Source organism: Leucoraja erinacea, chromosome 28 (genome assembly GCF_028641065.1).
Source record: "Leucoraja erinacea ecotype New England chromosome 28, Leri_hhj_1, whole genome shotgun sequence".
Classification (NCBI taxonomy): domain Eukaryota; kingdom Metazoa; phylum Chordata; class Chondrichthyes; order Rajiformes; family Rajidae; genus Leucoraja; species Leucoraja erinaceus.
In genome coordinates this window covers 27,228,978-27,301,066 of record NC_073404.1, presented here as the reverse complement: position 1 = coordinate 27,301,066, position 72,089 = coordinate 27,228,978, and the positions used below count along the sequence as shown (strand labels likewise).

Below are 72,089 nucleotides of genomic sequence, written 5' to 3'. Positions count from 1 at the left end.
ATATTTGCCCATGTCACAAGAGTAAGATATGGTATGGTACTTAATTAGTCACATGTACCAAGGTACAGTGAAATTCATTAAAAAATATTTAATTGGCCATTAAGTGCTTAGGAATAGCATAAGGGTTGTAATAGATATCTATTTATTTTTCCTTCCAAATGTTTTATAAGAGAGAAGAAAATGTATTGACCTGCGGGAGGCAAGGAAACAGTTCAAAAACCAATTTACTTCATTTTCTCAGGGGAAATCTTTTACATTTTTTCTCATCTTTGTACCGGTGATGATGCTCACTGTGTTATCCCACAGAAGATCTTTTCAGTTTGTGAAACATTATTGAACAAGGCAGCATTTAGTGGCTTGATAGTTAAATCCCTTCATTGACTCCTCTTTTATCAGTAGCACAGCTTGACTGAACTAACAGGAAACAGGCCAGCTGAAAGCAGGCAGTCAGGAAGTGCGTTGTTGTTATTACCATGTTGTTTTCCTTTGTCTTGGTGAGAACAGGCCACAATATCGTGCCTTACCTTCTTTTACTACCATTTAAATGCATAGTTTTCCATTGATATTTTTCCCCAAGCTCCATCACTGTTAGTGTTAACAGTCAAATAGATTCCACATGATATGTGGACGGAATACTATTTGGAATCCAAATTACTTGGTGAAAAATGTTAGTTGTTCGTGCTTATTTAAAATGTTGAATATTTAACTTTTCCTGTTGCCTCCTGTAAACTTTTTTAAATCCATTTTTATTAAATATTTAAATATTTTTATTTATTTATTTTTTCCAATTTTGTTCTATACTCTCTATAGCACTGGCTTGTCATGCAAGGCATTCATTTTTTTGTGCTCACAATTATTACATAATTAAAATAATAAAATGTAGAAAGAAACTGCGAACCTTAGTAGGAGTTATCCTTGTTCTGAAAAGAAGCTGTATGCTCTGGGTTCTCCATCTTTTTTCACATCACAAAGAAATGTAGGTTAATGTAGGGTTAACTGACCACTATCAATTGTCCCGGATGTGTGGGTGAATGTTAGTATTTGGGTGAAGTTCATGAGAATGTGGGGAGATAAAATGAGATTAATGTAGATAAAAGGAACTGCAGATGCTGGTTTACACAAAGGGACACAAAGTGTTGCGGTCTCCTTCTTCTGCGTGCACAGCCTAAAGTTGTAGGTCAACTTGTTCTATTTAATAATGGTTGTGCACGTCAGGTTGATTGCATTAGTCGAAACAGGGCGGACCACATGAAGGTTGCAATCTCCCACCCCAGTGTTGGAGTAACTCAACAGGCTGGTTAGTAGGCAACTAAAGTTTGTCACAGTACCTCGGTACATGTGATAATAAACTAAACTTGACCTGAGGTCAGGCAGCATCTCTGGAGAACATGGATAGGTGATGTTTTGGGTTGGGACCGAGACTGAAGAAGGGCCCCAACCCAAAACATCACCCATCTGTGTTCTCCAGAGATGCTGCTTGACTCGATGAGTTACTCCTGTACTTTGTGTCCTAAAATTAGATTAATGTAGGAACGGTGTAAATGGCTGGTTGATGGTTGGTATGGACAAGGTGTTCTCAAGGACCTATTTCTGTGCTGCTTTATGATTGCTGGGAAATTAGTTGTTTACTGTAGTCTTAAAATCAAACTATGATAAATAGTCTTAGTACAGCCAATATATAGCAAAGATATAAGTCTTTGCATCGTTCCGGTTTGAAAACTGTTTAACCGGAAGAACGAACATGCCTTTCACAATGAAATTGCAATTTGTCCATGTTTCAAGGAAAAGTTAAAAGATTATGGATTAATTGTGTGAAGTTGTGCTGCCACAAGGGAGGCTTTGCTGCTGCCAATGCTGGCTGAGATCTGAGCTCACATTACTAAATAGTTGAAACATTGCATACAGTACAAACTAAGTTTCTGATAGCTGTTGCCAACTAGCAGAATTCTGAGCCAGCAATCTCCACTCATAACATTTGCCATTATATCTTTTATCTATGTGGGGTTTCAGCTGTGCTGGAGCTGCCAAATTTGAACCAATTTCTTTAACTGCTGACTGGAAGGATCTAATTCTGTATTTGATAGAGAGAGCTGCGCATGTGTTTTAAATAAATAGTCCCTATTGTGCACATCAGAATTTAGATTGATGATTAATTTCTGTTAACTATCAAAACTGTTTGCCCTATGTTGTGCTTTGTTTTGATTAGCCTCTAAATAGAAGAGAATAATGAGGCTTTGTTGAGTGGTAGGTGAAAGAACCGATGTCAGTTTTCATTTGTATTAGTTTTAATCAAGATCACCTGCAGAACAAATTTAGTTTAATTAATTCTTTGGATTAGGATTTGCCACAGCAAATGAAGTATTGAGTTCAGTTTCAACTTTTGTCAATGTAAAATTGGTGAAGCTGCCTATTGTACATCCAATCAACATTTCCGTTAACATTTGTGAAGATTGAACATTCTGAAAGCGTAGTTCAGCCCAAATTTCAAGGTAGTAAACTGCATGCCTTCTGGGATCTTTGGTCGATTAAGATACAACAGGATGACCAAAACATGCTGCGGAACCGGAAAGCATCCTCATCAAGTCAGTCAATCCTGGCTCATAAAGGGCACGTTCTAATAATGGCCTCAACTCTTGTTCCCTGCTTTTCTCTCATAATGGAAATACAAGAGATTGCAGATACTGGAATCTGTGAGACCAAGTGCAGACTAGGTGACCATTTTGCTGAGAACCTATTGGCCAGCTAATTTCTTCTCACTCCCACATCAACCTGTCTGTCCTCAGCCTCCACTACTGCCACCATGAAGCCAAATGCAAACTGGACGAACAGCACCTCATATTTTGTCTGGGTAGTCTGCAACCCAATAACATGAATACTGAATTCTCCAATTTCTGGCCTATCCTTTTCCCTCTCCTTTTGATCTATCCAGGTCCTCGCTCACACTATTCTTTTCCAACCCTGCATGCAGCTGGCTGTCACCCAGTTTCATCCCCCTTTCCACCTACTCAATCTGCTTCACCCACAACCATTCCATTGAGCCCCTCCATCTGGTCCCTTCACTGCTCTCATGTACCCTTCCTTATTTGACTCCAATCTTCATCCTTCTTTCTATTCAGACTCCATAATCTTCTACCCCTTGTGGTCTCCACTTATCGCCTCTTAGCCTCTGTTGTTGCAATCGCTCACTTCCTTCCTCCATCTGACTAAATCTGCCAAACAACTCTCCTCAATGATTGCGTCCATCTGCCACATGCCAGTGCTTGTCCCACTCCTTCCTTTTCACCTCTTTATACTGGCTTTCTCGAGACTGCTCTTTCAGTACTTGAAATGTCGACTATCCATTTCCCTCCACAGATGCTGCCTGGCTTGCTAAATTCCTCCAGCATCTCATTGATTGTCCTTCTTAATCCTTGCCGCCCCCATATAACAAAATCTGTCTAGAATAAATTCTGGACCTCTACTGTGGAGGTCTAAAATATATAGAGAATTCTTTCAGTAGTCGAGAATTCCAAAGATTCTTGGCGTCCTGATGAAATAAATTCTTCCTCAGTGGGTGATCTCTTATTTTGCACCCCTTTCTAACACCAAGAGGAATTATCCTCTCAATGTAAACACTGTTAAGGCACCATAAAAATCTGAAGATTCTCACTCTTCTACTCTCCAATAAGTACAGGGACAACTTGCTCATCCTCACCTCTTCATTCCCATCAATCATCCCAGTTTAACTTAGAACAGCCTGCATTGGAAGTAAATAAGGAGCCAAAACCTGTAAGCATGACACCAGATGTGGTTTCACTAATGCCCTTGTAGTTATAAGAAGACTTATTTACAATCACTTGCTTGGCTTCGTCTCACCCCACCTTTCTTCTAGCTTTCTCCACCCTACTACAATCAGTATGAAGAAGGGTCCCAACCTGAAACATTGCCTATCCATGTTCTCCAGATATGCTGTCTGAATCGTTGTTACTCCAGTACTTTGTTTATTATTTGCTTTTACTCCATCCCCTGTGCAATAAATGCTGACAGTCAATTTGTCTTCTTAATTATCACCCTAATCAACGTCAAATGTATCCTAATGCCAGAGCTAATTTTCCTGTCATGCAAAAGATAATATATTTATTCCTGCTTCATTACCAGGTATTTGGTACAATGCTGGTAACATCTGCATCACATCGCATTGCTGGAACTACCAGAGGAAATAACCCTCTTTCCTGTTGTTCCATAGGTATCTTCGTATCCGAAAAGCTGGACACAAACAAACCAATGTTGAAAAATCCACCTCCTCGTTAATGCATAGAGAATGCCTTTAATGAGCTGCAGATTTCCTGCTTCCATTTAGCAAGCTACTTTTGGACATCAGTATGGATCTGAATTCCCAGCAACATTGTCAGCCACGCAGACCAGACATCCTAACCTTTACCCTCTCGATCTACATTGTACATCAAAATAAACCCCCATGTGGTCTGAGAGAGATAACCCATAAAACCAGGCATTGTGATGATACCTAAGGGGCCTGTCCCACTTGGAAGTTATTTGCGCGTCATTTACACGACATCACTTACGCGTCACGACGCACGACGCAACATCATTTACGGGTCACGTTGTGACGCACGCATGGCGTGCATTACGCGTACATGGCACGTGGTGAGATGGGGTGGCGTAGGCAGTGACGCGCGCGGCGCCCCAGGATTTTGGGATTCCCAAAATCTTCGCGCGCCACCTGCGTTACGAGCAAATGACGCCCAAGTGGAACCGTACTGATTTCACACTGGTGAAAGAAACATGTCCAAAATATATTTATGGAAGACAAAATCCTTTGAAAGAGTTTCCATTTGTTACAAAAGCGCTTTCGAAATCCTTGAACACAATAGTTTCAAAGTCAGAGCCTTGTTGCAAACAGTTATATTTGGAAACTGCAGATTATTGAATCTCAAATTGAATTGTCTGCCATTTTCCTGCCCGTGGGGTTAATTGTTCAGCATTCCTATCGTTTAGTTAAGATCATCTAAAAATGAACAAAGATTGCAGGCTCTTCTAAAGCTAGTTGAAAGCCGCAGGCTCTGAAACAATTGTGTCAGCTGTTTTGTGTTTTTACCGTGATTGGTGCTGAAATGATGACTAAGTTGAATACAATCTTTCTAAAGACTTGTTACTAAAATAATCCTGTGATTGCAAAATATAATGGCGAACTGCAGAATGTCAGACAGAGTAAAAAGACCACTCTCCAACCCCCCCACCACCCCTCCTCCCAAATCTATTAGAAATATTTTTCCTGGTACATGCCTTGTGTAATGGTGAGTTATTGTGTAATTAAGAATGTTACACAAGCTTTCTTTTGCACACAAGCTTATTGCACAATTTGCCATCTGCGGTACATACCAGGCAAACATCTTATATTTTGGATTAAAAAATGCCTACACTTATTGTTTTTATATTAGAGTTGATAGATTTATGGTCAGCATCATTTATTTAACCCTTTTAGGACTAGAGTTGTGAAAATATATCAACCCTTAACTGAAATTCAATTGGCAGATTCATCTTGTCTTTAACTATTTGATTTGTTTCAGGAAATATTTGTGCTTTAAAATTGAGCTCCAAACTACAACTGGATTGTTTGCAAAGGTTTGCTGTTGCAATCATAAAAACTAATTATAAATCGTAGTTAGTCATAGAGTGATACAGTGTTGAAACAAGCTCTTCCGCCCAACTTGCCCACACCGGCCAACATGTCCCAGCTACACTAGTCCCACCTGCCTGCGTTTGGTCCATATCCCTCCAAACCTGTCCTATCCATGTACCTATCCAACTGTTGCTTAAACGTTGGGATAATCCCAGCCTCAACTACCTCCTCTGGCAGCTTGTTCCATACACCCACCACCCTTTGTTTGAAAAAGTTACCCCTCAGATTCCTATTAAATCTTTTCCCCTTCAACTTAAACCTATGTCTTAATTTTAATATCTGTGCATATTAAATGTTATTTTTCTGTATACATGGCAGGAAGCTTCATTTACTCCAAGGAAATCTTATTTAGGAGTTGACCGATGACCTATCATCCTGAACTTATTCTTACTATCATTTTTACTCTCCATGCTTCTGAGTACCTCCCCAGAAGAAATATCTTCCAGTTCTTGAGCTACAGCTGCCTCCAATTATGGATGTATTTCTCACCTGCATATTCTCTTCTCAGCCGTATTTTATTTCACTTTCCATTCACTGTCGCTGCAACTCCCACCCCCAGACTTGGATCCTTCTTTCTCCTTCTCTGTTGCCATGGTTCCTCCATATCTGGGAAACAAGCATGACACCACCACCCATTTCTACATTGCTTTACTCCCTATCCCCTTGTCTGACTAATGAGTGGATGCAGATTAAAAAACTGTTAACTGGCCTAATTTCATATTCAGTACTCTGTGCCGATCTCGTCTGTATTCTATTTCTAATACCTTAAGAGATTCCTTGCAGAGATTTGTGGACGCAGACCAGACCATCACACAAACCGACCTCCCTTCCATTAGTTCCATTTACACCTTGCGCTGCCTCGGCAAGGCCAGCAGCATAATCAAGGGTGAGTTGCACCCTGGCCACTCCTTCTTCTCCCCTCTCCCATCAGGCAAAAGGTATAGGTATGAAAATGCACACCTTCAGATTCAGTCACAGTTTCTTCCCAACTGTTATCAGGCAGCTGAGCAATCCTACCAAAAACTAGAGAGCAGTCCTGAACTACTATCTACCTGATTGGAGTCTTGCTTGGGCTATCTTTACTGGCTTTATCTTGCACTAAATGTTATTCCCTTTATCATGAATCTGTACACTGTGGATGGCTCGATTGTAAGCATGTATTTTCTTTCCACAGACTCTTTTCTGTATCTCGGTACACATGACAATACACTAAACTCAAACTCGAATCTCAAACTCAAACCTTTGTTTCTTCATCTAGTAAATCAGTGAGAAGTATTGATACAATATTACTAAGATCTCGTTGAAATGTATTTTCCTACTATTTAGAATTGAAAGTTTGTGCAAATCTCTGGGAAAGCCACTATTTATTATCCATCCCCAATCAGTCTTGAGAAAGGTGGTGGTGAAGTGCCTTGTATTTAAAATACTTAAGCAGCACTATTTTGGCAGACAGTACAATATACTGACCAGTAACTGTGAAGGTAAATCTATGACTTTCCAGAATGAGACAATGAGGATTTAGCAATTAGTGCAATTTTCCAGTTCAGTGACATCCCATAGCCGGGCAACCAGAATTGTTGGAGGACTGTAAATGTGGTTTTACCAATGTCTTGCAAAGCTACAACATGACATCCCATCTCCTGTCCTCTATAGCCTGACTGATGTAGACAGTCGTGCTAAACATTTCTTCGCCACTTTATCTCTCTGTGTCGCCACTTTTAACGAACTACGTATCTGCACCTCAAGGTTAGAAAACTTACTAATCATACATTCAGATCCAAATCACTAATTATAAATAACAGACAACAGTGGGTCCAGCACCAAGCCCAGCACCAATGCAACTTGTTACAAGCCACCATTCTGAAAAACAATCCTCTTTCACTGCTTTCTGCTTCACCTTCAAGCCATTGTTTTGTCCAGTTGTGTAGGAAGGAACTGCAGCTGCTGATTTAAACTGAAGAAAGACACAAAATGCTGGAGTAACTCAGCAGGACAGGCAGCATCTCTGGAGAGAAGGACTGGGTGACTTTTTTGGTCTGAAGAAGGGTCTCAACCCGAAACGTCACCCATTCCTTCTCTCCAGAAATGCTGCCTGTCCCGCTGAGTTACTTCAGCATTTTGTGTTTATCTTTTTGTCCAATTAGTTAGCTTGCCCTACATGATCTAACTTTCTGGACCAACATACCTTGTGGTATCTTGTCAAAGGCCTTGCTAAAGTCCACATTGTACTGCGCTCATCTATCTTCTTGGATCTCAATAGAAATCTCATTGAAATCCATGAGTCACGATTTCCAGTGCACAAAGCCACAATGACTATTTTTAATCAGTTCTTGCTTGACTAAATGCACGTAGATCCTGTATATCAGAATTCCTTCTGATAACATACCCACAACTGATGTTAAGCTCAATGGTTTATAGTTTCCAGGCATTTATCTGCAGCCTTTCTATAATAATGACACATTATTAGCTAACCTGCAGGATCTCACCCGTGGCTCTCGATGACACAATATCTCTGCTTCTCCAGTTTCAGTTTCGCACAATGTTCTAGGAAAAGAGGGAAATTGGAAAGCATTGGTGATTCTAATGGCACCATGATGGAACATTCCTTTCAGAAATCACAACGAGAGGAAACTAACCTGACGGAATTCTATGTCATGCAGAAAGTTTCTTCAAACTGCAGGGTAATTTTCCAAGAACTGTTGCACGAAGCTGTTGGTGAATAACTGCTGAGTAATCGGGGTTTGGCTAAAATAACCCAGGAAGGAATGTTTGATTTCTCAGGTCTCTGATTTCATCCCCTTTGGCGATCTGCCCTCCACAGCATCCAAACTTATCATTCTCCAGCTTCATGGCACGCATCTACCTCCCCCCCAAAATCCACAAAAAGAACTGCTCTGGTAGAACAATTATTTTTGCCTGCTTACTGCCCCACTCAACTCACCTCCACATTCACTACTTTCCATCCTTTCCCTCCTTGTCCAATCCCTTCCCACGTACATCCAAAGCACCTCCCACGCCCATCAACTGCTTAATGCTCAAGAAGGAACTGCAGATGCTGGAAAATTGAAGGTAGACAAAAGTGCTGGAGAAACTCAGCAGGTGCGGCAGCATCTATGGAGCGAAGGAAATATGCAGCTTTTCGGGCCGAAACCCTTCTTCAGGGTTTTCGGCCCGAAACGTTGCCTATCTCCTACAATCAATCTGAAGAAGGGTCCCGACCCGAAATGTCACCTGTCCATTTTCCCCAGAGATGCTGCCTGACCCGCTGAGTTACTCCAGCATTTTGTGTCTATCTAAGGAGTGTTTTATACTTCTCATAATCTATCTTGCGTCACATTTTGGTTTCACTACTTTTCAGCGTTTTATTCTAGAAATCACTCAAAGGTAGTGCCTGCATTTTGTGGACTGTACTTGTAATCTTGAACGAAAGACAGGGAAACAAGTTCAAATCCTATCAGGGTAACTATAGAATTTACGTTTAATGCATTAAGTAATCTGGTGCTGTTGCATTGGTGACCATGAATCTACACAGGAAGATAGTAAAAGCTTGCTTGTTTCACTATTGCCACTTATGGAAATAAATCTACAGCTATTACTTGGTTTGGCCTCTGTATGTCCAAACAGGAGTGCCATGGTTGGCTGTAACCTCACAGCTCCAGAGACCCAAGTTAGATTCTGACCTTGGGACTGCCTGTCAGTCTCTGACCATGCCAGTCATAAACTGACCATGTTCAAAAACATATTGTGATGAACTTCTTCCAGTTTTATACCACTGAAACGGAAACACTTGTTAACAGTCAGCTGAAGTGTCACACGTTCCACAGATAAGGAAGTAACGTCAGGACAGAGACAGAAACAGTGAAGAAGGCCAAGCCCTCTGAGAAAGCCAATCAATGGAATGTCCTGTAATTGCTACACGTATCCACCAGGGACTCTGGTTTTCTCATACATTACAGAGACGTGCTGACGTGTTAACATGCTTCTGTAAATTAGCTCTCAGTGGAAATACATGTTAAAAGAATCAAAGAGGAAATGATGGCAAGTGCAAAGCAATGTAGTTGATTCTTTACTGCTGCTGCTTGGTTGGCAAACTACTTAGTTATATCAAATTGCTACAATTAAATACAATAAGCAGGATAGGTCATCTGATATTTGCTGAAAAGGCCAGATTGTGGACCAAACGTCCAGTCAATTGCATCTAATCCTGTTCTTGCAAAATGTAGAAACAAGGTCTGCAGATGCTGGTTAAGGAAGAAGGGTCCTTACCCAGAACATCACCTTTCCATGTTCTCCAGGGATGCTGCTTGGCCCACTGAATTACTCCAGCACTTGGTGTTTTTCCTGGTCTTGCAAATCCGAATACCTAAATTGGGAGATCTGTCCGACAGACAATTAAAATGTCAGTCTGAGCTTATCCCAGAGTCATACCTTTCAACCAATAAACTAAACTAAACTAAACTTCTCCTTTGCAAATCCTGAGAATGTTTTGTCCTATCTCAGGACCGTCCCAATAAGAGGTGAAAGCGCAGCAGCAGTTTTTAATTGTGAGAATGGAGCGTGAGACTACTTAATGTTGACTCCAGCCTTGATAACAATTAAATAGGACAACCAGTAACATAGCTAGCAGCTCAACCCTGAGTGTAGACCTTCAGCAGCAATAAAATTGTAACCTGCACTGATTTATAAACTCATGACAAGTAATTTCTATATTTTTGCTATTACTGCCAAAGTGAATAGGTATGTCTCCTTCCATAAATATCTTGGGACTCACTATTAACTTGAAATGTCTCAAGTGTCAGAAGCATGAATACAAGCCTGAACAGTTCAGAGACTGGATAATCTACGATGAATGAATCATCTTCTTAATTTCAGAACCATTCAACATTTTTAAGGCACAAGTCAGGAATGTGATGGAATACTGTCCACTTGTCTACACGAGTACAATGTCTGGAACACACACAAAACTTTATATCATCCAGGACAAAGCAAACCACTTAATTGGCTCCTGAATGACTACCCTTACATTTATACCCACGACCACCATTGTGCCAAGGTTTTTGTGTACACCATCTATATCTCACCTGGTTTGTGGCTACCTGAAAATGGCAACACAAAGGGATATTGTGGTAGGGAAGGTTTACAGCATGCTTGCCTTCGTCAGTCGGGGTTTGAATATAAAAGTCAGGAGGTTATGTTGCAGCTGTACAAAACTTAATGTAGGCCATATTTCGAGTATGGTGTGCAGTTTTGGTTGCCACACTAAAGGCAGGATGTGGAAGCTTTGGAGAAGCTGCAGAAGAGGTTTACCAAGATGGAAGTGTATTAGCTGTAAGGAGAGGTTGGACAAACTTGGATTATTTTCATCAGACCCTGAAGAACTACGTAAAATTATGAGAGGCATAGATAATGTAGATAGTCAGAGTCTATGTCCCAGGCTGTTAAGGCCAAAAATTCAGGGAGTTATGAACTAAATGGGATATAATAGTGCAAGCCAAGTATAGCTGGGACGTTGGTGTTGAACACTGGGCTGTAGTCGATGAACAACAGCTTGACATATGTGTTCTTGTTGCCTAAGTGATTCAGTGCAGAGACAAGAGTCAACTCTTCACTGGTAAAGTACTTTGTCAGTGCCTTACCAGAAGGATTATAATAGTTCAAGTAGGTGGATCAACACCATTTTCTCAAGAGCAATTAGAGATAGGCAATAAATGCTGGCCCAATAGCAATGGTCGAACACCGTGAGAGAATTAAAATTAATGGGCAAGATTATGTTTGATTTGGATTGTTGCCTGCTCCATATTCTTTACTTTTTACGACAATACATGTCCATTTTTACAGGAGGCTTTACTACCGCCCTTGTCTCATGAAACACCATGGGCCACAAATGATGATCTCAGACTCTGTTCCAAGTTACTCCGATGGTCCTTTGACAGCTTATTGCTGGCAAAGGCCTTTGAACTATTTAAAATGCTACTGGTCATCAGAAACGTTTAAAAACAAATTAAAAGAACTTAACCAATGATAACAAAAGTTTAAACAAATAATAAAGTTACTCAAAAGCAAATGCCAAAAATTATGAGCAGTTAAGTAAAATAAAGGGGGGAAAAAAATCATATATTTGCCCTTTCTTAATCTAGATCAGTGGCCCATTTAAGCCCACAAAGCAGTGTGATGGTGCAGCTGTCAGTGCTGCTGCCTTATACTTGCTACAACTCGGGTCGATCCTCACCTTAATTGCCTTACGTATGGAGTTTGCATGTAACCTTGTAAGGGTGTTCTGGTTTTCTCGTACATCACTCACAGTATTCCATATTATGCATTAATATGTGGTTTCAACAAGAAAAAGCAATGGGGAATTGCTTTGGAAGTGTGAGAGAAACTACATTGCTGGAATGGAGGGAGATAAGACTAATGGGATTGCTTGCTCGAGGAGCCTGCATAAATAACTTATTGTTGAATTGCCTCCTACCCTGTCGTTATTAGTATAATATAAGTGAATGTGACTGCACAAAGTAAGCTACTTATCCCTGGATTAAAGCTCCACTTCTGAACTCAATGCTGAGACCACTATCACATCAGTGTGGGAAGCCAGATACACTTACAGCACATCTGGCCGCCAGCTCATTTCTGACTCCTGCATTGCTTTGTGAAGTGAGTTGACCCATATTCTGCTGTTTGCCATTGAGGAAATGCTGGCTAAAAATAAGTGTGTTCTTACCCATTATATAAAGTGATATTCTGCCTTTGTGCAGTCTATATCTAAACAATATAGCCGCCGTGACGAAGCAGGCCATTTCATTTGGAATGTTTGGAATGTTACATAAAAGCAAAAAAACATGAACTGTAGCCGCTGAGAATCTAAAATAAAAACAGCATTTGCGAAAATCACTCAGTGGGTCAGACAGCATCTGTTGGGCGAGAGGATAAAAGATGCTTCACATCAATAACACTTTTGTTCGAGATCTGCTTACCATGAGCTGAAATTCTAGTTATGATGAATAGCAGGCTGGCGAGTTTCTTGTGAGGCACTGCTGAAGGAACAGCAATCATGCTTTGCATACAGTTCATCAACTAGGCAGCAAATATTGCTGACGCACTCAGGATGCAAAAGGTCCAATATGCTCTGTGCCAGAAAGTAGTGCTTGAACTTGTAGAACACCATCAATTGACTGCTACTTGCAGGGATAGGAATCTGTGAATGCACCAAGCGTTGCGGCTGATACCCTGCAGGCCCAGTAACCATGACGACAAGCATTGCCTTGTTCCATCTTCCGTTGTATGAATTAACAGCTAATTTAACCCGTGAAATTCAAATACCCAGCTGAATGGCATTAAATTCAGAAGAAAACAAATTACTGTTGGTACACTTTTAAAAATTGTATTGTTTTCATAAAAATCAGCTTTGGATTGAATCCCCCAACCAACTAAATAACTTTGAATCGCTTCATGCTTTAATTTTATATTTAATTTTATGAACAATTGCCATGTCATTTCCCAGTTTAAAAGTCAAGATTAAAAAAGTGAATTCAAGTAAAAAATGTAATGATACTTTTACAATTATTAGAAGTAACTCTGCTTTACTGGCCCAGAAATTTGAATCACATGTTTTATAGATTGCTTTAATTAATTCCAAGGAAATAATAAAATGTAAACGAACATGGGGGCAGTATGACGATGGCAATTTTTCTTGATGTCCTGCACGCACTTGATGTCCTAATACATAGAAACATAGAAACATAGAAATTAGGTGCAGGAGTAGGCCATTCGGCCCTTCGAGTCATGGCTGATCATCCAACTCAGAATACCAGCCTTCTCTCCTCCTGCACCTTGGCCACAAGGGCCACATCTAACTCCCTCTTAAATATAGCCAATGAACTGGCCTCAACTACCCTCTGTGGCAGAGAGTTCCAGAGATTCACCACTCTCTGTGTTTACAGTAAAGGATTTCCCCCTTATCCTTAAGCTGTGACCCCTTGTCCTGTCCCCAAATCGGGAACAATCTTCCTGCATCTAGCCTTTTACCTCTGCCTACTCCTGCACCTATATTTCTATGTTTCTATGTTTACAGTAGAGGCAGTAAAGTCCAAATGTATTTTTACCTCTGGAGTTTCCGTTCACCAGTTATGATTCATTTATAACATGGGTTAGCCATGCAGAAGACTTGTGAGAAATTCTTCAGCATTATTTTAGCTGGAGTTGATTGATCAAATACCAGTCCATGAAGTTGAGCAATGGGAACCCACCCCTCCCCCACTTTAGTGAATCCCAACCAACTCCCACAATTTGAGACTTGATTCGAGACGACTGTTCTGCTAACACAAAATTACTGCTCATCAGCTTTGACCTCCCTGCCACCATAATCTGTAACATTGACATCTCCACCCATCTCCCTTGCATGCAGGGGCATCTCACACCTGTATGTGTATGGTATGCTTGCTTTCATAGGTCAGGGCATTGATTATAAGAGTCTGGAAGTTGCGATGCAGCTTTATAGGACTTTGGATAGGCCATATTGTATCCTGTTCTGGCTGCCCCATTACAGGAAGTATGTGGAGGCTATGGAGGGTGCAGAGGAGGTTTACCCTCTCTCAGTCTGAAGAAGGGTCTTGTCCCAAAGCGACACATATTCCTTTTCTCCAGAGATGCCGCCTGACCCACTGAGTTACTCCAGCTTTTTATGTCCGTTTACCTAAATGATACCTGGATTCGGGGGTATTAGCTACTGGGAGAGGTTGAACAGACTTGAAATGTTTTCTCGAGGTTGCAGGAAGACCTGATAGAAGTACGGTATATAAAATATGAGGGGCATAGATAGGGTAGACAGGCAGAATCTTTTTTCCAGGATGGGAAAATTAAATACTAGAGGGCAGAGCTATAATGGGAGAGAGACAAAATTGAAAGGAGGTGCGCGGAGCACATTTTTTTACACAGAGGGTGATGACTGCCTGGAACATGTTGCTGGGGGTGGTGGTTGGAGCAGATACAATAGTGGCATTTAAAAGATTTTTGGAGAGGCATTTAGATAAAAAGGGAATAGAGGGATATGGATTATGTGCAGATAGATAAGTGATGGACTTGGCATCATGTTCGATACATACATTGTGGGCTATGGGGCCTGTTCTTGTGCTGCACTGGATGTTTTCTGTAACATCTGCAGTTCCTCTACCCCTTCCATGCCATCTCAAAGACAGAACCAAAATTGTCTGATTTTTCTTTGCACAGTTCCAAAGAAAGCAAATGAAGGAAAGGCCCACCCTTGTGTGAGGCCTATTCAGTTAATTGCAGAACTGTGTGAGCTACTCCCAATAAACTTGAACTCGTGAGTCTAAATGTAGAAACGTGGAACTGCAGAAGGTGGTTTACACAAAAGGAAACTAAGTGCTGGAGTAACTCAGCAGGTCAGGCAGCATCTCTGGAGAACATGGATAGGTGAAGTTTTGGGTCGGGACCCTTCTTCAGACATAGTCTTGCATTACATCTGACACCAGGAGCTTCGGAACATGTTTTAACAATTGAAAACCAAAAGTAGACACAAAATATGTGCTCAAATCAAATATAAGCATTATTCATTTTATATATTTACATGTTGACAGACTGCTTTCCTTCTGTGAGAATTTCATACATGTGCAATAATTACAGAACATTCCATTGATTGGTTTTCTCAGAGGATATGGTTTACTTATCTGTTTCTGTCTCTGTTTTTGTAGTTATGTCCTTATCTGTGGAACATGTGACACTTCACCTCGCTATTACCAAGTGTTTCCTCTTGAGTGGTTGATTCTGTATTAATAGACAATAGACAGTAGGTGCAGGAGTAGGCCATTCGGCCCTTCGAGCCAGCTGCACCATTCAATGTGATCATGGCTGATCATCCACAATCAGTACCCCCGTTCCAGCTTAAAGCTGCAAGAAGTTTATCGCCATATGTTTCTGAACACGATCTGTTTGTGACTGTCACTGAAATTATTTAGATAACATCTCTTGGGTTGATCTTGAATTTGCTTGATCAATCCTTGCCGAGTGAAGGTGGCCACTTTGTAGTTCAAATTGACAATTGGCAATTTTAATGATTGGGTATCTGTGCACACGCATTTTATTTGACCTAATATCTTAAGTACTTGAGCAAGAATGAGAGTTGCTGGTGGAACTGGAGAAAAGCTTTGTATTGTAAGCCATTCAAGCAGATCATACTATACGTGAATGGATTCATAGTATACATGAGTACAACAAGTAGCACAAAAGAGAAAGTAAACAGCGCAAAATATTTTCTCTCAGAGGTATTGAGATTTTGGAAGTCTTTTCCAAAGAGTAATGATATCAGAATCTTTTTAAAGCAAACATTTATAGACATTTATGGGTGGCACAGTGCTGCAGCTGGGAGAGCTGTTGCCTCACAATACCTGAGACCCGGGTCCGATGCTGACCTTGGGCGCTGTCCGTGTGGAGTTTGCACGTTCTCCCTGTCACGGCGTGAATTTCCGCCGGGTGCTTCGGTGTCCTCCCACATGCCAAAGACGTGCTGGTTTGTAGGTTGAGTGACCTCTGTAAATTGTCCCCAGGGAGTGGCTGAGAAAGTGGGATAAGATAGGACTAACGTGAACAGGTGTTCGATGGTTGATGTGCATTCAGTGGACCGAAGGGCCTGTTTCAATGCCATATCTCTAAATGACAGATATGTAAGGGGTGAAATGTTCACATGGATGGTCAGGAGCATGGAGATGATGTTACAATTAGATCAGCATCGCTGTGATTAACTGCTAGAACAGACTCAAGGAGTCAAGTGATCTCCTCCTGTTTGTAAATTAGCAGACTCTTAATGATTTATAAATTATAATTCATTGTGTATCATATAAAACAAATCTTAATAATATGTATTCAGGCTATCTATAAAACTCTAGCTGTTTGTACTGCTAATCAGTAATAATATATATATTAAACAGATAAAGATATTTAATCTATTGCACCTCCTTAATAGTTATGTCAGTGAATGTAATGTGGTGTTGCTTTGCCTCCATTTTGCTCTAGATTTTTTGTGGTTATTATCATCTTAATTCAAAAGGTTCCATCTGGGGTAAAACTACTCTGATGTTATTACATTGCCACATTAATTTCGATTCTACTTTCATATTATTTTTAATATTTCAATGGATGCATTTGATTTCTTACTGCTCATCCACTTACACAACCTGTTCATGGAGTGATTTTCCTTAGTTTTCATGGCTAAAGCGACATCAACACATTTTAGTGTAGGAAGGAGCTGCAGGTGCTGAAGATAGACACAAAAAGCTGGACCTGCTGAGTTACTCCACCTTTTTGTGTCTATCAACATTTTAACCGGACTGCTGTTCACAGGGCAACAACAGTCTCACAATAGATTTAGCCTCTTTTCAGTGCTATTTTGAAAGAGAGCTGTCACTGATGATAGGCAAATCATGTTTTTAATCCTAAAATAGACACAAAAAGCTGGAGTAACTCAGCGGGTCAGACAGCATCTCTGGAGAAAAGGAATAGGTGACGTTTTGGGTCGAGACCCTTCGTCAGACTGAGTCAGGGGAAAAGGAAACGAGAAATACAGACGGATTATAGAGAGAAGTAGAATAAATGAATTAAAGATATGCAAAAAAGTACGCTGATAAAGGAAACAGGCCATTGTTAGCTGTGTGCTTGGTGAAAACGAGTTACGAGACCCAACAAAAGATTACTTTGAAGCAAGTACGACTTGTGTGGGGAGGAACGAAGAGAGAGGGGATTTAATCATTTAATCCTTTTGGTTGACCCTGAGGCATCAACCTTCACCTACCCCCACCACCCACACTCACACTGAGTCTGAGTCATTTCCTTTTCGCCCAGCCATTCTCTATTGTGTCAGTTAACGTTAATTCAAGCTGCATCACGATGACTGTTTGGCATCCTGCAGACAGTATCAATGAAACTGGTGCCTAAATACTGTAACTGGCTGTTTGCCATGATTATGGGCAATTGAACTAACATGCTTCAACAATTAGTCACCAACGTACATTTTAATCCTCTCAGCACGGACGTCATGGGTGATTTTGAATTGCTTTAACGGCAAATCATAGCATTTTTACCTATCTAACCACTGCCTAGTTTCATGCTGCTGTGAACATTCTTGCTGTAAGATACCATTTTGGTACAATCATACAATGAGAATAAAGCTTTCCTCACTGTGGCACCATGCAACTAATAAATCACATTCCCCTTCACAACCACCCACATTTTATTCATAAAGGAAAAGATTCAATGACTTTCGTTCATAAACGTATAATGCACCCACATGAATTCAGTTGAAATTGTAAATCTGAAATTGATTTTTTTGTAACTCCAAAAGGTATCTTGCTAATTAAAAAAAGAGTTCCACAAATCCTGAACTACTAGGCCAAGTGCTGCTCTAAACTACACATGGTGGATGAAGGATCGATCTACAGGCCAAATAATTTTCCAAACCTGGTAGAAAGAATTTCTACTGTGAAAGAATTTAGTTTTGATAATTCTATTAACCAAAATAAATAGAAAAGTAATTTAAAAAAAAATTATAACCAGTTTCTCATCCTGAAACAACGGCTGATCACCTCATTCACAATTCAACTTAACCTCAAACAATAGACAATAGGTCCATTCGGCCCTTCGAGCCAGCACCGCCATTCAATGTGATCATGGCTGATCATCCCCAATCAGTACCCCGTTCCTGCCTTCCTTCATCCCCATATCCCTGACTCCGCTATCTTTAAGAACCCTATCTAGCTCTCTCTTGAAAGTATCGAGAGAACCAGCCTCCACCGCCCTCTGAGGCAGAGAATTCCACAGACTCGCAACTCTCTGTGAGAAAAAGTGTTTCCTCATCTCCGTTCTAAATGGCTTACCCCTTATTCTTAAACTGTGGCCCCTGGTTCTGGACTCCCCCAACATCGGGAACATGTTTCCTGCCTCTAGCGTGTCTAAACCCTTAACAATCTTATATGTTTCAATAAGATATCCTCTCATCCTTCTAAACTCCAGAGTATACAAGCCCAGCTGCTCCATTCTCTCAGCATATGACAGTCCCGACATCCCGGGAATTAACCTTGTAAACCCACGCTGCACTCCCTCAATAGCAAGAATGTCCTTCCTCAAATTAGGGGACCAAAACTGCACACAATACTCCAGGTGTGGTCTCACTAAGGCCCTGTACAACTGCAGAAGGACCTCTTTGCTCCTATACTCGACTACTCTTGTTATAAAGGCCGACATGCCATTCGCTTTCTTCACTGCCTGGTGTACCTGCATGCAAACATGACTGTCCTAGGAAATATAGCTTCCAGCAGTTAAATAATTTTATTATTTGAAGCATAATCAGTAAAAAGGATTTCTCAGTTCTGACAAATGGCCATTAATAGGAAACAGTAATTTGGTATTTATCTCTGCAGATGCTGTCTGATCTATTGAGTATTCCTGCAATTTTTCCAGTTTATTATTACATGAATAGCCATTACATTCGATACTAAATGTAACCCTATAACTAAAATGACTTCTCATTGTGTTATGTGAATCTTTCAATGAACAGAAACAAATATTTCTGATTAAATATAATGAATTGGGAGACTATTAACCTCTATTTTCATATTTTATGTGTTTAATTATCAAATGTCAAGTCATGTCAAGTTTATTCGTCACATACACATACGAGATGTGCACTGAAATGAAGTGGCAATGCTCGCGGACTTTGTGCAAAAAGACAAACAAACAACCAAACAAACTACAAACAGAATGGAACAGAATCACATATTCTTTTTCATGTTAAATATTGTGGGTGGAAGTAAAAAGGGAAAAAAACAGCAATTTTAAAAAAAAAGCAGTAAAGTGGTACAGTAAAGTTAGTCCCTGGTGAGATGGGAGTTTACCGTCCTAATGGCCTCTGGGAAGAAGCTTCTTCTCAACCTCTCCATTCTCACAGCATGGCACCGGAGGCGTTTGCCTGACCGTAGCAGCTGGAACAGTCCATTGCAGGGGTGGAAGGGGTCTCCCATGATTTTATTGGCTGTGGAGTTGCACCTCCTGATGTATAGTTCCTGCAGGGGGGCGAGTGAAGTTCCCATAGTGCGTTCGGCCGAACGCACTACTCTCTGCAGAGCCTTTTTGTCCTGGGCAGAGCAATTCCCAAACCAGATTGTAATATTTCCGGACAAGATGCTTTCCACAGCCACTGAGTAGAAGCACTGGAGGATCCTCGGAGACACTCTGAATTTCCTCAATTGCCCGAGGTGGTAAAGGCGCTGCCATGCCTTACTCACGAGTGCTGCGGCGTGTGATGTCATTGGCATATCCTCAGAGATGTGGACTCCCAGGTATTTAAAGCAGCTCACCCTATCCACAGTATCCCCATTTATCCTCAATGGAGTGTACGTCCTCGGATGATGTGCCCTCATAAAGTCCATGATCAGCTCCTTAGTTTTTTTGATGTTCAAGAGAAGGCTGTTGTCCTGACACCAGAGTGCCAGATCAGCCACCTCCTCCCTGTAGGCCTTCTCATCGTTGTTTGAGATCAGGCCCACCACCACAGTGTCATCAGCAAATTTGATTATTGAGTTGGAGCTGAACCTAGCCACACAGTCATGTGTGTACAGGAAGTACAATAGGGGGCTGAGGACGCAACCCTGGGGCGATCCTGTGCTCAGGGTGAAGGACTCCAATGTATTCCCTCCCATCTTGACTACTTGGGGCCTGGCGGTGAGAAAGTCCAGGGCTCAGGCACACAGGGGGGGTGTTGAGCCCTAATTCCAGTAACTTCTCGGCCAGCCTGGTCAATGTGTGGCATTGACAAGTATGTCTCAAATTATCTTATGCCAAGAATGGAATTGGCAGCTCTATGGCATTCAGTGATTAAAAAGTGCACTGAAAGGATGTTAGCTTGAACATCACATGATAAATCAACAGCTGGCATCTGCTATAATTCCATTTTCATGAGCAAAACATTGAGATAGATAGATAGATCAGAACTTGTGGTCAATTTTGCAACCATAAGAATATGCTGCCAGTTCATGTATATCTAAAGAAAGATACCGTATGCTGGTAGATACACAAGGAACTGCAGCTGCTGGAATATTGAGCAAAACGCAAAGTGCTGGAGGAACTCAGCAGGTCAGGCAGTATCTGTGGAGGGAATGGATAGCCGTTGCTTTGGGTTGGGTTGGGATGCTTCTTCAGTATGCTGGTGAATGCCTCTTAAATGCAGTTAACAGTAAAAGATGAAGGATTGGGAAAGAAGGAATGCACCTCGAAATGACACGTCCAAAATGTTGGGAATGCATAATTTAAGTTTTTAAAGTCTTAAGAAATATTTTTCTCTGAGAAAACTAATTTCTCTTTGTAGTAATCTTTCATACCCAGTAATATAAACTTCTGGCCTTTTGTACGGAAAAATAAAATTTCCATATATTCTCATGGCATGTGGCCCATCAAATCCTTGCTGGATCTTGGTGCATTCTCATCAATCCCATTCCCCACCCTTATTTTCCTTAACCTAATCTCTCTCATACGCATGTAACACTTCCCTGATTCTGTCAGCACGTGCACTCCTCGGGTTAATTTACAAAGGCCATTAACAGATTGTTCTGTATGTCTGAGCTCTGAAATCTTTCGCCATTTAAATAATTTAAAGGGGAATCTATCGTAGAGAGTGTAAATTGTTGTCAAAAATTACAGTAGTCTCTTGATCAGTTGGGCAAATGGGCTGAGGAATGGCAAATGGAGTTGAATGTAGATAGATGCGATATGTTGCATTTTGGGAAGTCAACCCAGGGCAGGACCTTCACAGTGAATGGTAGGGTATCAGAAAAGGTATTGAATATAGAAGTTGGGAAGATGGACACAAAATGCTGGAGTAACTTAGCAGGACAGGCAGCATCTCTGGAGAGAAGGAATGGGTGACATTTCTGGTCAAGACCCTTCGTCAGAATTCAGTCTCAACCCGAAACGCTACCCATTCCTTCTCGAGAGAGATGCTGCTTGTCCTACTGAGTTACTCCAGCTTTTTGTGTCCATCTTCGGTGTAAACCAGCATCTGCAGTTCCTTCCTACAAATAGAAGTTGGAAAGTTATGTTACAGTTGTGCAAGACATCAATGAGGCCTCATTTGGGGTATTCTCTTCAGTTTTGGTCACCCAGTTATAGGAGGGATGTCATTAAGCTAGAAAGAGTGCAGATTTGCAAGGATGTTGCCAGGACTTGAGGGGCTGAGCTATAAGGAGACGTTGGTAGGTGAGGACTTTATTCCTTGGAGTACAGGAAGCTGAGGGGTGATCTTATGGAGGCATATAAATTCACGAGGGGGATAGATAGGGTGAATGCACAGAGACAGGGTGAGATACCCAGGCGAGGGAATCAAAAACGAGAGGACATAGGTTTAAGGTGAGAGGGCAAGATTCAATAAGAACAGGAGGGGCAACTTTTTCACACAGAGGGTGGTAGGCATATGGAACGAGCTGCCAGAAGATGTAGTTGAGACAGACACTATCATAGCATTTAAAAGATGCTTGAACTGGGATAATGGATTAATTCCAGCCCCGTTGCAATTTTAAAATTTTAACAAAAAAATTCTAGAATCCAGGGAATCGGAAAAATGAAGACCAATGCGTCACCAATCTTTCTCACCATTTGTTTCAAACTACACAGGACTTCTACAACTGAGCCGTTCTTATGTATCACACAGACATAAATACTATTCAGGATATGAATCATCGTGCCTTGAGAACGTTATGGTACACATAGTTGAAATGGTTATTTTTTACCACTAAAACTTGTGACCAATGTTTTCCCTCAGGCAGTAATTTATGTTAAATTAGTTGGGGTCCATCCAATTTCTACCAGATGCAAGACCACAGAATAAAGATGCCTGTACAAAGTGGGGGAATAAATCATGCCACTCCCTATTGCAATAAAACAGCAAATTCGTTTCCTGGAACTCTTGAGGATCTAAGAAAAATTCCTAGAAATTATATCATAAGGTACTGAATTCTCTCCAATTGATTTATTTTGTAAAATGAATCATGTGCAAATTAGAGGCTTATAGCATGGTTCACTATGTCAATGATTTTCATTCTGAGTTCCTTAATGCTTCTAGAAAGCACAGGATAGCTAGAGTGAGATCCATGCAACATATTTCTGGAGATCTCATCTAAGTTTTCCATTTACCTCGAATTGACCTGAGCTGTTCACTGGATGAACAATTCTAATTAGTTTAGTTAGTTTAGAGATACAACGCAGAAACAGGACCTTTCGGCTCACCGGGTCGGCGCCGACCAGCGATCCCCACACTATCCCATACCCACTTGGGACAATTTTTACATTTACCAAGCCAATTAACCTACATACCTGCACGTCTTCGGAGTTTGGGAGGAAACCGAAAATCTCGGAGAAAACCCACGCAGGTCACGGGGAGAACGTACAAACTCCGTACAGACAGCACCCATAGTCGGGATCAAACCTAGCTCTGCGGCGCTGCATTCGCTGTAAGGCAGCAACTCTACCATTGTGCCACCATGCCGCCCTGAAATATTCTGGATGCTGCTAATTTTTCTTTACTCCAATTTATCCCCTTTCTCCTTCTGGATGGGTTGTACAGGCGAATATTTTCTTGGTGCGTGTGCAGATGTGGTGAAGATGTCGCTATTTAGAGCATACTGCACGCCACTCTACACTGCGCACCTGTGGGCGAACTATGGAAAGACAATTTTGCAGAGACTAAAGGTGGCATATAATGATGCCATGAGAACACTGCTAAGGAAACCTAGATGGTGTAGTGCCAGTAATATGTTTGTGGCTGCAGGAGTCAGTACTTTAGAAGCTATCCTAAGAAATGCCACAGAGGGTAGTTGAGGCCAGTTCATTGGCTATATTTAAGAGGGAGTTAGATGTGGCCCTTGTGGCCAAGGGGATCAGAGGGTATGGAGAGAAGGCAGGTACGAGATACTGAGTTGGATGATCAGCCATGATCATATTAAATGGCGGTGCAGGCTCGAAGGGCCGAATGGCCTACTCCTGCACCTAATTTCTATGTTTCTATGTTTCTAAATCACATGTATAAATTCATTTGCAGGATAAATGACTCTAAAAATATAATTATTGTGGTCTTGTCAAACATAAGGGTTAGCACTACACGCTAGGAATCCCAGCTGTGGAGACACTGGTCTCGTTGTAGGACATTGATCATTCTTTTAATCTGGATTTTTAACTTATGTATTGTGTTTTAAAAAATATATAATTTATGATGCTTTTATAAGTGATATACTAAAATTTTATATGTACTTTATGATATTTTTTAATATGCAATGCATTTTTTTAAATGAAATGTTGCCCCTTGTCTGGACCTCGAGTCCGTAATGAAGTTTATTATTGTTTATTATTATTATTATTATTATTATTAATATTGCCTGGCTTTGATATGTAATTTTAAAGGTTCTAGCTGCACTTGATGATCCCACTTATGTGGCCATGCAACTGGAAGCAGTATCCAGCCACCTCCTGGTGGTCATGCTTCAGTCAAGTCCTACTGTCACACTCAGTTTGTGTAGTCTTGGAGCTGCCACACACATAGTAATTTAAAGCGGAGATTGATGGATTCTTGATTAATTAGGGCATCGACGATTACCGGGAGATGGCAGGAGAATGGGGTCGAGAGTGAAAAATAGATCAGCAATGAATGGTGGAGCAGACCCGATCGGCCGAATGGCCTCATTCCAGTCTTATTTGTGGTGGTTCACCGGTCTCCCTCTAAAGGAATATCAGGCGTCACATCTTAAATTTGTAAATATGGCAGAGACTAATTGAGGTTGATTTTCAAAATTGTTATGAATGCAATAATATTACATTTATTTTCAAAATCCCCTTATCAATGTGTTATTTGCACTATTTGCAAGAATACGTAGTAAAAGAGCAAAAAGGCTAGCTACAAATGTCCATCTAGCTGTGTAGGAAAGAACTGCAGATGCGGGTTTAAATCGAAGGTAGTCACAGAAAGCTGGAGTAACTCAGCGGGACAGGCAGCATCTCTGGAGAGAAGGAATGGATGACATTTCGGTCCGAGACCCTTCTTCAGACTCTGGGTGACGTTTCGGGTCGAAACCCTTCTTCAGACTCTTCTTCAGTCTATCTGTCTGTACATGAGGCATCTTGGGTTGCTGCAATATTGTTAACAATGCTATCCAAATACAAAGGTTCATCATTGGTATCACAGCAAATGCAAGTAAAAAGAAACTCATGACTTGGAAATTCATTTTTGACACGTTGCCTTTTTTACTCATTGATCTTTGAACTGATGATTCAGAACCGGATGGATGGCAGTTTTTTTAAATTGGCAATACATTTTATTGAATCATAAAATATTTGTCAAATTATGTTGAACAAATGGATAGTTTTAGCTTATGGCAGCATTTGATCAGGTATTAAACAGAACAGCTTATAAAACACAGTAACTGGATTGGTACTGAATGAATTGTAATGGAAACCATTAAGATGGCCACTTTCACAATCTATATTTGTGAAATATATATAAGGGTTATAAACTGCATGTGAGGTTTGCTGATATAAAAATTTTATATAATTTCTATATTCTATATAAATTCTTGTTGAAACCTAAAGGTAATCTGGCTTTATTCTCCTTCAAATCTGCAGTGTTCAACCATGATCTGTCGCCTCCCACTGACAATGGGCTGAAGGTTGAGACTAACAGCAAAGCCATGACGCAAAAGGCTTGAAGAAAGCTGCCGGGAAAGATCAAGCAGTCGCCTCTTTCCATGTAAGTTCCAGTGGGATTGCAAGCAGTGACGGGACACATTATATAATTATTACCGGTGCACATGAGGGTGTGCAGGAACCAGGCCCCTGCTGTGTAAAAGGCAATGAGGAATCCAGGGCTCGAGGGAGTGCAGGAACAGGAGCCCTGGTGCATCAGGGAATGGGGGAACTAAGGCACTTGTGAGCCAGATGCTGAAAGATAAAGATTTCAAAACGATCAGTTAGTGGATTATCACAGTTTATTGTAATAGATTTGTCAGGGCAGTTGAGTTCTTGGAATAAATGGGGCAGTAATAAAATGAATACAAAATTAGCCAGGTGACAAGAAACAGTGTCTCTCAGACTAGATTAATTTTTATAGCTGTGTTCCCTGGGGAACTGTTCTGGAACATTGCTTTTCTTCATGTCTATATATATGGTTAAGATTGGGTATATAACATTTGCACAAGGAACAGTGAGGAGCACATTCGTTGACTTCAAGGGAACAAATGCAGATGTAGAATAGGCTGCCACATAACAGGTTTAAGTTATCACACAGGGGTGCAATATAATAATTGTTTTGCTGAAAAGGTAATGAGTTTAAATCTAAAACGAGTGCAATGACAGTAACACTTGGGTGTATACGTCCACAAATATTTGTAAGTGGGCGGGCAGCTCGAGAAAGTAATTAAAAATAAAATGGATTCCTAGGCTTCATGAATAGAAGTCTAGAGCTTAAAACAATTTAATTACAATGAATTTTTATAACATATTAGTTAAAGTATTATTACTTTATTATTTTCAATTTCGGCCATTGCATTTCAGGAAAAATGTGAAGATGTTTGAGTGGATGCAGAAAAGAATTGTTAGAATAATTCCAGAAATAATTTACTCGTACCTTGGGGGGGAAACAGAGAACCATAGAAATTAGGTGCAGGAGTAGACCATTCGGCCCTTCGAGCCTGCACCGCCATTCAATATGATCATGGCTGATCATCCAACGCAGTATCCTGTACCTGCCTTCTCTCCATACCCCCTGATCCCCTTAGCCACAAGGGCCACATCTAACTCCCTCTTAAATATAGCCAATGAACTGGCTTCAACTACATTCTGTGGCAGAGAATTCCAGAGATTCACCACTCTCTGTGTGAAAAATATTTTTCTCATCTCGGTCCTAAAAGACTTCCCCCTTATCCTTAAACTGTGACCCCGTGTTCTGGACTTCCCCAACATTGGGAACAATCTTCCTGCGTCTAGCCTGTCCAACCCCTTAAGAATTCTGTAAGTTTCTATCAGATCCCCCCTCAATCTTCTAAATTTTAGCGAGTACAAGCCGAGTCTATCCAGTCTTTCTTCATATGAAAGTCCTGACATCCCAGGAACCTTCTCTGTACTCCCTGTGTGGCAAGAATGTCTTTCCTCAGATTAGGAAACCAAAACTGTATGCAATACTCCAGGTGTGGTCTCACCAAGACCCTGTACAACTGCAATAGAACCCCCCTGCTCCTATACTCAAATCATTTTGCTATGAAAGCTGGACAGCCTTAGGTTGCTTCAGATTAGAAAGTTGTGAGGAAATAAAATAACAGTAATAAACTGAGAAAATTCTTCCAATGGTGAAAGGCTTGAAACGTAGAGTGTGTGCAGGTTTGAGGCTAATGTCAAAAGACGCAGAGGCAAATTAAGGTGAAACCTTTTGCATAGTTGATGGATAGCATCTGCTCGGCAGTGCATAATAGGGAAGTGAAAGCTTTCAAAAAGGTATAGGATTGTTTTTTGAAAGAAAGAGCATTGCAGGATTGAGTCAACAGGGTGATAGAAATTACTAGCATGGCCTGGAAGGGCTGAATGTATTCCCTCTGTACAGTTACACTTCTAAGATACTATGAGGCAAGTGGAAATCAATTTCCAAAGGCTATAGGATTTGTATTTGAAAAGAGAATTGCCGGGTTGTGTGATAAAGGTGATGGAAAGAGCTAGCATAGACTTGAAGGGCTGAATGGAACCCCTCTGTACCATTACCATACTAAGATGCCAATTTGAGATACCAGCTACCACGACAGATGTGTACGGCAATTCATTCCTCCCCCGCAAAATTAAAGCATGGAATAGTCTTCACCCTACCATAGTTAGCCAACCAGATGAAATAGATGATGGAAAGAGCTGGAACAGACTTGAAGGGCAGAACGGACTCCTGTACTGTTACCCTTCTAAGATGCTATGAAGAAATTGGAAATCAAGCCACAGTCGGGTTCGCTATCTTGACCCATGTGCCATATTCAATTCTGAACTGAACAATAGGTTCACAGAGATGGGAACAACGTTTAACTCAGATCTGAAATGTAAAGTGCAAAGAACACTGAATAATGCATTGTTATTTGTGATGGGCAGCAGATTGGGGAATAGTTACATGACTCACTATTATGAAGTTCTTTTCCTGATACTCATAAGTACAATGTGAATCATTTTGAAAAAAATCATTAAATTATCATTTCATACAATAAGAATGGAAAGTATGACTCATCATTTTGATTATTTATTATGAAGGGGTCTCACTGTTCTGCAATCCTGTTATTGCAATCTTAGCATTTCCTGCAGATACTGATTTTTTGCTGAAATGCCAATCTATAGGCATTGATTAGCTTGTGGTACCACGCACAAATAGCCATTATTCATGTGGTGTTGTTATTCTACCAAAGTGGACATTTTTGTTTCCCTCATCTTACTGCATTGAAGTTCCCATCACAATTGTGGCTTTCATGACTTAATACAAAGCTGACTTGGAATTAAATTTGTGTCCTTGCAGATTCACTAGAAAACTCATGTGTGGTCTGGGGAGGTCTTTTCAGTGACAGGTAATATCACTTTGCTGAAATATTTGTTGGTGTGAAGTGAAATGCCTTTAAAACCCTGCAACAAGAGTTCTGCAGCATAACAAAGCAAGCACAAGACCGAGCCCTTCAGAATCTTAATCCAAGATATTTGCATGTACTCATTTCCACTGTAAAATCTGCAGGAAATGTCAGAGGAACTAGTAGTACCGGGACTGAGTCACTATTTCTCAAAATGTTGCAGGAACAGTGATACAGTTGTTAGAGCTGCACCAGAGACCAGAGTTTGAACCCACATGCTGTCTGTGTGGAGTTTGCACATACTCTCTTTAACCATGCTTTTTTCCCCCGGGTGCTTCAATGTCCTCCCCCATCACAAAGACCTGCAGGTGTGTAGTTAATTGGCCTAATGTATATGAGATGGATGAGAAAGTGGGCTAACATACTAATGTGTACGGGTGATCGATGGTCGGCATGGATTTAGTGGGCTGAAGGGCCTATTTTCTGTAGAAGGGTTCCAAGCCAAAACGTTACCTGTTCCTTTTCTCCAGAGATGCTGTCTGTGCCACTAAGTTACTCCAGCATCCTGTGTCTATCTACGGCCAATTTTCATACTGTTTTTCTTAACTAAACTAAGCTGCTTCAAAGCAATACTTTTAAAATCTGAGGAGAACTTTATTTAACAAGATCCATGATTACAATTCATAAATGATGAAACTCAGAAAAAATCAATTTACAGCCAGACAGAAGCATAAACACAATAAGGTAATATATAGGGGAATACAGTTCAGTGAAGTGGAAGGATTGATCTTTGAACCAGGTTCATTTGGTCGACTTTGCTAATAAGGGGCTTTCATTAATTTGGAGAAGGAGGAAATGTTAAAACTTTCACCTTCATTGAAAATAAATATTGGAAATAGACATGGATCCAACTTAGCCATAATGTTGAATGGAAAAACAACTTAGCGGCAATAATACACGAAGAACAGCCACCGAGTTAATGAATCAAAGGATATCCACTGTCAATGGATTAGTACTTTCATTGGTCACTTCTTTCATGAAGGAGGAAGGTGAACAAGGAGGTAGATGACTGAACTTTGGTAGACAAAAGTGCTGGAGAAACTCAGCGGGTGCGGCAGCATTTATGGAGCGAAGGAAATAGGCAACGTTTCGGACCGAAACCCTTCTTCAGACTGATGTAGGGTGGGGGGCGGGAAGAAGAAAGGAAGAGGAGGAGCCAGAAGGCTGAGGGAGAGCTGAGAAGGGGAGGAGACAGTGAGGGCTACCTGAAATTGGAGAAGTCAATGTTCATGCCACTGGGGTATCCGAATCCGACCTTTCTGTCCTGGGCCTCCTCCATGGCCAGAGTGAGGACCACCGGAAATTGAAGGAGCAGCACCTCATATTTTGCTTGGGCAGTTCATACCCCAGCGGCATGAACATTGACCTCTCCAACGTTGCCTATTTCCTTCGCTCCATAGATGATGCTGCACCCGCTGAGTTTCTCCAGCACTTTTGTCTACCTTCGATTTTCCAGCATCTGCAGTTCCTTCTTAAACAGGTGACTGAACTTTATTGCCTTCCCTCACAGTGAGGAATGTTGATTCCACTGTGGTGGATGTTTATGTTCATTTTTATTTTATGTGTGTATTGTGTTCTTTTCACTTAGTACGGCTGTATGGTAACTCAAATTTCACTATACCTTAATTGGTTAAGTGACAATAAACGTGAACTTGAACTTGAACTTGAATGGTCGGGTGAAATTGGGAAATTCGCAAGCAATGCTCAGTACTTCTTAATCACATTTGCCAATCGACAGAGAGCCACAGAGTCAGACAGCATGGAAACTGTTGCTTCGGCCCTTCGAGTCCTCACGGACAACCAGCCACCTATTTATGCTAATCCTACATTAATCCGTTAATTCTCCCTATTATCTTATCAAAGACACGCAGAATCTACTGTTCACCTACATATTAGGAGCATTTTACAATGACCAATTAACTTACCAACCTGCACAACTTTAGAATGTGGGTGGAAACTGAAGCACCAGCAGGAAACCCATTGGTCACAGGGAGAACATGCAAACTCCACGCAGACAGCACTGGAGGTCAGGATCGAACCCGGTTCTCTGGTTCCGTGAGGTAGCAGCTCTACTACCAGCCTGCCTAATAATGAGGTAATAATCTATCTCATTAAATAGTTTGTCTATTAATCATCAATTTAAACACTGCTAGGAATAGTAAATGAAAGGATGGGGGGGTCATCAAAATTTACATAAGATAGACACACAAAGCTGGAGTAACTCAGCGGGTCAGGCAGTATCTCTGGAGAGAAGGAATAGGTGACGTTTCAGGTCGAGACCCTTCTTCAGACTGGTTAGGGATAAGGGTAACGAGAGATATAGATGATGATGCAGAGAGATAAAGAATAATTAATGAAAGATATGCAAAAAAAGTTACGATGATAAAGGAAACAGGTTGTTGGGTGAAAATGAGAAACTGGTGCGACGATCTGCTCAGCTGCTTTGATAATATTAGGACTGTGAGTTCATTTTCTCTAATTTAAAACAATTTAACAACTTGTAATGAAATATATATAGATAAAAGAATTCTGGGAATCTACTGAAAGGTTCAACACTGTTGCTGACCAAATCAAATCAAATGCACCATCTAGTGGACTGTGTGATTATAACGGTCTTTCAAGTGTATTTGCTGCAGAGATTAATATCTATTGGCAGCTACAAAGCACCAAACTTCTGCATTTAAAGGGCATTTCAACATCAGTGATCATTTTGAAGTCAAATTGCTTCAAAGAATACCTTTCGCCATTTGTTTTTTTTAGGTTGGTTTCAAAACTAAAATTAATTGAATAAACAGTCTTAAGATACCCATATCTTACTGAGGTTATTTTAATTCCATTCGATTGATTAAAAGCACGTGAAAGACTAACCCATCAGTTGCCAGGAACCGATTGAATTATATTTTATTCTGAACGGGTGGCGGGCAAATAAATCCACAGTCAACCAAGATTTTCTGGGTTACTTTGAGGTCTCCCAGAAGATAAGAATGGATCTTCCATGTATTCCATGCTAACTATCCAGGAAAAGTTTGAGGCTTCATGTGATTTCCAATAGTGAATGTGAATGCTATTGCAGATGGTCCAAGTAGTACATAATTAATGAGGAATTCAAGACTGCATTGCAGTCTCTCGTGTTCCCTGTTCCAAGATGTATCTTAATACTCAGCAGCCCAACTTTATTAGAATAGTTAAGTGAATCTAGTATTACAGGTAGATGCCCATGCACAGAATCCACAAAATATTTCCGACTCATTTCAGACCTTTTCACGATACATTCACATTTTGAGAGAAAAGTGCAAAATCAACAAAGTCTCACATTAAAAAAAAAAATGTAGTTCTCTTCCTTATGCAATGAATCATTCTCTGCATCGCAATAAAGTGACAAGTATCAGCATATTACACTCATAGTGTTGGAAATAACTGCAGATGCTGGTTTAAATCGAAGGTACTGTAGACACAAAATGCTGGAGTAACTCAGCGGGACAGGCAGCATCTCTGGAGAGAAGGAATCGTACCAATATATGGTAATAAACACTCATAGTACTATGACTCACAAATTAGTCACCACTGCATAATGCAAGTCATGCTCCTTTAACATAATAAATTGCTCAGTTATAGTTCCAATATTATTCAATTGGCAGCATTGAAATAAGATATGAAAGAGGTTGGTGGCTCAAGGCTTCTTGCACACTGCCTTTTCACCCATTTCCTTTTCATCGTTGCTGCAAGTTTGTCCTTTTTGGACTTTTTTGATGAGACCTTTAGGAAAAATATACATTGATAACTTTAGAACACAAAACACTGTAGCTAGTACATTCATTTTATTTATATACTGGTCCTCTGGGAAACATTATTGACCCCCAGCTTTGCTGTACTCATTCTACATTTTCTGGCATATAGGCAGCAAACTGTGCATTATTTGGTATTCATTTTTTTGTCTCATAATCCCAATTTAGTGGGGCATTTGGACATTACAAGCAATAAGGAATACAATTCACCTGCAAATGTAGAATATCTAGAAATGAATAAAGATGGCAAGGAAAGTTAAATTCCTAATTTGGCAACAACATGTTGAAGATAGACCCTCCTTGACTTCCGCAGCATAACTTGATGGTTCATGGCCATATATCTAGCAATGAGTTCATTGTGTGAAGAATGTTAGTATTCTCTACGGTAACATGATTGCAGAGGTTTTGCCTTTCTCAAGCATCACAGTGGGCCTGTCCCACTGCGGGGACCTAATTTGCGAGAGTAGAAGAGTTTAGGAGAGTATGAAAAAGTGTCGTATTGAAGACCTCCTTCGACTATGTGGAAGACCTCCTTCGATCTCCTTCGACCTCCTTCGACTATGTTGAAGACTATCTACGACTACCTTCGACTACCCTCGATTACCTACGAATAACATGCCGACCTACTACGACCTACTTTGACTAAACCTACGAGTAAAAAAAATATTGATTATTTCCATGGCGACCTTTTTTTACTGGCGGCCATTTTTCAGCATGCTAAAAAAAAACGCTGCGGCCTAACTGAGGCCTCAAGTACGCGGGGACTATTCTCGAGCATGAAGGAGAGTTCCAAAGACCTCCTAGGACCTCGTGTCGACCATGCTGCGAGTATGAGTCGAGGGCAAACTTTTCTAAGCTTGCCAATTAGGTCCCCACCATGGGACAGGCCCTTAAATCACATTTTATATATTAAAACTCTATTCATTTGGTTCTGTTTTACTTGCCTGATTGTTGCGAGAGTGGAAATAGATCAACTGCCTTCACAGTTATTTAAGAAATACATCCATTGTTCCATTGGTTTAAAAAAATTGTTTCCTTCAATGAGAAAAATTAATTGGAATGTAGGAAATTAATATTTAAAATCTGGAGCAACTGGTTTAGAGTGATTGGATACTTTTCCTGAAAAGCTATTTTAAAAGATACATTGTTAAATTAATATATCTGATTAACTATTAAATCATCAGTCTTTTATTGAAAGTGTTGATATAAGAAATACGATTTCCCAATTGCAGGTTTTTATCAAATATATAAGAGAGGTCCTCCTGAGAAATCGGAACATAAGAAATAGGAGCAGAAGTAAGCTATGCCACTGCTAGAGATTTGCTTTGTCAAGGGAGATCATGGCTGATCTAATCATTTCCTCAACACCATTTTCTTTCTTGCTTCCCATATCCCTTGAGTCCCCTGGAATTCAAATATCTGACTTTCTCATGAATGTATTCAGTGGCACATCCTTCCCAGCTCTTGCACCGGTTTTGGTCAGCCTGCTGCAGGAAAGGTGCGTTTAAACTGGAAAAAGTGCAGAGACAATTTATGCGGATATCATCAGGATTTGAGGGTCTGAACTATAGGGAATGGTTGGGCAGACTCGGACTTTATTCCTTGGAGTGTAGGCGGATGAGGGAGTGATCTTAAAGCTGTATAAAAATCACAAGGGGCATAGATAGGGCACAGAATCGTTTTCCCTCGTTAGGGGAAACAAGAACTAGAGGCCATAGGTTTAAGGTAAGAGGAGAAAGGAACCTGAGGGCTACTTTGTCCCACAGAAGGTGGTGGGTATAGGATATTGAGAAGGAGTTTCTTCCCAGAGGCAATTCTGACTGTAAACGCCTATCTCACCAGGGACTAACTCTACAGAACGTTTTTCCTTCCATTATTTATTATGTAAAAGAATATGTGTGTTATGATTGTGTTTCTAATTTGTTTGGTTGTTTTGTTGTTTGTCTTTTGCACAAAAGTCCGCGAGCATTGCCACTTTCATTTCACTGCACATCTCGTATGTGTATGTGACAAATAAACTTGACTTGACTTGACTTGACTTGACTTGACTTGACTTGACTTAGGGAATGAGCTGCCAGAGGAAGTAGTTGAGGCAGATACAATAATATTTAAAAGACATTTGGATAGGTACATTGATTGGAAAGGTTTAGAGGAATATGGGGAAAATGCTAGCAAATGGGACTAGCTTGGTTGGCATGTACGGGCTGGGCCTGTTTCCGTGCTGTATGCCGATATCGTTCTGAAACTCCAAAGCTTCACGACTCCTTCATACATAAAATTCCTCCTGGACCATCTTCAATGGCAGCCCCATATATTGAAACTCTGCCTTCTAGTTCTGGATTCCCCAATGTTTGTGCTTGGGTAACTTATGGGGTCAAGGAAAGAGCGTTCACATCGCGGCAACTGTTTCCACCAATCTTTCCTCTACCACGCACAAGAAGCACAAGAAGCAACAAGACAGACACCATTGTCTGCAGATGTCGAGAAGTTTGTTCAGCTCTGGCTGAACAACTAATTTTGTGTGTGGACTGGATAAGAAAAGGTAACATAACATATCATTATAAACATTGCATTCTCCAGTTTTAAGTTAACCTATAAACAACCCCTTTGTCTTTTCCTTTTCCACCTTCTTCTCTGTGCCCTATGTGTAGCAATGTTACAAAATTTTGAGATTTTAAAAATCAAGTCTGCAATTTATCCCATCAGATAAAGCATAACAATAAGTTTAATTTGACACCAAATTCACTTTCATATCTCAAGTATTAAAAAAGTTATGGCCATTTTCATACTCGGAAATTAGCATCTTGTTCCCTATTGATTTTCAATGGACATTACAAAAAAGCTGTGATCTTGGATAGTCAAAAGCCCATTTCTTAAGGAAAGATTAACATTTTTAAATAGCCTAAGTGTCCAAAGATTATTCACAAATAATTCACAATATAACATGATTTTTATATCTAATTTACATTAATTTATAGGCCAAATGGAAGGAATTTAGTGTTCAATTGCTGTAAATAAATGCCCATTTAAATCGGTTTTCTAGTGGGTTCATGTGAACGCGCTGGTTTAGAACGTTGACATCGCGCTGGATTAGTGCCCTCAAATGCCGAGAAAAATACTGCGGGATATAAAAAGCCCAAAATGAACTACTCGCTATAGATAACTTTAATTACAGGGTTATATATATGCCCCATTTAATGTAAAAATAAGGTACATACCTTTAATTGTTTGCTTTATAAAACCCTGGGGCTGCGAGAGGTTGCGGAATGAGACAGTAATTTTAAAACTATTATAACTATATTATCGAGGCCTATAAAACTAATAATACCTTTTGCGACCGGGTCTTGCAGCGATTTTTCGTTAATGATTTACTAGGCTGAACATCTGCGATTAGTACAGCCTAGTAAAAATTGCGTTTTAAACCCGCCCCCTGCAAACAGCGCCAAAATCGCGGACATGGCTGAGGGCAGATTCCCAATGACGATTCAGGTAGGTTTTATAACATACCTACTATGTGGACTCGCACCCACATCTCCCCTTCCTCTTCTCCTTCCACCTATATTCCTCATCTGGCTTCACAATTTGTACCCCTTCCATCCTCATCTCGCACCTTTTGCCTTTTTATCTCTGGCCTTGGTCCTATTATTTGCCTATCAAAAAACCCCTTCACCCTCATCCACCTATCACTCGCTCATCATTTCCTGCCCCATTTCTCTTCCTGCTTTCTTCCCTCCCACCACAATCAGTCTGAGGAAGGGCCCTGACCCGCAACATCACCTATCCATGTCCCCCAAAGATGCCACCAGCATTTGAATCCTGAGTTACTTCAGCACTTTGTGTCTTTTTTTGTAAACCAGCATCTGCAGTTCCTTGTGTCCACTTTCTTGATCATATACCCTTATCAAGCCCTGTACCATGACAAGATGAAGTATGATCAAAGAGACAGAGACTACAGCAGTCGTTCTGATGTGAACAGGGCAAGAAAGCTATTCACAACAATATGTGTTGCTTTTTTAAAAAATGATATTGAACAAAGATCATAGGTTGCATGCAAAGGCTCAAAATTATGCTGGCTTTAAGGAAACACACATGTTTCTATCTATCATTCGCTGTGAGACTTCGAATCACCTGCTAAAGTGAGGGCCACATCAAAGTGCCGTGGCTAGTTTCATGGGAGAGATCCCTGGCACAATCTAACCTGGTTAAAATTGCTTTTAGACACAAAATGCTGGAGTAACTCAGCGGGACTGGCAGCATCTCTGGAGAGAAGGAATGGATAACGTTTCGACCCGAAACGTTGAAGAAGGGTCTTGACCCGAAACGTCACCCATTCTTTCTCTCCAGAGATGACCTGCCGCTGAGTTACTCCAGCTTTTTGCGTCGTACCTTCGATTCAAACCGGCACCTGCAGTTCTTTCCAACACATAACATTGCGTTTATGTCCATTTTGAGCTTGCGCAATAGGTGCGATCAGAGGCTGGAACTAAATTTCAGAATATTGATCTCACATCTCAATTTTCATCAGTCAACGTCAACCACTTTTAAAACAGACTTTCACAGAATCTGGATCAGATCAGAGTCAATGGTGGGATAATGACAGCGAATCTGTGAAATGTCTGCATTTCAAAATGGTTGAAGTTGGTTAACGTAAATTGTGAATTTATATCAAAATATGAAATTCTGTTTCAGGCTGTACGACAATTCTCAGGGCTTCATTTTCTTGCAAATTATTATTCATAGCTCAAGAAATGAAGCTGGGGACGGTGCAGTGTGATACAAGCTCTACCCTTTGGAAATGTCCAGTTCAATGGAAAAGATTGATTCAGCAAGTATACAAAATCAATAGCTTCCACTGAATTCGTTTTTTCCAACAGCTGGATAGGATTTCTACTCTGATGGATTTTCATCAACTCTGTTTATGATCTGAACCACAGAATTCTGGGGCTTGGAACTAATTGCACCAAATGCTGAGAAAGGTTCCTTCTAATGCTGATAAATTATTCTAATAAATTAATAAATTACATTGAACAGTCTCCGCTGAATAATAGTGCTGTGGGAAGGGTCTGGAGATCTGCAGGAAAGAACTGCAGATGCTGGTTTAAACCGAAGGTAGACACAAAATGCTGGAGTAACAGCGGGCCAGGCAGCATCTCTGGAGAGAAGGAATGGGTGACGTTTCTGGTCGAGACCTTTCTTCAGACTGAATAATAATGGTGTTTCTGTATTAGGCATCCAGAACAATATTAAACAGAATGATTCAAGTTTATGACTCGTAAAGGAGGATTAATTTTTCTTATCAAATCAGTGGACATTTCTTAGAAGCGCTCAAAGAAATCTCACAATAGGAAATGCGTCGAATGTTCTACATCCTGTGGTTAACTTCTTTACATCCTGATTAGATGGAACAATGTTCTTTTCAAGCTGATCCTCAAAGTCACTCATAGATATCCACTGTATTTATTGTCACCCTCTGTTTCCTTTCCTCCTGTGTGTTTTCAAACACAAGAGACACAGAACCATCCTTGTCTTAAATGCTAAGTATTTCAATTTCACTTCTCTACTTTCTTTAGTGAAGATGGATTAAGAACTGCCCCTCCAAGTCTCTGCTGGACAGAGCTCATGACTTCTTCCAACTCTTAGTTAAATTTAGTTCAGGTTACTTTAGAGATACAGCACGGAAACAGGCCTTTCAGCCCACCGAGTCTGCACCGACCCGCGATTTCCCAAGCCAATTTACCTACAAGGAATCTGTGCATTCCCCTAGTTCCCCTGTTCCCGGCTATTAGCCAAAATAAATCAAACCTTTAGTCCCCATTTAAAGCTTCTTCCCCTCACCTTAAACTTATATTGTTTAAATAGCCTCACCTCAAGTAAAAATAATTTGGCCTCTATGTGTCTCTCGTAATCTTATATATCTCTATCCGGTTACCCCTCTGCCTCCTAAATTGTTTGGAAAATAAGCCCAGCCTATCCTATCACTTAACAGAACAAAAGTCCTCCCCTATCCAAGCAATATCCAGGTGAATCTCTAGTGCAACCACATCCTTTCTACAGAGTGGTGACGAGAACTGCACACTATACTCCGTGTGTGGCCTAACCAATGCTTTGGTAAGGCTATGTGCTGGTGTTAGCAATTAAGAGTGAGTAAGTGTCCATTCTCTTCAAGGTTTATCTCAATACTTTGCCTTGAGTTAAATAAAGAGGAGGGAGCTGGTATGGCCTCCAAATGTATCTGTTGTGGTCCACGGGCTTATTTTGTGATACAGAGAGACTTCCTGCAGTGTTGGTTTCATCTTCCTCCTGTTGAATGCCAAGTTCCCCTTCAAAAGCGTGTGGTTAATATGTGACTTGGGTAAAGGCTTTCAACCGTTGTAATGTTTAACCAGATTACCGTAGAAGCTGAAATGAGGCCAAGAGGGATAGAATGCTGTGAAGAAGTGGGTTTTTCAGGGTGTGAAGAAGTATATGTATTGAAGTCCTTCCTGTTATGACAAGCAGCAAAGGATAAGTCAGAAATAAATGTGTACTGTGTAAAGTGGACATAATTAGCTTGACACTCAATCCGCACATAATGTACACGCACGCACATGCACGCGCACGTCCACACACAATCCGCTTTAATCGCTGCATAGAACATGGACCAGCACAGCACAGCACAGGAGCAGGCCCATGGGCCCACATTGTCTGTGCCGAACAAGACACCAAAATAAATTAATCTCATGTGCTGGCATATGATCCTATTCCTTCATCCGCCGCATATCCATGTGCGTATCTAAAAGCATCTTAACGCAATTATTGTACCTTCCTCCACTACACCCTGCCAATGGGTTCCAGGCACCCACCACTCTCTGTGTAAAACAAAACTTGCCCCACACATATCCTTACATTTTGATCTTCTCACCTTAAAGCTATGCCCTCTAGTGTTTGACATTTCCACCATGGGGAACAAAGGTTCTAACTGTCCGCACAATCTCATCATCATCATCATCATCGGCGTTCACTCGAAATGAGTAGGACTGTCCTCTCCTCTCCATAGGGTCGTCTACTTGTGGGCCTGCAGACGCCTGTAGAGGCCGATCTGCGATCCACACACCTTGGTGCAACGTGGGCAGTGGAGACTGGCGGTGGTTGGTAGTCGTCGACCCCCCTTCCCTCTCTACGTACGGTACTGTCGCTTTGTCTCTGCGACACGGCGTAGCTCCATTTCATGACGTGCAGCTCCTTCCTGCGCGGATTTCCTCCAGGAGCGCCTGTCCAGTGCAATGTGCTCCCAGTTGCTCGATGTGATGTGGAATTTCTTCAGACTGTTCTTGATGTTGTCCTTGAAGCGTTTCTTTGGCCTGCCGGAGGCTTGCTGACCTTCCTTCAATTGGGAGTACAGGATCTGTTTAGAGAGACGTGTGTCGGACATGCGGATGACATGGCCAGTCCATCGAAGTTGGTGCTGCATTCTATGCCTCATAATTTTATATACTTCTGTCTGATCTACTCACAACCTCCAGAGTCCCACAGAAATTTACAGAGAATTTGTCCAATCTCTCCTTGTAGCTAATACCTCCTAATTCAAGCAGCATTCGGGTAATGTGTAGGAAGGAACTGCAGATGTTGGGTTAAACTGAAGATAGACACAAAAAGCAAGCGTAACTCAGTGAGTCAGGCAGCATCTGTGGACAAAAGGATAGGTGATGGGTCTCGACCCGAAACATCACCTATTCCTTTTCTCCAGAAATGCTGCCTGACTCGCTGAGTTACTCTAGCTTTTTGTGTCTATCTTCAGCACTCTGGTAAACCTCTTCTGCACCCTATTCAAAGCCTACACGCCCTTCCTGTGGCGGGGCAACCAGAATGCTCCAAATGCGACAACAAAAGCTTTGTAGCTAGGTAGGCCCTTATGAACTGACGTCAGATGATTTTCCATCTATCTGTCGACATGCTGTTCATCTGGAGCATGCTGCATAATGGCAACTCATCTCTGCTGTGCAAACGTGCAAGTTGAGAAGAGATTCCTGCTCGCTGCTTTACTGGCCGCTTCAGTCCCTTCCCCACTGACCTCAACGCTGGATGAGCAAGGTCACAGCTCTGGTTTCTGCTGTTGCTGACACATTACAGTTTGCATTGCTGAAACATGATTTACTATTGTCATTGCCGGTTGACACCAGCGATCAGAGCTCTTCTCGAAATTCTCCCTTGCATTGAGCGGTGGGCTATTGTGGAATGAAAAGTGCAATTTATGATTTGATTGCTCTTTAAATGGTGTATTTGACAGGCAGTATGTAATAATGTCACATCAACAAAAAAAATCAATGCATGGCCACAGGCTGCTTCTAACTGAGTTGAAGGACGAACATTGATAAACTCTCTGACAGCTATTTTAATAATATTTGAGTTGTGATGTGCTGCCCCCTAGAAGAGCCTCTTCCCCAGTGGTGCTAGATTTAGTTAATTAGTAACAAAGCCACCATTTATTTGCTAAACATATCAATTTTGCTGTAGTTTGCTGAGAGAAAATTTGTGGGAATATATGAAACACGAGCATTCTTCTTGATCAAACAGCATTGGGACTTAATGGATCTTACAAGATATGAAAGGGGCCAAAATGAACAATCATTTGAAGATTCTTTCCACCATGAATATTAGCAGAGCAAATTTAACAAAATAATTACTTTCCCCATTTCATTCCATCTTATTCACAGCCATGTAATACCCGATGCAAGCGGCGACTATTGTGAATACAAATCATTTATTTTTTATTTTAAAGGGGCAATGCCTTCTCCATACTGACACACGTGATCACTTTAGTTTGATGTTATGGAGGGAAACTCTGGATGACAATTCCCCCCCCCCCCCCCCCCCCCCACCACCCGATGAACCACTGGATCATTGTACAAGACATTGGCGAGGCCATACTAAGAGCATTGTGTTCAGTTTTGGTCAATCAGTCATACGCAGGATATCACTGAGCTGGAAAAAATGCAAAGAAGATTTACAATGATGTTGCTAGGACACAAGGGCCTGTGCTATGGGGAGATGTTGGGCTGGCTAGGAGCGCAGGAGGCTGAGGGGTGATCTTATGGATGTGTATGAGATCATGAGGTGAAGAGATAGGGTGAATGCAAAGAGTCTTTTACCCAGAGTAGGGGAATCAGGAACCAAAGGGCATAGGTTTAAGGTGAGAGGGGGAACGATTTAATAGGAACTGGGGCGGTTTTTTTCACTTTGTGGCGAGTGGAACAAGTTGCTAGAGGAGATAGTTGAGGCAGGTACTATAACAACATTTAAAAGACATTTCGAAAGGTACATGGATTTGAAAAGTCTAGAGGGAGATAGGTCAAATGAGAGCTGGTGGAACTAGGGAAAAGTGGGCATCTTGGTCGGCATGGGCTTGTTTGTATGACTCGATTACAACATTGGCGTTAAATGAATATTGGGGGTTACAGAATTGCTCTGAATTCCATCGTTCTTCGATATATTTGTAATACCACAGCTTAGGAATGATTAAAGTATCTATTAGAGGTGTACGATTTGCTCTTAATTTTCTCATTCAGTTCAAGTTTGCCAAAGTTGTTGCGTTTGCATTGTACTCACCCGCACAGACACCCACCCTCCAAGATGCAGGACAGAACTCCACAGGAGATCCTTCTTCCCTGTGGCTATCAAACTGTACAAGTCCTCCCCCTTCTGTCGTGGGGTAGACTGAGACTGACTCCCATGCCCTCCAACCACTCCGCCTCCCAATCTTGCACATCCCCAATCCTTTCCACTCATCACTTTAATTTCATGTTTTATGTATTTTGTGTTTTTATGACTGTTAGCAGATCAATTTCCTTCCTGGGATAAATAAAGTTATATTATATCGTATCGTCGATGACTATCTGCATCTACTTTTCATCATTGAAGCCTTTATGATGACCCATTTTGTTGCTGTGACATGATATATAACCATATAACAATTACAGCACGGAAACAGGCCATCTCGACCCTTCTAGTCCGTGCCAAACACGTATCCTCCACCACCTTCACTGGAAGCTCATTCCACACAGCCACCACTCTTATCATTGCACCTTGCCTTGATTTGCTCTCCCATTAAATTAATGGCCGGTCAAACTACATCAGCAAATGGGAAGGTTGTGATTTGACTCTGCAATTATGATTTGACTCAACAAAAGCTTGAAATAATGCAATCAAAAGCTTTAATAACAGTTAGGGTTGGATGATGGACATAAGACAATATTTAATATAATTAAAAGCTTATTTCCTGTGGCCGTTATAATCCAAACAGAAGTTAGTTGTCAATAACGAGGTGAACCGGTTCTCACCAGTTACACTTCCACATCATAGAAAAAGGTCATTGTGAAATCAATGGCTGCCGATCTCAAGTTCTCAGAACAGACTTTCTGCAACTTAATTCTGAGACTTGTGAGATGAGAAGGTAAGAAACATCAATTCCAGGAGTCCAATCGTTAAATGAAATACAAAGAGAACTTACCCACTGGGTGATTTAGTGCAGTGCATGACTTTCACATCGGTCAGAACAGTTACTCTGTCAGCCATTGTAAAGTGAAGTGCACAGTCTGCACAGGTTAGAGAGATTAGTCTCCCAGGACTATGGATATAATGACGACTTGTTTTCAACTGTTGTTTCCAGCAAGTAGTCTCCTTTCCTCTTCATATGGTCAATTCTTCCATAGTCAGCACATCCATAGATTGTGAATCTTCCAACTGGAGAGGATGTGGAGAGGATGTTTCCACTAGTGGGAGAGTCAAGGACTAGAGGTCATACCCTTGGAATTAAAGGACGTTCCTTTAGGAAGGAGATGAGGAGGAATTTCTTTTGTCAGAGGTTGGTGAATCTGTGGAATCTTTTTGCCACAGAAGCCTATGGAGGCCGTCAATTGATATTTTTAAGGCAGAGATAGATAGATTCTTGATTAGTATGGATGTCAGGGGTTATGGGGAGAAGGCAGGACAATGGGGTTAAGAGGGAGAGATAGATCAGCCATGATTGAATGGCGGAGTAGACCTGATGGGCCGAATTCTGTTCCTATCACTTATGACCGTATGACCTTATGATGAAAGATTTTAGATGCAGAGAAATTGTCCAACTTGCCAACCAGTTCTCAATCCATGTCCATAGAGAACCCCAGTCACATGTGCTTTAATTTTGCATACTAACCTCAGATGTTGGATGGTGTTAAAAGCTTTTTGGAAGTGTGGTACATGACATTTGCCCTCTGTTGCCCCCTGTTTCCACAGGTTGCATGTTCAAAACATTTGTCAAGCATTTTTCTTTTGCAAATCAATGCATGCAATGTGACAGAACATTAATGAGGTGAACCATTTCTACCAGTTACTCTTAAACATCATTGAAAAAAATAATTCTGAAATGGAAAGTAATACAAAGATAATAAATCTGGAAGAAATTAAAAATCATCAATTGTTGAAAAAATGCCAAAATGCCACAGAAGCATATCTGTCCCAGGTGAAATCAAAAGCAATATTTTAGCTTTGAAACTAATATTATGATTGTTTATCCTAACATTAAAACTTCTATGCTACCCGGAAAATTGTTAGCTAAATGTAGATTTAATTGGGAATTAAAGTCAGACCAATAGTATGTAGTGAAATGGATTGCCAATTTTCTTTTGACGTGAACCTTTGTCGCCCGTTTTTGTCTCTTAAATTCTATTTGTACCGTAAGCAGTCAGTGAGAGAACTCTGGTATTACTGAGCGTTTTATTTCAAAGATGAGAATTAAACGGAGAAGTCACTCAGTCTTTAGTTCAAATGGGAGGGTTTCAAGTCAAGAAACACATCAATGTGCAAGCACATTGCGACAATTACAATAAATATAGCTGAAAAACCACTGGATGTACGAAACAAGATAGCTATGTAATATTTTCATAAAACACATTAAATAAACAAACGTGTGTGTTGTTTGTAACAGCCGCACATATTTTACCTTTAAATGTACCCATCTTTATTTTCATAGAACAATGTCATTGCCGTGGATTTATTAATAAACATGTTAAATCTCAGATTTTTTAGATCACTAAAAACATACATTTTGTTCCTAACACATTAAGCCACAAACCAGTAATCTGTAACCCCATAGTTACTTTTAATTTAATAAATAGATTGCAGATAATACAAAAGCTAAGGCTAACGTCCCTTGGGTCTTGGCAGTGTCGTTTGATGTATGAACAATGGATGAAAGGTTAATCGCCGACTGAAGTGTTTCCACCCAGGGACAGAATATAAAAGTCAATGTTAATTACAACAGACAGTTGCTATAGCAAATTGCACCCTGTTCTTAGGGGAAATATTAAACCATGGATAAGACTCACAAATACGTTGACGTGTTCTAGAGCTTACAATCATCCTAGCCTAGTCGTATAAATTACGTTTTAGCTTAATTTAGTATTGAAATGTCGTGGGTAGATTAAAATGCTGGAGAAACTCAGCGGGTGAGGCAGCATCTATGGAGCAAAGGAAAAGGTGACGTTTCGGGTCGACCCGAAACGTCACCTTTTCCTTCGCTCCATAGATGCTGCCTCACCCGCTGAGTTTCTCCAGCATTTTAATCTACCTTCGATTTTTCCCGCATCTGCAGTTCCACCTTAAGCATTGAAATGTTGTAGATTCATCTCCACGAAAAAGAATGGGTATATTCTTCTTTTTCTAGCTGCCTGGAAATTAAGTTACCAAATAAAAAGTCTAATCCTCAATAACACGAGGCGTTGCTTCAAATTGCTGCTCCCGTGTCCACACTAACGGCATGGCATTTTATGGTGCGTGTAAAACAGAGCTGCATTAGCTTTACTTTCAAAGTCAACAAGAACCGTAATTTCCTGATGGATCCTAATTTCCAATCACCTGGTGTAGGACCTCTGCCAGCTGAAAATTTCATGAATATTGTGAGAGCAAAAGGCGTCCCCTCTGTAGCTATTACCTCTGCCGCATTTGTAAGACATAGAGTTTACAGCTCCGGCACATTTTCTTTTTGATAAACTTTTTGTCCTTTCCTCTGTCACGAAGAATTCACTGACAGATTTAAAATACTCCAGCAACACGTCGTGGCTCCATGCGGAGGACCTGCTCTTCAAGAAGCCACAGTGGCCGCCATGTTTGGTCAGCAGGAGGAAGAAATGTGGGTTGGTTTCGAATAGCTCGAAGGGCAGGGTCGTGTCCGCGTCCCCTCGGCAGGGGTCATCCTGGCTGCAAATGCACAGCACCGGCACTGCGACCTCGTCCACGTCTCGTAGAGGGTCGTTCTTCTCCCAGTACGCGTCCCACGTCAAGTTGCTCTTCTTCGTTTGGCAGAACAGCGCCTCCTCAAGCTCCTTCAGAGTCTGTGTAGCAAACAACTTCTCCATGTCAATGATCTCTCCCAGTGCAGTGGTGTACCTGGAGTGGGCAAGGATATTAACAAATAGGCCTTTAACATGACATAGAAAAATACAGCGCAGGAACAGGCTCTTTAACCCAAAAATCTGTGCCGAACATGATGTCAAGGTAAACTAAACTCATCTGCTGGCAACTGATCCATTTCCTCCTTTCCCGCCATATCCATGTGCCTATCTAAAACCTCTTAAATACTACGAACATATCTACTTCCACCATCACCCCAGGCTGCATGTTCCAGGCACCCACCATGCTCTGTGTGAAAAAAAACTTGTCCTGCACATCACAAATTCGCCCCTCGCCTTAAAGCTATGCCTGATAGAAACATAGAAACATATAAATTAGGTGCAGGAGTAGGCCATTCGGCCCTTCGAGCCGGCACCGCCATTCAATATGATCATGGCTGATCATCCAACTCAGTATCCCGTACCTGCCTTCTCTCCATACCCCCTGATCCCCTTAGCCACAAGGGCCACATCTAACTCCCTCTTAAATATAGCCAATGAACTGGCCTCAACTACCCTCTGTGGCAGAGAGTTCCAGAGATTCACCACTCTCTGTGTGAAAAAAAGTTCTTCTCATCTTTGACATTACCACCATTGGGAAAAAAGTCTACCCTATCAATACCTCTCATAATATTAAAAACTTCTATCAGTTCTCCCCTTAACATCTGACGTTCAGAGATAATAATCCATTTATCCAAGCTCTCCTTGGAGTTAACACCAGCTAATCCAGCCAGCATTCTGGTAAATCCCCTCTGCACACCATTACTTAGCAGAGTTATGAACAATTCCCCGGTAAATCCACTCTAAGATCTAACAAACTGCTTTACACGTGACAATTTGAGTATTATCTCCGTTAAAATAATCTTACATCAAATGCACAATGCTTTGTTGCCTCTAGAGGTACCTGAGAGCTTTTGATTTTAGGTGGCTGCTTTAGATTTCATGTCCGTCCTTGACCACCCTCTCAGCTTGAATCACACTGTTTAACCTGGCATTCTTTTTAACCCCAAGCGCATATCAGTTTCATCACAAAGTAACTATTTTCACCTCTAACATATCAACATTTGAACCTTTGCATCAGCCCATCTGCTGCTAAAATAAAGAAATATGTCTTTTTGACTTCCAAACTCAACAAGTCCCATGTTTTGCTGGTTAGTCTCACACCCACCTTCCACACACCACAACTCATTCAAAAGTCGTTACCTGAATCCCAATTCAGTTCTGATCAATGTCCACATGCTTACTAACCTAAACTGGAATCCATTCTCAGAGCTCCGATCAAGGATTATTTTCCCTTATTGCCAAATTCCTCCCTATCTCTGTTATCTTCTTCAGTGCTATAATATGATCACATGGAGTTCAGCTCAATTTACCACTCTTCAGATAATGAAGCAGATTGTGCCTGCATGTAACAAACTCCAATACAACTTTGAAACTTGAACTGATAAATGTCAAGTGACATTTGTATCACTTCTCCACTGTAAGAGTGAAGAGTGTTTTATTGTCATATGTCCCGAAACGGAATAATGAAACACTTACGTGCAGCAGCATAACAAGTACAAAATCATATTACCCTGTAAAACCCATAGTAAACAACAAAAGTTCAGTATATATATTTAAATAAATGGCAGCAGCATCATCAAATTGTCATCAAAAATATCTTACCCAGACCAGATGATGTTGTGCCTGATGTCCATACAATAGAACATAGAACAGAACAGTGCAGCACAAGAACAGGCCCTCCGACCCACAATCTACTGTGATTTTGCCTCAGACTTCATTTGCATCTCACAAGCATCACCTATCTACACTGGTCACACCTGCCTGCATTTGCCCCATATTCCTCTAAACCTGTCCGATCCATGTACCTGCCTAATTTTAGCAAATTAAAAGAAAAAGGAAAATGGTTCAGGCTATCCAAGTCTTTCATACAAACATAGAAACATAGAAATTAGGTGCAGGAGTAGGCCATTCGGCCCTTCGAGCCTGCACTGCCATTCAATATATGATCATGGCTGATCATCCAACTCAGTATCCCGTACCTGCCTTCTCTCCATACCCCCTGATCCCCTTAGCCACAAGGGCCACATCTAACTCCCTCTTAAATATAGCCAATGAACTGGCCTCAACTACCCTCTGTGGCAGAGAGTTCCAGAGATTCACCACTCTCTGCGTGAAAAAAGTTCTTCTCATCTCGGTTTTAAAGGATTTCCCCTTTATCCTTAAGCTGTGACCCCTTGTCCTGGACTTCCCTAACATCGGGAACAATCTTCCTGCATCTAGCCTGTCCAACCCGTTAAGAATTTTGTAAGTTTCTATAAGATCCCCTCTCAATCTTCTAAATTCTAGAGAGTATAAACCAAGTCTATCCAGTCTTTCTTCATAAGACAGTCCTGACATCCCAGGAATCAGTCTGGTGAACCGTCTCTGCACTCCCTCTATGGCAATAATGTCCTTCCTCAGATTTGGAGACCAAAACTGTACGCAATACTCCAGGTTTTCATGAACTGAATAAGTGCAGAATAGTGAGGTAGTTCACTGAGAATGATCAATAATCATTGGTAAAGCCTGCAACATGTTATGAAGTGACTGCCAAGTTTCAATCATCCCGACGAGAGGGCCTGTACATCAGGCTGTCCGTAGCGGTTACTACGGAGGCTTTATGGCCCAGACCACAGGTGAACAAAAGAGGAGGACTGGCTGAACTTTGTTGCCTTCCACCACAGTGAAGAATGCTGTGGTGGATGTTTGTGTTAAATGTTATTGTGTATTGTGTGTTCTTTTTAAGTGTGTCGCTGCTGGCAAATTCATTTCACTGCACCTTCGGGTGCGTGTAACGAATAAAATTGACTTTGACTTACCCTGCAGTGTAGGAAAAGGAGCTTCCACAGTACAGGAGTAAAATCCATAACAAATATTAACTGCAACATCATGCACTGTATACCTGCCTAGTGAATCTCTGGAACTCTCTGCCACAGAAGGTAGTTGAGGCCAGTTCATTGGCTATATTTAAGAGGGAGTTAGATGTGGCCCTTGTGGCTAAAGGGATCAGGGGGTATGGAGAGAAGGCAGGTATGGGATACTGAGTTGGATGATCAGCCATGATCATATTGAATGGCGGTGCAAGCTCGAAGGGCCGAATGGCCTACTCCTGCACCTATTTTCTATGTATCTATGTAGTTCACAGTGAGCGACAAATACTTTTCAAATCACTCACCTGCTCAGCCAAGTTTTTTGATAAAGGAGCAGAAGCCAATGATAAAGCCAGGGCGATCCTTTCTCAAACCACTCCTGGCATCTGAAGATGGGTGAGATGCAGGCAGCACATGTCACATAGCTGGAGGATCCACACTCGCCAAGGTAGGAGAGCAACAGCCCAGCACCTGTGCTCTCGCTTACAGTGAAGAGCCTGGCATTTGGATGTTTGTATCGAATGTATCTGACTGCTTCTCTGAGATCAGATGGATCACCAAACTGCTGCAGCTTCAGTGTCGTCAAAAGGCATCCATTCTGGCATCTTCTATTAAATATTACTGGGCGATGGCCACAATCCAGGGCTGAGGCACAAAGCTTCAAAAACAAAATCAGAATGAGCACAATTTATAGCATTGTTTAGTTGAGCCAGATATTTATCTCCACGTGGCTACAGACCATTGAGGAGCACAGAATTGGAGATGTGCATTGCCTTGGTCTCACACTCTCTAGCACTGTGGACCAAACAGTCAAGAAGCTCATTTTGGTGTGTACTTAATGTTAGCGACCATTAAGAAACTTGGTTTAGTATCCATGTTCAGATACTTTCATTAGGATGGGCCTCTTGATTCATGTGTTAGAAAATACTTTACCAGCCAGTTTTGGTTAATCATTCAATCATTCATTCATTCATTCATTCATTCATTCATTCATCCATTCATTCAATCATTCAGTCATGCATTCATTCATTCAATCATTCAATCATGAACTTCTTTCCACTCGGAAACTTTTTATTTCATAATTCGTAAAATTAGACAATCTTAAGACAAAACGGCAGGTCTCTAAATATATTCAATAACATCTTAGTTAAAGTGTGCTTTCCAACATTTTGGGGGTTATGGGGAGAAGACAGGAGAGTGGAGCTAAGAGGGAAAGATAAATCAACCATGACTGAATGGTGGAGTAGACTTAATGGGCCAAATAACCTAATGATTAAGTACTCCTATCACTTATGAACTTATGATTTTTACTCATTGCTTTTCTCATTATTCATTCACGCGGACATGGGCATTTCTATCAACATCATCATACAATGGCCATCTTTAAATGTCCTCGATAAAATATCATGTATCATCTTCTTAATATTTGAGTGTCTTTCTCAGCAACTTTTGGTCCAGTTTCCCACAGTCCCTTTAAGGTTTACGGTCTTGTAATTTGGAAGAAAGAGAGCTAATCTCATTGACACATAATATCCTGACAGGGTAAATTCTGAGGTTATTTTCTAAGGCTGGAATGACGATGACAAGGTTAGATTCAAGAAACTGCAGATGCTGGTTTACAAAAAAAGACACAAAGTACCGGCGTAACTCAGCGGGTCAGGCAGCATCTCTGGAGAACATAGATAGGTGACCTTTCATGTCAGGACTCTTCTTCAGACTGATTGTAGGGGAGGAAAGAAAGCTGGAATAGAGGAGGGGCAAGACAAAGCTTGGTATACAATAGGCAGATATAGGTGAGAGGGGTGGGGGCAGGGTGGGGTGATAGGCAGATGGTTGGACAAAGGCCATGATTTAAGGACAGGAGGTATGAGACAAAAAGGTTGAAGTTGTAAATTGTGAAGCTAGAAGAGGGACTGTAGGAAGGCGTTGGGGAGGGAAGTCCATGTGGGGCACATGGGAGAGAGCGGAGGGGAAGAAAGGTGGGGTGGGGGGGGAAGAAGGGGCGGGGAATTTAGTTAAGTAAAATTGGACAGTTCAACATTCATACCATTGGGTTATAATCTACCCAAGCGGAATATGATGTGTTGTTCCTCCAGTTTGCATATGGCCTCACTCTGACAATGGAGCAGGCCCAGGAGAGAAAGGTCAGTATAGGAATGTCAAGAGGAGTTAAAATGTCAGGAGAACCTGTAGGCCTTGGCGGAACGAACGCAAATGTTCGGCGAAATGGTCGCCGTGTCTATGCTTGGTTTCGCCAAAGTTACATGGACATGAGTAAAGGATGGAGCAGCACACTCAAAGAAGAGGGAGAACTTCACGACTCATAAAATTGAGAATCTTCATTTTCTTCCCCAAATATTTGTGAAATATTTAATGAATATTTGATAATTTTTATTCCCTTGATGGCCATTGAATGGGAAGATGCCGTTGAGGACAGGAATTAATCTTGATCTTATTGAATGGCAGAGCAGATGCAAGAGTTCAAATAAAGTAGTTCACATTACAGCACAAAAGTGGCACTCACTGCTGGTGGAGCTGCTGCCTCATGGCGCCAGAGACCTGGGTTGATCCTGACCAAAGATTATAGAGCAGAGCAAGATGCTCTGCGCAAAAAAGCGTCGTATGACATGGGTATGACATGAGCGGCAATTTACAATAATATTCATAACATTTACAATAATATTAACTTAATATGTGAAGTGATCAATGATCTATGAAACACTGTTCCCTACAACACTGATTACACCAAAGATGATAGAGTGGATCAATCTTTGGAACGGATTACACCAAAGATACTAGAGGAGCATTGCCCGCTGCCTCGGGACGGGAGCGCCGACCGCGGGCAGACGCTTGAGGCTCTCTCGCCGGCCGCCTTCATCTGGTATCAGGGGGGGGGGGGACCGAGAATCAGTCCCTGATCAACTCAGGAGTGGAGGAAACGTCCTCTTCCCCCAAAGATACTAGAGAAGCCTCTAGTATCTTTGCTTTTCCCTGCGACCTGATGTAAGAGCAGATTGTAGAACAGTGGAGTCCGTCCCCACTACCAAAGATGTCGCGTTTGGCATAAACAAATGGCGGCCGTGACGTTCCGTTACGTACTACACGTCAGTCCATTGGATTTCGGAGGAGTGGTCTATCTTGCTCTGCTCTATAATCTTTGATCCTGACCTCAGGTGCCTTCTGCATGGAGTTTGCACATTCTCCCAGTGACTGTGTGGGCATCATGTGTACTTCTTTGTAGGTTAATTGGCCTCTGTAAATTGCCTTTAGTTAGTGTGTAAAGAGTGGATGTGAAAGTGGGATAACATAGAACCAGTGTGAATGCGTGATCAATAATATTTAGCATGGACTTGGTGGGGCCAAGGGCCGGTTTTCATGCTGTATCATGCAATAAATCGATCAACACCTACATACAGCATGAAGACAAGGGCTAATAAATGGCAAGGAACATTTGTGCCACAATAATGTCACACCATCTCCAAGTAAAGAGTCTTACTCTAAGTGACATAACCATTGTCAAGCCTCTGCTATCATTATGGTGATCATTATTGGCCAGAAACTTAACTGAGCCAGACATATGAATACATCGAAACATGGGAAATAGGTGCAGGGAGTAGGCCATTCGGCCAGCACCGCCATTCAATATGTTCATGGCTGATCAACCAAAATCAGTACCCCATTCCTGCTTTCTCCCCATATCCCTTGATTCCGTTAGCCCCAAGAGTCTGTAGAAGGGTCTCTACCCGAAACGTCACCCATTCCTTCTCTCCAGAGAGGCTGCCTGTCCCGGTGAGTTACTCCAGCTTTTTTGTGTCTATCTCAAGCTATATCTAACTCTCTCTTGAAAACATCCAGTGAACTGGCCTCCATTGCCTTCTGTGGCAGAGAATTCCACAGATTCACAACTCTCTGGGTGAAAACGTTTTTCCTCATCTCAGTCCTATATGGCCTCCCCCTTATTCTTAAACCGTGACCCCTGGTTCTGGACTCCCCAACATCGGGAACATTTTTCCTGCAACTAACCTGTCCAAGAATTGTGTCTATAAGATAACCTCTCATCCTTCTAAATTCCAATGTGTATAAGCCCAGTCGATCCAATACAACGGCTACAACAGTTGGTGAGACTCTAGGTGTTCTTTGGGGAGTAACTTACTCCTGATATCCCATAACCCTCCCACAGTCCACAAGGTGGAATGCTCTCCACTTGGAATCATGCATTTACAACAGAAGTCATGAGGCTCTATATCATTCAGGCCAAGGCAGTCAGTTTGGCTGGTATCTGCCATCCTGAATATTAATTCCCTCCTCCACTGGTAGAAACAGGTTTGACTGTGAATCATCTGCACCCCCACTGCAGTTACCTACTTAAACTACTCGAACAGCACCTCTCAAACTGGCAACCACTTCCAACAAGAATAAAAGGTGTTTGGGCATAAGGGGATACCACCATATGCAGATTCCCCTCCAAGTCACACACTTTCATAACTTGGAAATATATCATAATCACAGCATCTAAATCCTGGAATTCCCTGCCCAACAGTAATTGTGAAAATACCTTCACTGGAAAAACTGCAGGAGCTCAAGAAGACAGCTCACCACTGCCTTCTCCTGGGCAGTTTGGAAAGAGCAATGAAAGCTGGCTGAGCCAGGGACGCCAAGATCCTGAAAACTGACCAAAGTCAAAAAAAGGACTGTTCTCAATATCCACCTAACTGGTAGTCAGCTTTTCTTAAAAAATAAATGTCTTGCGAGACACCACATTACAACTTCTCAAATCAAAGAGAGCTTACAAAAAACATACGGTGAATGAGTCTCTACCACTGCTGATTAGATGCAATTCAAGAGCCTTTGAAGGAACATCAGAGCATTTTCAGATTCCTTTAATGATGATTTTGTGAATCACAGGGCAGTAAGGAAGCACAGTAGTGGAACTAATTTGTATGTGAATATGTAAAGTGAATGCCACACCCATACTCATTATAGGATTACATGTTGCAGTAAGTATAATCAAACTTTTTGATTTTACAGTAACTTTATAATAGATGGTGCTGTGATAAGTAAAATGAAAATGATTATCTTTCAACCCAATATTTAATTTCACTTGCAATCCTTGCACCATCTGGGCAGAATATATCTTGTCTAGTTATTCGAAAACTAACATTGCCAGGTTCCTTAACAGCGTTTAACTTTCAGGCTTGGTATTTAATCCTGTAAATGGAGTACAATTTTAAATGGGGAAATGTTGAAATGCTTCCTCTGGTTAAGATTCTACAATGAAGGTTCTCTCCCATTGCTTCTGTGTGAACACAGTGTGTTTTTTCCTGTGGTCAGTCATGTCTTCATGCAATCACACCCTGTTGCAAGAGGTCAACTCCCAATTCTTTTGGGAGATAGTATAGATCTGCTTTTAGATCATCACTAGATGAAGACGTATGGGTTTGTAGGTTAAATGGACTCTGTGACGTTGCACTAAGTGGGTACGGAATGGATGTGAACTTAGGATAACATGGAACTAGTATGGACGGGTGATGAATGGTTGATGTGGACTTGGTAGGCTGAAGTGCTCGTTTCCACTAAACTAAATCAAACTCCTAATTCGTACAGTTCCCATGTCTTTTGGCTCTATAATGTTATTGATGATAGTCTATCGGGTCCACTATATGCTGGCGAATAGCTGAAGGGGCCTCAACAAAATTTGCAGGCATGGCCTTGATCCAATATATCAGTCGTCTCCTGAGGAGAGAGTACAATTGGCCTTTTGGGGGAAGGGGTTGCCAAGGGGATTTTTACCAATCTTTGCTAGCCATTCTCTCTACAATCTGTACCAGCTTCGTTCCCAGGACACACAGGGCTACTTAAATAAATAGACTTTTATCTTGTGAAATTTGGCGGAGCTCTTGCGGGGTGGCACAGTGGCGCAGTGGTAGAATGGCTTCCTTACAGCACCAGGGACCCGCGTTCGATCCTGACTACGGTTGCTGTCTGTATGGAGTTTTGTACATTCTCCCTGTAACTGCGTGGGTTTTCTCCGGGTGCTCTGGTTTCCTCCCACATTCGTGCAGGTTTGTGGTTAATTGGCTTTGGTAGAATTTGTAAATTGTCCCTAGCGTGCAAGATCGCCTGTACGGCATTCGCTGGTCGGTTGCTGACTCGATGGGCCGAAGTGCCTGTTTCTGCGCTGTATCCCCAAACTAAACTAAACTACAGGGCTGGTAGGGAATAGTGTGGTCTTGAGATAAAGCATCCCCTAAGAATCAGTGGTGTACTCCAGTAATCAACGGTGAGATTCATAGCATCAAAATAAACATGATACCACAATTCTGAAGTTCACTTTAATGTTATAGCTACGGAGAAAATATAGTGTTACGGTAAACAGACACGTCTGTACTGACCACTATTTATTTGAGACACAGGTATGAATTAACCTAAGTGGTATAATTTGCAGAGTATAAGAGTAATTATTCTGCATTGACTTTACTTTCGAGATGCGAATATCGTAACATTATTTATTGCTGGATAAATTGTAGTCAGGTGACTTCACTTAACTCACAGTAAACTTAAATTAAATTTCTATTCCAAGATGGTGTGGGAGATGCAGTGTCAGTGTTTGATTTTTTTTCAAACAGACTAGTAAACCAAAATAAAATCTTGTAGATTTTGCCCTTTGAAATAAGACTTTTCTTCTGGTTCCCCTGCTGTGTTGATATCACTAACATTTGCAAGTCATGGCATAAATGACAAGATGGCTCAGTTCTGACCCCAGTGGCATTTGAAAGTGGCAAACATTATTAAATGGAGCTAACAACCTTTTAGAAGAATAAGCTCAAACGTTTCCCCATCAAAGTATCTTTGTTGTGCTGATGATTGGAGATCAAATATTTCTTGTAGCAGCAAACAAGATGAAGGTAGTACATCAAAAGAGTATACTGTCTCATTCAAATTGTCACAGTATGAAATTTGGATTATAAAACAGGACTGACTTCAGCATCTAAAGGAAATGCAAGCTGAGTTTGCCATTTAGTTTAGACATTCAGCATGTAAAACTGTCACTTTGGCCCCGAGTCCACATCGACCATCAATCAACCGTTCACTCTAGTTAACCCATTTTCTCATCCACTCCACCACACTTGAGGCCGTTTACAGAGACCATTCAACCTACCAACCCGCACGTCTGTGGGATGTTGGAGGAAACCAGAGCACCCAGAAGAAACACACGTAGTCACAGGGAGAACATGCACACTCCACACAGATAAAACCCAAGGTCAGGATCAAACCCAGGACTCTGGCGTTCTGAGGCAGTAGCTCTTCCTGCTGCAACACTGTGCCACCCCACTGGATCAACTATAATATCAAAGAGTGAATAACACTTCAGTTAAAGAATAGCTCGCACAAGAATTTTGGAGAGCGTTCATCACCTGTGCAGAGTACAGTATTTGCCGTAGGTTTTCGTTAAGGGTCAAAGCTGCAGAAGTTACAGAACACAGAGGACATACTAACATACAACAATTTGTCTTCTGTAATTGTATATAACATCTCACGTTGTGTTATTAATAGTATTTGTATTTATATCATTTTATTTGTGCTATTTAACAATTCTGGGCTGTACTGCTCTGTGAGTCTTGATTAGATTTTCCCACCTGCACAGTTTCAGGGTGAATTCAGTGTAGATGTAAGAGAAAATTACCACAAACGGGACAAATCGCCCTGACCGAGGTTAATCTCGCATGTGGATCTAGTAAACTGCTGCTTGATACTAATTAAGTCTGCAATTTGCGATTTGAATCACAAAGTAGGCAACTCAAAACAATAGCACAGGTCCATTGAGATGAAACAATTTCAAGATAACATTAACGCTGCAAGACGGAAAAACATCACAACTATTCAAATGCATTAAGTAACAAATTTCCAACAAAATGGAACCGCGCCAAAATAAAAAATCACAAGGTTTCAATCTGGTTTCTTCCCCCGAGTGAGTCGAGTGACGTTGTACTGAGCGCTCACGTGGTGTGGTTTTGCAAGTATTTGTCTGGCTGCCACTACTCATGAACTAACTATGCATCCTCTGACAACCATGGCTCTGTCAAATGTTAATATTTAATGGGGGTTAGTTCACTAATCAATAATGGATGACACTGCACATGTCACACCAATGCTGTAGATGCACAGATCCTGTGACATGCAGTATTTTTGAAGATCGTGTCCAATGTTTTTTTTTTTTTAGTGGTGAAGATAAACCACTATTTCTGGAACATTACATTAGTGGATTTTCAAAATGAATGCTAAGGATTGTAATTCTGATCATATGTGCGTAAATATAAATGGTCTTCCGTGACTGAAGAAAATACTTTAGTGTCAATTATCCACAGAGCAGCCGCTAGCTATGTCTGCTGTGATCATGTATGCGGTTTCTCAGATTGATGTGGTTTTAGCGCAATTGTGTCACAGATGTGGGTGTTCTAGATAGGCCTCTCAAATTGGAGATAAAATAACGGGCAGTTATGCAGCTTCAGGTACTGTACAAGTTGCAGAATTACAAAGGCTGAAAGATAAGGAATCTATTTTGTTACTTCCTGTCATCTGAATGTTTGATGCTCAGCTTCTGCAAGTATTTGTCAGGCTGTCACTGCTGATGAACCCTAATAACCACCATTCTATCAAAATGTAACATTCAATTGACTTATTTCACTAATTATTAATGGATATTATTGCTCAAATGTTTCTCCAGGTCACATTGGTCACTCAGGGATCTGCCCTCTGCACCGTCAGGCTCTTTATTTCTTCCTTCCCCTTCCCTTTCTTAGGCAATCCCTCAGGGTGAAGGGCGATTCACTTCCACTCCATTTCTATGAATTATGCAGTGGCTGGGGAAGCAACTTGCAGCAGGCACAGAGGATTGCCACAGACGGAGCAGGAGCTGCTTGGTGGGATGGGTTGGTGTAATACTCTAGCACTCCTTTTGCCATTTACACTGGACTTGCTTGGCTCCTGCCAAACAGACCCGAGGTTCTTAGTGCCACCCAGATGTTCCTCCTCCAGTTTGAAGCTCATCCCAAGAGTCCGTCAGGATCTGCATTTTTCTTTCAAGGAATCAATGCCACAGGGGGTTTGGCACTGGTCAGCAGCGCTGGGGTTAGAAAGTTGCATTTAATGCCACAACCATCTCCCACCAAATGGCAGAACTAACATCCTTGCAGTTTGACTCTCACAAGAAACCGGTCCTCTGTGTTGCAATCTCCTCAAGGAAGACGTGGAAGTCAAAGTTAAAGTTATAGTCTTCCGTGCCAGGGTGCCATCCCTTATGCCCCTGTCCCACTTAGGAAACCTGAACGGAAACTTCTGGAGACTTTGCGCCCCGCCCAAGGTTTCCATGCGGTTCCCGGAGGGTTTTGTCAGTCTCCCTACCTGCTTCCACTACCTGCAACCTCCGGCAACCACCTGCAACCTCTGGGAACTGCACGGAAACCTTGGGTGGGGCGCGCAAAGTCTCCAGAGGTTTCCGTCCAGGTTTCCTAAGTGGGACAGGGGCATTACTGCCTGCTTGGTAACTTTCTGCTGGAATTCTGCTTACATTTTTTTCGAAAGACCCGGAAAAACTGTCCAGTAACAAGATAGACTCGTATAGGCGAGTCAAGCAGCGTTCCATTTCACAGCGCAGTCTATTGCTGCAGTCAGTAAAAAAAAGTCAGTCTGAAGAAGGGTCTCGACCCGAAACATCACCTATTCCTTTTCTCCAGAGATGCTGTCTGGCCTGACCCTGTTGAGTTACTCGTTACTCTATCTTTTTCTGTCTATCTTCGAAAAAAACTCCTTAGTTCTATTGTGGACAAAAGTGCTGGAGAAACTCAGCGGGTGCAGCAGCATCTATGGAGCGAAGGAAATAGGCAACGTTTCGGGCCGAAACCCAAGGGTTTCGGCCCAAAACGTTGCCTATTTCCTTCACTGCTGCACCCGCTGAGTTTCTCCAGCACTTTTGTCTACCTTCGATTTTCCAGCATCTGCAGTTCCTTCTTAAATCCTTAGTTCTATTCACTGGTGAAACTTACTTCCACTTAATATGGGCTGCACACAAGAGCCCAAGAAACACTCCTGTACTTGTTTTGTCCTCACCACCAGTGGGCATAATTTAATTTTAATGATTTTTTTTTCAAAACATTTTTAAGTGGAGTTTTTCTTTTTAGGTAGAGCCTGCCACTAAACAAATGTTATTGTTTAAGCCACACAATAAATGAATGTGAAAGTAGCCTCCATGTACACCATATATAATGTTAATATGATGTGATGCCGGGCATCAATGCAGCTGTGAAACAGGAACTAGGATTTACACATGATTAATCCAATCTGACTCAACAGTGAATTCAGGCTATACTTACTATGGCAAGGGTAGATTTTAATTCATATTTGTGTTTGATTAAATACATTTGCTTTATTGATTTTACCTCTAATACATTTGTGCATCACTTAGGCTACCACAAGGAGTACAAATCTACAGTTGATTGATTTCTGAAGAACTGATAACACAATGTGAAATAACTTAAATGTTCCCAAAAACATCCCTTGCGCGAAAGCTTCAATAATTGCATTCCTACTTTGAAATCAATTATTCAGGATGATTAAAATGCACTTTCAATTTCAGGGGAATTTGGTTTAAATCTGATTTTTAAAATAAATTATAAGCTGAAAAATTGTACAAATACTGGATACAAAGAAACACCGTTAGTATTTAACCATATAACAATTACAGCACGGAAACAGGCCATCTTGGCCCTTCTAGTCCGTGCCGAACACGTATTCTCCCCTAGTCCCATCTACCTGCAAGGTATTTCTATATCAGGTTGATTCTAATGAAAATCCTATTTCTCTGCATAGATGCTAAATATCTGTTATTTTCCATTTTCTGTATGGCCTATTTTGGTTGATAATCTATTCCAAAGTCACTTAAACACTGAACAGAACACAAAGTTACCTATTCCAAAGGATATATTAGGATATAAATCAATTGAGTGTTTCTACTGAAAATGGGTGATAATATTAACCTGATTCAGGGTTGATTCAGTTTAAAGAAGGAATATTATTAATGGCAGACCCAAGCATGCTGAGGGAAGATAGATAAGCCTCCATTTGTGTAGTATCTTCTGTGACCTCAGAATATTCTAAAGCACTGGTGGGAGATACATTATGAGTACATCTGTGCTAACTCTACATTGAGTTTGAAAGAAAGACTTACACTTGCTGAATCTAAGTTCATTGAATATCTAATTCCGACCTTCTGAATAGAAATAGGTTGTTGACAGCTGGCTCTTCAAGCCACAGCGAGTGATCAGCAAGAAGAACAACCTTCTTCTTTGACTATCTACTTGAACCAACCACCAATTGTTAAATATTGGAACTTATGAAATCTCATCAACAAACAAATCATACTTGGAATTCTGTGGATCAACTGTGTGGCATTACAGCAGTTGTTCTTTGACAATGATTTAAATCAAATTCATAAAACTGACTAGATGTTCCTCCCCAAAAATCCACTGGGCAAGTTAGATTCCCCACCGTCGACTGAATTGGAAGCTAGTGAGCAGTTCAGTACATTGGTGAACTTTTTTCACACAGAGAGTGGTGAATCTCTGGAACTCTCTGCCACAGAGGGTAGCTGATGCCAGTTCATTGGCTATATTTAAGAGGGAGTTAGATGTGGCCCTTGTGGCTAAGGGGATCAGGGGGTATGGAGAGAAGGCAGGTACGGGATACTGAGTTGGATGATCAGCCATGATCATATTGAATGGCGGTGCAGGCTCGAAGGGCCGAATGGCCTACTCCTGCACCTAATTTCTATGTTTCTATGTTTCTATTGCAAGTCTGGGAGACACTGAAGGCCAGATGTGAACACATTTGACCACTTGCTCCACCCTTCCACTTTCCACTGAGTCCAGGGAAGTTCCATATTTCAATGAACCAAGAGGACAGAACTGCTTTATACCCTGTCCCCTTCCCTCCTCCAACCATGTCTGGGAAATTCAGAGGGCCCCATTCATTGAGACATTTAGAAATATGTTTAAAAACATTTGTCAGCAAAGATCATCAGAAAATAAACAGTCCATGGTTGATTCAGCCTATGGTGGGGTAGCCATTTTGTGACTGCCTCATGTTATGGAAGGGCTTTGGTAACATTGCCAGGATGACATTAGGAAACACATAACCCAAGAAGGGTGAGTGAAACCATGTGGCTATTGAGACTTAAACTACTTAAGTTCTAATGACAATGTGAATTATAATATACTTATGTTAATGGAAAATGGATAAGGTACAACTACCTGTATTTTGTCAGGTGTACAATATGTGCCACATTCTGTAGAAAATTCTGGTAGGGCAGGGTTTCCAAAGCTGTGAGCAGGGCTTCCAAAAACAAAAGTAACCAGTGCCATTGTATTTATTTAATCACTTTCCATTGGGATGTAGGAGGAAACCGGAGCAGCCAGAAGAAATCCATATGGTCACAGAACGCGCAAACTCCACACAGACAGCATCCGAGGTCAGGATTGAACCTGGGTCTCTGGCGCTGTGAGGTAGCAGCTCTACCTGCTGCACCACTGTGCCACCCTTTTTTAGAAATAGTGGGTGAGAAGTCCAAAAACTCCAATCAAGCCTAGCAAGCAAGAATTTTGGAAACAATCTAGAACTCTCTTCCTGAGTCAATCATTAACTGTAAATCTGAGGTTAAAAGATTTTTATTAACCAGACATTTTAATGGCAAAGGCTAGCTCGGGGAATTAGGTAACAGATCGACCATGATCTTCCCAAGTGACAAAACAGGTTCAGTGGACCACCCAACCCACTCCTTTCCGATGTTACAAAGATACTATATTCATTGGTGTTGCATTTATTCAGCAAACAGGAAAATAAATGCAATTCCAACCTTGCCATGGTGACGCACGCATGAGCTGTACAAACAATTACCTAACATATCCAACCCCTATACCATGGTGCACAGCATCTCCAGTAGGTCCAATCGATAGGAAACTCTGCAACAAATTGTCATGCATTCTTCTACATTCCATTATCTAACTGAACTCCTCTACAATAATGGAAGCAGTTGTAAAAAGTGGGCCCATCACTTAAATGGTGACCGTTGACTACATTGAAAAAAACATTTTAGAGAAGCACTACTGTTACGGAGATTGTGTTGCTGTGTGGAACCAATTTTGTGTGGAATCCTCAAATTTCTCTCTGCAGCTCCTGAAGATATAGATATTTGATATATGATAGTTTTTGGAGCGCTTGTCCTACCTAAGAAGCACACTTTTCACTCCCAGCCCAACAGGTATCAACGAATCGTTTGAGATCAACAACTGTGTCTGGTTTTGGTCAAATATCTAACACATTTCCAGCACCACTCTCGCAGTAACAAATTGCAATGGGTTGCTATCTGCCTTCTCTACTTCGCCCTGGGACTATGATGCATCATTCTATTTTAAAGGAAAGGATCCCATGACGAAAAAAACGGAAAGAAATGTAGATGACTATCCAAACTTCTAAAATATGGATCATTATGCATTTTGTTTTTATCACTTTGATTCATATCCTTGATTCCACTAAAAGTGAGTGAGAATACTAATGTGACAAAAACGGATTCAATTTAAAGATGAATTATGAAAGATGAATTATTAAAGATGATCCAAGTTGGCGATATGCAGAGTACTGCCCTGCCGATTACAAATTCAGAAGGTTCAGAAGGTAATTCTTTTCATGACTCAACTTCCTAAGCATGCTGAAGAGCAATAGGCTTACATTTATAAGGTCAGAAGGTCTTAAAGTGATAGGAGTAGAATTAGGCCATTCGGCCCATCAAGTCTATTCAATCATGGCTGATCTATCTCTCCTTCCTAACCCCATTCTCCTGTCTTCTCCCCATAACCTCTGACACCTGTACTAATCAAAAATCTATCTATCTCTGTCTTAGAATTATCCACTGATTTGGCCTCCACAACCTTTGTGGCAAATAATTCCACAGATTCACCACCTTCTGAATAAAGACATTTCTACTCATTCTTCCTAAAAGAATGACCTAAAAGAGCATCTTTTGTGACTTGACGATATTTCAACGCAGTGCACTGAGTTTGAAAGAGAGATTTACATTATCTCACCTGAGATCATAAATACAGGGCAGACCCGTTCTTTCATGATGGATCAATAACAGCTACTGCTTCTTCCCACAGAGAATGATCAGTATGTGGAATAGCTATCTTTAACCTAACCATTGCTGCTGAAATCAGCTGCCACCTGTTAATTATTGAAAGGAAGGAAACACCATAGGCAATTTATGGCCCGTGGTGAGCTGCAAAAAAAACAAAGAGATAAGGATCGGGTAATCTGTTTCATGATATTGACTAAGGTTTATCTCACTGCTTTTCTTAGAATAGTGCGGAACAATCATTTGCATCGATCTTAACAATCAGGCCCCAGTCTGAAGAAGGATCTCGACCTGAAACGTCACCAATTCCTTTTCTCCAGAGATGCTGTCTGACCCACTGAGTTACTCCAGCATTTTGTGTCTATCTTCAGTTTCAACCAGCATCTGCAGTTCCTTTCTACATATACCCAGTTTAACATCTCATTTGAAAGACAGCATCTCTAACAGTATCCGATCCCCTCTCTATTGCAGAGATGCATAAGCTTGGTTTTCTTAGCTCGTATCACTGGAATGCAACTCAAAATCATAATCTTTCGAGTCAGAGACAGTCACAAGTAGCAATACAGAATTATCATGCGAGGCAGTATCTCATAAGGAGATATAAGTTGATAGGGTAGTGGAGAAGGCTTCTGGCCTTCATCAGTCAGAGAATTAAGTGCAGAGACTGGTACGTTATGTTACAGATGTTGGCAAGGCTGTACCTAAGAGCATGGTGTTCAGTTTTGGTCAGCCTGCTAAAGGAAAGATGTCATTAAGCTAGAAAGACTGCAGAGAAGATTCAGGAGGATGTTGCCAGGACTTGAGGACCTGAGCTATAGGGCGAGATTGCGCAGGCTTGGACTATTCCTTGGAGCGAAAGAGGCCGAGGGGCGATCTTATCGAGATGTACTGTATACAATCACGAATAGAATAGGTAGGGTGATTGTATGGAGTGTACGAAAATGGAGGGGTGATCAACATTTACAACATTATGAGGGGCATAGAGCACAACCTGTTTTTCCCTTGGGAGAAGAATCAAGGATTAGAGGTGAAAGAAGAATGATTTAATAAGAGCCCGAGGGACAACCTTTTCACACAGAGGGAGGTGGGTAAATGGAACAACCTGCCAGAGGACGTAGTTGAGATTTGTACAGTAGCAACGTTTAAAAGCACTTGGACAGGTACATAGATAAGCAGGTTTAGAGGGATATGAGCCAAACCTGGGCAAATTGGACTAGCTTTGATGGGGGCATCTTGGTCGAGTTGTCCCGATGAGCATGTTTTCGTGCTGCATGACTCTATGATTCAGTGAATTTAATCTACTTTTTCTTTTTTTAAATATATTTAAACTTGAGAACTTAAAAGAAATAAATGCTCCTGATTTCCTGCCACCTGCCTCCTAGTTGATATGACAGAAATGATAGCAAGTAATTTATTTTGGGTTATATTTTATACCACCTGTTGAGAAGAGCAGATTGCATGAACTGGAAAAATGTTTGAACATTTGCGAAATGGCAGCATGGGGACATGTGAATGTCCTCACAGGCTCAATGGCTGGATGCTTAGTTTTGACAAGGAGTAGGGTGTTGTTTAGGAAGCCTTGGAGGGAGGTCTTTCCTCAGAAATAGTCATAGAGCCATACAGCAAGGAAACAGGCCCTTTGGCCCAACTTGTCCATGCCAACCAAGATGCCCAATCTATGCTAGTCCCACCCGTCTGCATTTGGCCCATATCCCTCTAAAACTCTCCTATCCATGTACCTGTCCAAATGTCTTTTAAATGTTGCTGCCTCAAATACCTCCTCTGGCAGCTTGTTCTCTTCAAGCACCGATAAAACCTTTCCCTTCTCACCTCAGGTTGTGGGAGGAAGAACCTGCAGTTAGTGACGTGCATAAGTTTGTCTGTTGTTGGCCTGAACCCATTGGCATAAGAAGTGTGACACAAAATACTGGAGTAACTCGGCGGGCCAGGCAGCATCTCATGGAGAGAAGGGACGGGTGACGTTTCAGGTCGAGACCCTTCTTCAGACTGATGTCAGGGGAGTGGGCGGGACAGAGATAGAATGTCGTCGGCATAAGAAGTGTTCCAGCTTTTCAATTCTAAAATAGTTCCCACAGATTGGAAGAAAGCAAATGAAAATCCCACAATTTTAACAAAGGAAAGAAAGAAAAGACTACAGGTGAGTGGTCCTTTCTGTTCCGCTGCCTGGTTAGCACGCAACAAATGCTTTTCACTGTACCTCGGTAGACGTGACAATAAACTAAACTGAAACTGACACTGAGTTAGCCTGATGTCAGTGTAGGATAGATGTTACAGTCTATCCATGTTCAGTTCATTGGCTATATTTAAGAGGGAGTTATGTGTGGCCCTTGTGGCTAAGGGGATCAGGGGGTATGGAGAGAAGGCAGGTACGGGATACTGAGTTAGATGATCAGCCATGATCATATTGAATGGCGGTGCAGGCTCGAAGGGGCGAATGGCCTACTCCTGCACCTAATTTCTATGTTTCTATGTTTCTATGTCCATAATGAAGATAAATATAACAGCGCTGTGAGAAAATTACAGGATCAGGCAAAATTAATACAGTTTTATGAAAGAGAGATCACATTTGACAAAACAACTAGAGGTTTTAAAGGTAGTATTGTGAAAAATAGATGGAAATTGTATATTTGGACATTCTTCTTTAAAATCTTTTTATTAATTTTTTTTCAAAAACAAAAACAAAACAACACAAAAAACCCCCAATAATGATAAACAGAACAATGATATTGATACATAGGGATCAGGATTACAATAATACCAGGTATAACCTAAATATGAGTCCAGTGTCAAAATACACAGTGGGTATAGACCTCCCGGTCTCTATGTAAATATAGTTGTTTAAAAGAGAACTTGTATATATAAAAACAAAAAGATAAAAAGAAAAAATAGAAAATAAAGAGAAAAAAATAGAGAAAAACAAAACAGACTAAACTAAACAAAAAGCAAAACAGAATCTGGGCTACAAAGAATTTCAACAATTTAAGTCCCTGTTTGTCGTCAAGTCCGTTCCATCGTATAAAGGTAAAATAATTATTATAGCGGTTGGAAAGGGGACAATTTATATCGTGTGAAAATGTTGAATAAAGCTTCCCCACGTCCTATCAAATTTAATCAAGGGTTCGACAATGTCACTCCTAATTTTTTCTTATTTGGACATTCTAAAGGCCTTTGGTGAGGCGCTATGCCAGAGGTTACCAACAAAGTTAAGACCGCATGAAATTGAGGGTAATGTACTGACATGGATTATAGATTGATTCATGAGCAGAAAATAGAAAGTGGACAGAGATGTAAAGACTATTCTTCATCCACAGGATATTACCACGTGGTATTAACGATCATGGATGATCAATTATTAAGCACGTTCAGGACTGAGCTTGATGGATTTTTGGATATCAAGTTTTACGGGTTTAGTCTGGTGACTGGTGCTGAGATAGATCTGACTGATTGTCAGCACAGGCAGGAGGTACCAAAATGCCCGACCTCTCCTAATTCTCATGTTCACATCTCAATCATCCCTGTCAAAGGCTGCAAAAACGGCCTCTCCGAACAACCGTTTAAGAGTCAATGCACTAACACTGAACTGTAATGGTTTGGGGATGGGAACACTGGGAATCTCCATACTACCCGACAGCAGTTTTGTGTTTATCCCCTTAAAGGCAGACAGTCAGAACTTTTTTTCTCCCAGGGTGGGAACGTCAAAGACTAGAGGGCATAGCTTTGAGTTGAGGGGGGTAGTGTGTAAAGGAGCTGTGCGGGGCAAGTTTTTTACATGGAGGGTGGTGGGGTGCTTGGAACATGCTGCCAGTAGGCAGATACCATTGTGGCATTTAAGAGCATTTAGGGGGGTGTGCGTGCCGCCTCTGGACTTCCTGAAGTCTACAATGAGCTCCTTGGTCTTCTTGGAGGTTAAGGGCCAGGGTTGGTTGTCAGCGCACCATGCTGCTAAGTGCTGGACCTCCTCCCTGTAGGCCAGCTCATCGTTGTTGCTGATGAGGCCAATCACCGTTGTATCATCTGCATACTTGACGATGGTGTTAGTACCATGTACAGGTGTGCAGTCATAGGTGAAGAGGGAGTAGAGGATGGATTTTAGATGGACACATGGATGTGCAAGGAATGGAAGAACATGAATCGTGTGCAGGCAGATTAAATTGGTTTCTTGGCGACATGTTCGGCACAGGTATTGTGGGCTGAAGGGCCTGTACCTGGACTGCACTGTTCTATGTTCCGTCCAAGGTGTTCAGAACAGCTGGGATTTCCAATGTATCTGGTTATCATAGAAATTGACACATATTTCCCTGAAACAGGAAAATAATTGTGTCAAGTTCAACGATAAAGAAATACTTTTTCACCCAGAGAGTTGTGTGAATCTGTGGAATTCTCTGGGGGGGGGGGGGGGGGGGGGGGGGGGAGCAGGAACGGGGTACTGATTTTGGATGTTCAGCCATGATCATATTGAATGGCGGTGCTGGCTCGAAGGGCGGAAGCGGAATGGCCTACTGCACCTGCACCCAATTTCTATGTTTCTACACACAGGTGAATTTGAAATCCTAGCCAAGATGTTCCTAGCACCTGGGATGCAAAGAATGTGCACAGGCAGTATTGAGATAAAACAGGATGATTTCCTGCACTTGTGAGAAAGAACTGCAGGTGCTGGGTAAAATGGAAGGTAGACACAAAGTGCTGGAGTAACTCAACGGGTGATGCAGTATCTATGGGGAGAAGGAATGGGTGACGTTTCGAGTCGAGACCCTTCTTCAGACTGATCTCTTCTCACCCATTCCTTCTCTCCACAGATGCTGCCTCACCCGCTGAGTTACTCCAGCATGTTGTGTCTACCTTTGATTTCCTGCGCGATTGTTTTCTGCTGTGTGCACCTTGCTTGAGCGGGCTTCATCAGCGCCGTTGGCGAACTGTTGTTTTGCTTTCACATACAAAAGTACAAGCACGGGGGGACAGGCCCTTCGGCCCACTATGTCCGTGCCGGCCATGGTGCGAGATTCAACTAATCTCCTCTGCCCATCCATTCCCTGCGTATCTTTCTGCCTCCTAGAGTAGATACCACTGCCGTATCTACCATTGCCTCCACCACCACGTTCCCAGCAAAAACCTGCCCAGCCACGTCTCCTTTAAACTGTTTAAGAAGGAACTGCAGATGCTGGAAAATGGGTTTCGGCCCGAAACGTTGCCTATTTCCTTCGCTCCATAGATGCTGCTGCACCCGCTGAGTTTCGCCAGCTATTTTGTGTACCTCCTTTAAACTGTGTTCCCCTTGATTCTGAGAACTCAGCGTGAGGATATTTACGCTGCTGTGTTGGCTCCTTCAAGCTGCAACACTCTGGGAGCGGTAGTTGACACGTTGGATTGGGGGGGGGGGGGGCACCAGTCGCTTACGCACACAGACATCAATGTTGAATTAAGGAATTAAGATAGAAATAACACTGACACAAAGATGCAGCTTCACACTGCGATAGCGAAACCGCAGCGGCCAATGTCACGCACCTGAGCCCGCCCTCGCCCTTGCTGCCCCGTCCGGTATTAAACCACAAGGACCATCTAACTACATATATTTCATATAAGTCTACAGAAGTGTCCCGACCCGAAACATCACCCATCGTTTCTCTCCAGAGATGCTGCCTGACCCGCTGAGCTACTCCAGCACTTTGTGTCTACCTTCGGTATAAACCAGCTTCTGCAGTTCCTTTCTGCGCGCAAGTTTATTTCGTGTCTTTTTTATTTGAGACTGAGCAACGAATTTTTGATGCGCTTGTTTTTTTCTTAAACATATCAAACTTTAAATCCTATTCTGAGAATAAGCTCCCAGTGAGCGGGGTGTGGGATGGGTGATATCACTGGCGGATAGACTACACTTCCCGCAAAGTTCAAAGCAAAGTTTCTAGGCGACATTGATGCGAAGTTTGCAAAGACTTGTTTGTGTGACGCGATTGGAGGTCAACTAAACGGAAATTTACAAAGCGAGCAAGCAGCGGATAGCACAACATGAAAGGAACTCAATCTCTAAAACACACACACACACACACACACACACACACACACTCACACTCACACACACACACACACACACACACTCACACAATCACACACACACACTCACAAACATACACACATACCCACACTCACACTCGCACACACCCATACACACACACACATTCTCACACACACACACACACAGACACACACTCACACACACACACACACTCACACAACATACTCACACACACAGACATACACACACACTCACAAACACACTCATACACACTCACAAACACTCTCACACAAACACACACACATACACACTCACATACACACGCTCATACACATGCACTCACACACACACCTATACACACTCACACACACACACACGCACACTCACATACACACTCGCACGGATTCACACACAATCACTCTCACACTCAGGGAGCTACTGAGAACGGCAGGAGGCCCTTCGGCCCCATAGCCCGGTGCTTGCTCTCTGAAAGACCAATTCTCCGAAGGTAGATAGACACAAAATGCTGGAGTAACTCAGTGGGACGGGCAGCATCTCTGGATAGAGGGAATGGGTGACGTTTCGGGTGGAGACCCTTCTGAGCCTATCTGAAGAAGGATCTCGACCGAAACGTCACCCATTCCTTCTATCCATAGATGCTGCCTGTCCTGTTGAGTTACTCCAGCATTTTGTGTCTATCATCGGTTACATTTCGTTTCGGGTCCCTTCTTCAGACTGATTGTAATGCAGGGGGGGTGGGGAAGTATTCACCTACCGTTTGCCAAAGTTGCCCGTCGCCACCTCTATTTTCCAGCTTTCTCCACCTACTCCCAATCAGTCTGAAGAAGGGTCCCGTCCACCCACTCTTTCCACCACAGATACTGCCCGAATTCTTCCTGCACTTTGTGTTTTGCCCTGCATTTGCCCCCCTGCGTTTTTGGAAGGGGCAGTTGCAGCACCAGGGCTCATAAATTCACGTGATAGGAGCAGAATTAGGACATTCAGCCCATCAAGTCCACTACGCCACTCAAATCATGGCTGATCCCTCTCTGTCTGTCTCTCTCCCTCCCTCCTGACCCCATGCTCCTGCCTTCTCCCCCATTATTACCGCTGGCCCGGGGCTGGCCTCTCACCTTGATGACATTGCTGGTGATCTTGCCGAAGGAGTTGGGGATGACGAGGACGATGGGCGCTGGGGAATTGCTGGAAGATCGCCTCCTGGTGCCGGCCGCCGCCACTGCCCAGTCCAGCGCCACCAGACCCTCGTCCGCCAACTGCAGGTAATCCCGGGTGAAGTGTACGGCCGCGCCCGCGGTCCACACCCCACTCCACACCGTCTGCAGGTGAGGCAACCTGCTCCACAGCCAGAGGGGCTGGGACCCCGCTCTCACGGCCAGGCACGTTTTGAGCAGGTATTTGGCCAGCGCCGACGGTTTGCAGATCAGCCGCGGGGCATGGTCGCTGTCCGACACGTCCTGTAAATACCGAGCGAGCCATCGCCGGGCCAACAGAGCCAGCACAGCCAGGGACGCGATACAGAGCGCTGGAGCCCACAGCGGCATCGCCACAAATGCCCACACGGCGCTCAAGCAAAGCGACAAGAGGAGTTAGTCAGTCAGTCTCTGCTGAAATTTCCCTTCCTTTCTGTTGCACTGTTTGGAATCTAACAGAACCATCAAAGTGAACGAACAGCGGCTCCCAAAGCCTTCGAACATCAGATGACACACATGTATATATATATGTATGTATATCCTCATGAGCTGAGACGCGCCAGACCGCTGTTTGCAAAATGCTCAAAAGCCCACAGCTCCAGCCTTCTTGCACGCAGCCACTTCATAAGAGAGGAAGTTGCTCCGATCGCACTGTTTCTCAATCCGATGCCCCGCCACCCCGCCTGAAACAAATGAACCGGTCGTTGAACCAAACCTTTAGACTCGCCGTCCCCCTAAATAAACTGCAGCCCGCCGCTTTGCAAGATGCAGCATCCAACCGCGTCCACACACACACACATCTTTCCAAGTGAGAGTCAAGAAGGAGCGGCGTTTGGCTGTCGTTGCAACTCAAATCTCTCGCTGCTCACAATCTCGACAGGTATCCCATTTGAATGTGTGGGAAGGAACTGCAGATGCTTGTTCAAACCGAAGATAGACACAAAAAGCTGGAGTAACTCAGCGGGACAGGCAGCATCTGCGGAGAGAAGGCATGGGGGACGTTTGGGGTCGAGACCTTTCTTCTGTCTCTATCTGCGCTCCGGCGTCGGCCGTGTTCTCGTCCCTCTCTGCAAATCCTCGCCCTCCTCCCGACCTCCAGCTGACGATAAGAGTTGTGTGTGGGGAACTGCCTCGCTTTACCCAGAGCTCGACCCAATGGCTTGCATCTAAAGTGGCTCAGAAAGTCGCAGCCAATAGAGGGGGGAGGGGGGGGGGAGAGAGAATCGTTTCGTTGGGAAAGCTAATGTCGAGAGTTGAACTTGGGAATGGAGAAAAATGTTCATAGATTCGCATCTTCACAAACTGCCTTGAAAACAATATGTCAAACATAGAAACATAGAAAATAGGTGCAGGAGTAGGCCATTCATGGCTGATCATCCAAATTCAGTCTGGCTCTCTCCCCATATCCCTTGACTCCCTTAGCTCTAAGAGCTAAATCTAACTCTCTCTTGAAAACATCCAGTGAATTGGCCTCCACTGCCTTCTGTGGCAGAGAATTCCTCTGATTCACAACTCTCTGGGTGAAAACGTTTTTCCTCATCTCAGTCCTAAATGGCCTACCCCTTATTCTTAAACTGTGACCCTTGGTTCTGGACTCTCCCAACATCGGGACCATTTTTCCTGCATCTACCCTGTCCAAGCCTCTAAGAATTTTATATGTTTCTATTATAACAACTGGAGTCCCAGCACCAAACCTTGCGACACCCCACTAGTCACTGCCTGCCATTCTGAAAATCCCTACTCTTTGCTTACTGTCTGCCAACCAGTTCTCTATCCATGTCAATATCACGTGCTCTAATTTTGCACACTAATCTCTTGTGTGGGACATTGTCAAAGGCTTTTTGAAAGTCCAGATACACCACATCCACTGGCTCTCCCTTATCCATTCAACTTGTTACATCCTCAAAAATTCCAAAATGTTAGTCAAGCATGATTTCCCCTTCATAAATCCATGCTGACTTTGACCCGTCCCGTCACTGCTTTCCAAATGCGCTGCTATAACATCTTTAACAATCGACTCCAGCATCTTCCCCTTTACCGATGTACGGCTAACTGGTCTATAATTCCCTGTTTTCTCTCTCCCTTCTTTCTTAAGTTGTCAAGTTCCACTTTAGGGTTAAAGATAAGTCGAGAGAGTGTCAGGAGTGTTTTATTGCCATATTGTCCCAAAACAGAACAATTAAATTATTACTTGCAGCAGCCGCAG

General features: G+C 41.9%; 1 protein-coding gene across 1 annotated transcript; it reads right to left on the bottom strand.

The window, feature by feature from the left end:
* Nucleotides 1–44,664: 44,664 nt before the first annotated feature.
* Nucleotides 44,665–71,097, bottom strand: abhd15a (abhydrolase domain containing 15a). The gene is made up of 3 exons (XM_055658102.1): nucleotides 69,806–71,097; nucleotides 48,768–49,120; nucleotides 44,665–45,548 (listed from the first exon to the last, which is right to left on the bottom strand). Exons 1-3 carry the CDS (start codon nucleotides 70,232–70,234, stop codon nucleotides 45,014–45,016), a joined length of 1,317 nt encoding a protein of 438 aa, XP_055514077.1. The 5' UTR covers nucleotides 70,235–71,097; the 3' UTR covers nucleotides 44,665–45,013.
* Between the last annotated feature and the right edge of the window lie 992 nt (nucleotides 71,098–72,089).

Coding starts and splice junctions, on each gene's coding strand:
- abhd15a (XM_055658102.1), bottom strand. CDS start 70,234: ATGCCGCTGTGGGCTCCAGCGCTCTGTATCGCGTCCCTGGCTGTGCTG. Junction 49,121..69,805: donor TCACCAGCAATGTCATCAAG/GTGAGAGGCCAG, acceptor TTGTTTTTGAAG/CTTTGTGCCTCAGCCCTGGA. Junction 45,549..48,767: donor CAAAAAACTTGGCTGAGCAG/GTGAGTGATTTG, acceptor TGCCCACTCCAG/GTACACCACTGCACTGGGAG.